Raw genomic sequence first — 72,089 nt, forward strand, 5'->3', positions numbered from 1 at the left:
TGATGGGTGTACTCCCAAATCTACTATAACTACTCCCTCACTCCGTAGGCTCCCTGAATAGGCAGCAAAGGGACGGGAGCCGCCTATTCGTGCCGGCTGGCGATAATTAACGTTAATATGATCTCGGGCTTGCTCCGCATTATAAAAGCAAGGCGCGGAGGTTTGTCTGAGGTCTGGGAAGTACGTGATGTAATGGAGAATATAAAAAAAAGCATGTCAGTGGGGAGATGTGACGCGGCCCAGGGACTTTAAACAAGTACACTAGAATTCCGCCCTTTGATCTCCGCGCTGAGGACAGCGCGAGAAAGAGCTGCGCGAGCTCCCGCGGCATCTACACTCCCGCACCGTGCCCGCCCTCGCAGCCCCGCTGCCGAAGAGGAAAAGTGTGGTTAGGTTTTTGCGTCAGCGAGAACTCGTGCCGGCCATCGACAGCGGGAGAAGCGCCGTCACGAGGGAGCGTGCAGGAGCGCTGCCTCCGCGTGCTCAGTTCTGCCACTCGCACCAACACTTAGCATCAGCTGTGTGCCCGCATGCCAGTGTGGCACAGCCCCCGGAACTGCACATGCACAACCTTTATCCCATTCTTTCCTTTCTCCCTCCTTTAACACTTTCCTTCCCCATTTTGCCTAAATAAATTACCCTTTTCCCGTAAGACCTCGCCTCATGTCCGTGCTTTATGGTGCCGCCCGTGCAACATGGGTCGAATCCGTTACAGATCATAACAGTCTACTGCATTTCATTCTTATAATAACGCACAAACACAAGCGGGGCTGAATGACCAACATCAGCTGACGCAGTAGAACGTCCTGACAATGTTATAATTTTTATGGTCATTTATTTTAGTTAATAAATCTACTATAAATTTAAAGAACACAAGATATAAGACGACACAAAACCCTACACGCGTCTTTTCTAATTACACGTGATAAAATTTAAAGGCTCACTGTGTTAACATTTATTTTGTTTAAATTTGATCCTAATAAGATTTAATTTAATTTAAATTCTACATTTGTATCGTCATTTTAGTTCTGTGATTATAAATTTGTTTAACTACAATGTTTTACTTGATTTTATCCGCTACTACGTGCAGTTCTAAAACTCTGTGTCTCATTAATCCAGCAGAGAATGAACTAAGGCATGAGGCGTCAGCCTGTAGTTATATAGCGCCACTCAACGGTAAAAGCCAGCAAACGCACAAAGCCAAACGGTACCGCCGAGCACGGCGACGGTAGGACCTACATTCCGATTGATTAACCACTGTAGCAGAACTACCTGGGTCCACGAAGGCATACACTTCTACTCTCTTGTCACTTTTCTTGGACTTTATTTTACCAGGAATTATGGAAAGAATGCAATTGTCTCCAGCCCCAGTTCAGGCGCTTGTTTCATGACTCACTGTAGCAGGCAAGGTATTAACTGTTTCAGTTTCATTAACTCTTACCATTACCTGAGTCTTGTGCGGCAATGTGTAGCATGCGAGGATGTTTCTTTGAGCACGACTGACATGTGATTCTTCTTGTGCAGTCTTTGCTTAAATGTCCTTTTACTAAACATCCAAAGCAAAATCCATTCTTTCTCAAAAAGTCCAATTTGTCTTTATATGTCTTAGCATGGAACTGATAGCATTCATCTAAGGTATGACTTTTCTCACAGAATGCACAAGGTTTAGTAAAAGCACTGATAACTAATGCACCATTACTCTTTGCTGTAATCAAGTCTTTATGATTTTCACCAACCTGTTTTATGCCGGTTGCAAAGCTGCTACCTCATTTTCCTTCCCTAGTCAGAACGTCCAGGTCTCCAAAGAGTGGGTTTGATATTATTTTTGCTTGTCGATCAACGAATTCCACCAACTGCACTAACTTGGCTCTTTTCCGTTGGCGCTCCTCGTATTCGTATGCATGGGCCCTCCATCTTTCACGCAATTTGTAGTTTTAACATAATAATCCTCATGTTGGTAGGATTATCTAACTCATCCATGTATTCAATGTCTTCCATGACATTGCGGCAAGTTACCAGAAACAGGGAGAATAATTAATAATTAATTACTTTCCATCCTCTGACTTTATTTTAGGCCATTTGAATGCCTTTTGCTTCAGCGCTGTTGCAATTTTTAATTCATTTCCAAACCTGTCGTGTAACAGTTTCTTCGCTTCTGCATAACCACAATGATCTGGCATGTGCTGGCAGCTCTTAACAAGATCTCTAGGCTCTCCGCTAGTGTACTGCTCAAGAAAGTATAACTTATCAGCATCACTTTCAACTCTAGATTAAACAACATGTTTAAACGCCTTCATAAAAAAACTAAACTCAAGCGGAACTCCATAAAACAAAGGAATGTCGCGCTAAGGTAAAGAAAATTGCCTTTGACTATTCGCAAGCTTTTCTGTGATATCTGTCTGACGTTGCATCACTCTCTGAAGCTCTACTGTATCGATATTATGGAGTCAATATTCATTGTCTTGGGTAACCTGTTCCTTCAAAGTACTTGTCTTCTTAGGTCTGACACTTATGGGCACACTTGAATGGGCTGCCTCACGACGTGATGACATTCTGCCATATTTTAATGACACACTGTACTTGTCATGTTTATTATGTTCCGATTTAGGAACATATGCACCACTCGATTCGATGACCACACTCTGTCTTGCAGGATGTTGTCGTTCTTTACAATCCTGATACACCTTTAATTTAGCATCTGAAATTGCAAGCGCCATTTCCAGCTTTTCCATTTTAGCCTTTAGAACCCGCCATTCTTTTAAGGTTGCTGCCTTAGCCAACAAGGCTGCTCTGTTAGCTTCTTCTTTAAGATGAGCTGATGATGCTGCAGATGTTGAGGACCTTTTTGATACTGTCGTAGCTACACTTCCAGGCTTATTAGAAGCGAGTGTCTTAGACTCCACCATTGATACGCTGTCCATTGGTGAAACCATTGAATGTGTGAGACATTTTAGTGTCGGCAATCCACCAGTCCACTTTTTCCATGAATTCTGTTCAGCACAGCAATTTAGGCTGATACCAGAGGTCCTGATCCGGTTTGTGTTCTTCTCCATTTAAGTACTTTAGCAAATTTGCATTGCTTTTAATAAACTTTTCTAACAGCCTTTTGTAGTTCTTATGATACTTAGTGTCAACATCATTAAAATTGCAGGCATCGTCCAGAAGCAGCTCTATTTCATTGAATTTTGCAGTCATTTGACTCCACTTGCCTTCTCTGGTATTTATCCTTTCGTGAAGCTTCTCTTCGAGACCTTTGTAGACGAGTGCCCTCACACGATCAGACTCGGTAATAGCAGTGTTGTCTTCATCTGCCATAGTGAATTTCAAAGCAGGCAAGTCCTTACTTTCGGTTTCAATTACTTATCAACACTCCCTGCGTGTTCTTCTAAGATCGCTTTCACATGCAGGTAAGGTGCACTCTTAAGTCACTTGTCTTCGCTTAAACAACAGAGGAAGCTTTTGACTTTACATGTAAGGGCATGTTATTCCACATTGTCAAGTTCTGACACGTATCTTTCTTATTGAGCTGATTTGCCCACGACGCTGACGTCCATGAATTCTTTGTATCTTCGTTTATTTTTTTATGTCAAACGTTCAACACTTCTTACAGTTTTCTTACATGAATCCACTATGGTTACAACAACTTATTTGCTGTATCTTTGCGTTTTTTTGATTACGGTCAAAAGCTTGTGTTTTCCACAACTTCTGTATCCTAAAAACTTCTACCGTGTGTAATAGACATGCGACTACGCAATTATGGAATGACGTCACAGAACAACTTACGATTAACATAAATGAATGCTTAACTAATAAACTTTAAATAAACTAACTAACAGAATCCTAAGAATGAAATATGACTCTTACACTATAGGTCCCACAAAGTTGGTCTTGGGCTGCATTTGTTAAGGTAAGATTAGAATTGAACTACTTAACATACTGAGCAACTCTTAAGTGTTTGGTTTGTGAGATTTCTTTGTTTTTATACCCAGCTTATGAAGTTTTCGCTTGTTCTTTATTCGTATTGTATTCTCTATGCTTGCAGTATGTCCATGTTTAACTGTGTAGATTACTTACATTATATAGACTAGCAGAGGCAGTAACTAGCTAGTTTAACTAGTGAAGTAATGTAAGATGCTAACAATGCTTCTCACTATTCATTTAATTAATATCAAGCCATGTAAAAAGCAACCATACATATTATTAATATGTATTAAATAATAATAATAATCATACAAATAATAATATTTGTATTAAATATTTTAAATGAATGAAAACTTTCATCTCTAGTGATGCCTACAAGTGAATTTGTTTTTCATTTTTAATATATATTTTGATTAGGCTACAAATTATGAATATTTAAGATTTCTGCAGAAAAAAAATATCTCCTAGACCTATCAACAGAATCGACTTCAATTGCTTCTCAAATATTTTAAAATATTATTTATCAGTAACTTGTCGAATAGATGACGAATAAAAGGGTTAACCCTCTAGAGGGCGCCAAAGCGCCCAAAGACTGATTTAGGTTGTTGTGTTTTTTATGTTATAGTTCATCGAAGGGAAACTACAGGTCCCAGACTGCACCTCGGTCAGGGGAGGGAAGCACTCACCTGAGCCGAGGAATGTAATTATGTTAATTATAAATAGCCTGACTGAAAGTCAGTCAGGCGTCTAGCTTTTGTTGTGATTAGAGATTTTGGTTGTGTTTGTAATGTATAGTAGTAAGGTTATGAGTGCTCTAAGAAAAGAGCTTCTGTTTTGTTTTACGTTTTTTTTTTATTAAAAAGAACGTTTAAATCAACAGCTTGCCTTTGCAGTTATGCCACGCAAACCCACACGCCGAGTCCATAACAATATATATATATATATATATATATATATATTTTATTTTTTTTTGTGGAGTACTGTACTTAAAATACTGTTACACTTGTCTCTGGTCTAGGGTCAGAGAGGAGGTAACAAAGAAATCGACAGAGGCAAACTCTTAGGGAAAAAAAAAAGCAATATCAAACAAATTAACTGTTTCTCCCCAGTCCAAGCACTCCAGCAAAAGACCACACTAACTTGGTAAATAACAAAAGAGAGTTTTATTTAAGAAGTTCAATGATGAAGGGGAGCAAATCATACTTCAGGAGGGGAACCAGGCCAAAATAACAAACATAACAGAGCTAACTTAACAGAGGGACACTATCTAGTCTCACAAAGAAATTAAAACAAACAACAGAAGTCTTACCTTACTCCCTTTCTAACCAAAAACAGGAGAAAACTTGGGTCAAAAGCAAATGGCATCCACCTCCCTACTGCTCCAACAAAGTAAACCAGTTTAATATTATAAAAAGAAGTCTTAGATTCTTGGCAATCTTTGGTAAGGTCATACAGAGTAAAATTACAACAAGGACACTGCAACACCTCTAGAAGTCCCAACGCAGGGGAACACACAAACAACAAACCAACCACTAGCACACACACTAAGCTCAGGGGCAGGAGAAGAAACAGTCTCTGGTGGCGGGGCAGCACAGAGTAGGCAGGGGAGCGCTTCACACAAAGTCTCCAGCTTTATTTCCAAAGTCTCTTCTTCAGTAGCCAATCAGGAATCAGGACAAGCCAATGGTGGATGATGGCAATTACCAACAGCTGAACTTCATTAAGCTTTGCAGTAAGGTGGACGAGAGAAAAGAGAATGAGAGAAAACCAAAACACGGCAAAACTCAGATTATATACACACAATATTACAAATAAAAATAATTACGTCTTGGAACGTAACACCCCCATCACCAAATTTACAACTTATGGCTTGTAAATACTTTTCAGTGTATTGTAATGCAAAGTAACTTCTCAATCACCATCACACTCACAGGCCCTAGAGAGTGCATCCGCCACCACATTCTCTGAACCCTTCTTGTGTTGAATGTCTATGTTATATTCTTGTAGGAAAAGTGACCAGCGCATCAAACGCTGATTAAGGTTGCACATACGAGAGAGAAAAATCAGAGGGTTATGGTCAGTATAGACAACAAGAGGCATACAACTTCCACCCACATAAACCTCAAAATGTTTGAGAGCCAACACCAAGGCAAGAGCCTCTTTTTCAATTGTACTGTAGTTCCGTTGATTCTTGGAGAACTTCTTGGAGAAGTAACAGACAGGATGGTCCATTCCTGCACAATCCTCCTGTAACAGGACAGCACCCGCTCCTACAGCACTTGCATCTACTTGTAGCTTAAATGGAGAAGAAAAGTTAGGGGCAGAGAGAACTGGAGCATGGCAGAGAAGGTCTTTGGCAGCAAGAAAAGCACTCTCACACTGAGGGCTCCAGACAAATTTTTTCACAGTGCTAAGGAGGTCAGTTAAGGGAGACACTACTGTTGCAAAGTTTTTACAAAAACCCCGATAGTACCCCGCCATTCCCAAAAACCGGCGCAACTGACGTTTGGTAAGGGGAGTTGGGAATTCAACAACAGCAGCCACCTTGGCTGTCACAGGCCTTATACAGCCTTGGCCCACCTTTTTTCCAAGGTAAGTTACTACTGCTTTAGCAAACTCACACTTCGCTAGATTGAGAATTAAATTAGCATTGCTCAGTCTGTCAAATACCCTCTCTAAGTTGTTTAGGTGGCCTTCCCAATCATGTGAGTAGACCACAATGTCATCCAAATAAGCGTCACAGCCACCCAACCCGGACAAAACTTTCTGCATAAGCCTTTGGAAGGTCGCTGGGGCATTCCGCATCCCAAACGCCATACAGTTGTATTGGAGGAAGTTATCCGGGGTGACAAATGCAGAGATTTCACACGCACGTGCAGTTAGAGGGACCTGCCAATAACCTTTTAATAGGTCTAACTTTGTCACAAACTTTGAAGCACCAACCTTATCCACGCAATCTTCCATTCTGGGCAAGGGAAAGGAATCAGGCTTGGTGACACTGTTTACCTTCCTATAATCAGTGCAAAAACGAAAAGTGGAATCAGGCTTTGGGACTAGCAGGCATGGTGAACTCCAAGGACTTTGGCTGTGTACCGCAAGGTGATTTTGGAGCAAGTAATCAACCTCAGACTTCATGATCTCCCGCTTTACAGGATTTACTCTGTACGGGTGTTGTTTGATAGGGAGAGAGTTACCTACGTCAATATCATGAAACAACATTGTTGTTCTTCCTGGAACATCAGAGAACAATGCCGGATAGCTTTGTATCAGCTTCACAACATCTTTCAGCTGATCTTTGGGCAAGTAGGACAAATGCGAGTATATATTACCTAAAATAGCAGAATTGTTCAGACGCACACCAGGAGACTGAGGTTCTTCCAGTATCACCTCTCCACCAACAGGAACACAGTCTACTGTAACACAGGGTTTACACTGAGACACAGAGATTGCAGAGGCAGGCACTTCACGTACAACATAGGGCTTTAACATGTTAATATGACATACCCTCTTCTTACGCCTGCGCTCAGGAGTAGCTACAACGTAATCGGTTTCACTAAGTTTCTGTTCAATAACATAAGGCCCTGAAAATTTAGCTTGTAGTGGTGAGCCAGGAACAGGGAGAAGGACAAGAACAGATTCACCCGGCTGAAAACTGCGCTGCACTGTTTTTCTGTCGTAGCGTGTTTTCATTTTAGACTGTGACAGAAAGATGAGACCTAGCCAGATTGCAAGCATTATGTAAACGTTCACGGAAGGAACTTACATAGTCTAGAACAGAAATGGGTGTACTCTCTTTACCCTTTAACTGCTCCTTTAACAACTTCAAGGGGCCACGAACTGTGTGAGCAAACACAAGCTCAGCAGGACTAAACCCAAGTGACTCTTGTACAGATTCTCTGACGGCAAACATAAATAATGGCAAACCATCTACCCAGTCTCTTCCAGTCTCACTACAGAAGGTGCGAAGCAAAGTTTTCAGGGTCTGATGAAAACGCTCCAGTACGCCCTGCGACTTTGGATGGTAGGCACTAGACATCTTGTGCGATACTCCCAACTCTTTTAACATTTGCCCAAACACCTTAGAGGTGAAATTTGACCCCTGGTCAGTTTGAATAACTCTGGGCAGGCCAAATGTGGTGCAAAACTTCACAATCTCCTTTAGTACTACCTGTGCTTTTAATGTGCGGAGTGGTATGGCTTCAGGGTAATGGGTAGCAGCACACATAATTGTCAAAATATACTGGTGCCCATGTTTCGACTTAGGGAGGGGACCTACACAGTCAATCACCAGCCTTTCAAAAGGCTCCCCAACAAAAGGAATCGGGTGAAGCGGGGCCTTTGGAATAGTTTGGTTGGGCTTTCCAGCACGTTGACAGATGTCACATGATCGACAAAACCGGGAAACCTCAGTTTTTATTCCAGGCCAGAAAAAATGTTTTACAATTCGCTGAAACGTTTTTGTGACACCCAGGTGACCAGCAAGAACATTTTCGTGTGCCAACTTCAACACATGAGATCGGTAACTGGAAGGCAAAACAATTTGAAATACGGTTTGCCAGTCATCACCTTCTTTTGGCTGCCACTTGCGCATCAGAATTCCATCGTCCCAAAAATATCCCACCTTTGCCAACGAATGGTTACGACTGGCCTCAGCAGCATTACGACAGTTTGTCAGTGTTGGGTCTAACTTCTGGGCAGCACCCAGATGTTCCTTACCCACAAGGGACTCACTTTCAAAAGGAAGCATGGAATTCTCCTCAGGGACCACATCATTCTCAACAGACAGTCTGCACTCTACCTGCTTAAGTGGCACATTCAGAAATGAATCAGACAAATCAACAACATCTTGAAAACTTTTTGACTGCGACCGTGTAACAGCACAGGCTGGAAAAGCTAGAGGAAACATGACAGAGAGATCAGGGACATCGAAGGCTACAGGTTTGCTTACCACTAACGGACTGGGAAAAACTGCACCACCAGCAAGGTCATTTCCCAGTATTATACTGACATTATCAACGGGCAATTTCTTACAGACACCCATTTGGACTAGGCCTGTAACCAGGTCTGACTTTATTTTGAGGGTGTGTAGTGGAATGCTAATGCAGCCCATCTCAATACCACGTACCAGAGCATTTGCTCCTGCATATGATGCATCAGAAAAAGGCAAAACATCCTCCAACACGAGGGACTGGGCCGACCCAGTGTCCCTTAAAATCTGTACGCACCTATCTGCAGAGTCTCCTGCCAGGGACACATAACCTGATAGTAGAAAAGGACTATAGGAGGAAGTGTCAACCGTGAACGAATCAAGAACAGCTTGTACAGCCGCAACGCTTTTAGGTTTTGTGAACGTGGCCTTTTGCTTCCACGCCTTACAGTCAGAAATCATATGACCAGGATCAAGGCAGTAAAAACAAACCCTCCTTTTCTCTGTGCCCTTCAAAACAGACTTCCCACCACCACCAGACATACTGACATTAGCTTTAGGCACAATGCGAGCGACAGTTTCTGTAACGAGAGGAGTTTTAGACGGACGCACAGAGGAGAAGACAGTTCGGTGAGTAAGTGCAAATTCGTCTGCAAGCACTGCCGCATCAGTAAGCTTTAATACTTTTTGTTCATTTAAATGGACAACAACGTTTTCCGGTAAGCAAGTTTTAAAATCTTCAAGTAAAATTAACTCCTGCAATCCTTCAAACGTGGTAACCTTACTAGCAAGACACCACTTCTCAAAGAGAGTTTTTTTTTCTCTTGCGAACTCCACATGTGTTTGTTTGGCTTGCTTTAAACACGCTCGAAACTTTTGTCGATAGGCTTCTGGGACTAACTCGTATGCCCTCAACACGACTGCTTTCACAGCATCATAGTCCAATGACTCCTCAATTGGTAAGGCAGCACATACCTCCTGTGCCTTGCCAACAAGGTTACACTGCAGCAATAAGGCCCACATGTCCTTTGGCCAATTTAATTTCGCGGCAACACGCTCAAAAGCAACAAAATAGGAGTCTACCTCAGACTCACGAAAGGGTGGCACTAACTTGACATATTTGCTAACATCAAACTCAGACCCTGATACCACACCATCACTAGAAGAGGGCGGCCTCACACGAGGCACCGGAATTGGGCGACTACGCAGCGTTTGCACCTCTAACTCAAGCTTGCGCAATTTAATATCACGATCAGCTTGAATTTCAAGAGCTTTCAGCCGAAGCACTTGTGTCTCATACTCCTGCTTCTTTAACGCAAGATCAAGCTCTTTTAATTTCAAAGCTACCTGAGGATCTACAGAAGCTACACTTTTACCGCTAGTAACCGAATTTGAGTCACTTTCTGCGCCAACATCTGCCTCATCCCTTTGCTCTAATGTTTGTTCTGGAAAGATGCCAGCCTCTACTAATTTTTTTACTAAACGTAACAATACAAACATATAAAATATAAAATACATAAGAAAAAAAAATACATACATTGAGCACATGTACTTCTAATTATGGAAAGAAATAAAGTGGTACACCTACAGTACTTGTAGTTTAGTACAGTTTTAGGCAGGTACTTTTTCTTGTGTATTGCATTTATGTACTTATGTCACCTCAATTCCTGGATACTGAGCTTCATTTTGGTCTTATATGTTACACCATGGTCCTGGATCATATTTCATTTCACTGTATATTATTCTCCAGCTGGTACTGATGCTGTAACTACAGTAACTGGATACAGAGGACGATCAGTTCAGATTAAATGCCCCTATGAAACTGGATATGAAGATTACAACAAGTATCTCTGCAGAGGTAAATGCCCCGTGTGGCCTGGAATTAAAGACATTCCTGTTCAGTCTGGATCTTCTGCTAAAGATTCCAGATTCTCCCTGTATGATGACACAACAGCCAAAGTCTTCACCGTCACCATCACTGATCTGACTCCAGAGGATGAAGGAACTTACTGGTGTGCAATAGAGAAGTCATGGAGTGATATTTACACTGAGATTAAATTGCTTGTTGAAATGGGTGAGTAAACAGATGAGACAAAAAACTCATAAACATAGCAACAATTAGCATGTCTGTGAGGTAGTCAACACACTGCAATGTTTGAGATGCATTACTGGATGATTTAGCTTACACTGTGCAGGCTGCATTCTTTCTGTTTGTCATTAGTTATTTTGGCCCTTTCAGCTCTTTATGAGCTTTTTATTTAAAATCCTTACTGCCCAGGACTACCAGAACATGCTTATTAATTTATGCCTGATAAGTAATATTGTAGTAGTGAGAATTTATACTGTAGCTCAGCTTAGCCAGAAAAAAACATATATACACAAATATAATAAACAACTGATTAATGAGGCTCAATTTATAGTCCTTTGTTTTATTTTTTTTGTTTGTATATGTACAAAAGATTTGAAACATGCAGAAGTGAGTTTGTAATTTGACCTTGTTTTTTTATTCAATCAGACGTTCCTGTTAGCATTACTGTCTCTCAGCCTGTACACACCATTTCAACCCTTATCAAGACTTCATCTGTGCATGTTGGAAGAACAAGCCCAGCAACAGGTATAAACTTTATTCCTGAACTTTTCTTTATTACATTTCTGTCATGTCATTTACTATATATGACTTTTTTTAGCTACTCAATTAAATGAAGTTAACAACCAGACCATCACTCACTCATCCCATGGTATGTACTGTACATGCTCCATCTACACTGTAAAGGAGTTTAAGATACTGACCAGGGCTAAAACACAAGCTTTTGTCTTAATAAATAAATAAATCAGCTGCTAAAAACATGTTTTCTGTCTATCATCATAATCCTGCACATCAAATGAAGGACAGCAACATCCTACTGAACACCTCATAAAATAGTGGAATGCACTAACTCCATTGTTATAGTTTCTTGTTTTTCCCAAGTAAATTATTTTCCCCTCAATGGATATTAATTGATAGTACAATGAAACCTCAGATTGCGAGTTACATGGTTTGGAGTGTTCCGCAAGACGAGCGGAAAGATTAAAAGATTTTTTATAAATTTTGACTTGGAAAATTGGAAATATGCATTTTTTTTTGCTTTATTGGGGGTCTGGGGACTCAGAACCGATCAGTATCTGGTGTGACCACCATTTGCTTCATGCAGTGCAACACATCTTCTTCGCATAGAGTTTATCAGATTGTCAATTGTGGCGTGTGGAATGTTGGTCCACTCCTCTTCAATGGCTGTGCGAAGTTGTTGGATATTAGTGGGAACTGGTACACGCTGTCGTATACGCTGGTCAAGCACATCCCAAACATGCTCAACGGGTGACATGTCCGGTGAGTATGCTGGCCATGCAAGAACTGGGACATTTTCCGCTTTCAAGAACTGTGTACAGATCCTTGCAACATGGGGCCGTGCATTATCTTGCTGAAACATGAGGTGATGTTCATGGATGTATGGCACAACAATGGGCCTCAGGATCTCATCACGGTATCTCTGTGCATTCAAAATGCCATCAATAAAATGTACCTGTGTTCTTTGTCCATAACAGATGCCTGACCATACCCTAACCCCACCACCACCATGGGCCACTCGATCCACAACATTGACATCAGCAAAGCGCTCACCCACACAACGCCACACACGCTGTCTACCATCTGCCCTGAACAATGTAAACCGAGATTCATTCGTGAAGAGAACACCTCTCCAACATGCCAGATGCCATCGAATGTGAGCATTTGCCCACTCAAGCTGGAGCTGGAGTCAGGTCAAGACCCCGATGAGGACGACGAGCATGCAGTTGAGCTTCCCTGAGACGGTTTCTGACAGTTTGTGCAGAAATTGTTTGGTTATGCAAACCAATTGTTTTAGCAGCTGTCTGAGTGGCTGGTCTCAGACGATCTTGGAGATGAACCTGCTGGATGTGGAGGTCCTGGGCTGGTGTGGTTACACGTGGTCTGCGGTTGTGAGGCCGGTTGGATGTACTGCCATATTCTCTGAAATGCCTTTGGAGACAGCTTATGGTGGAGAAATGAACATTCAATGCACAAGCAACAGATCTGGTTGACATTCCTGCTGTCAGCATGCCTATTGCACGCTCCCTCAATGCTTGTGGCATCTGTGGCATTTTGCTGTGAGACAAAACTGCACATTCCAGGGTGGCCTTTTATTGTGGGCAGTATAAGGTACACCTGTGCACTACTCATGTCAGATCTGCATCTTGATGTGGCACACCTGTGAGGTGGAATGGATTATCTCAGCAAAGCAAAAGTGCTCACTATCACACATTTAGACTGATTTGTGAACAATGTTTGAGAGAAATGGTAATATTGTGTATCTGGAATGAATTTTATATCTTTAAGTCCATCTCATGAAAAATCGGAGCAGAAACAAAGGTGTTGCGTTTATATTTTTGTTGAGTGTATATTATAGGTTTTAAACTTGTATTTGCTGTGTATGTCCTCGGCCTTATTTACCTGAGCTCATACCATTTGTTTGTTTTGGGGAAAATACCATTATATAGATATTATTTTGACTATAACAAACACTAAGATGTAACTTAGTGTCCTATTTAGCACAGATTACTTCATTGAAATGTTTATCAAAGTCACTTTTGTAAAACCAGTGAATTTTTTTTTTTAACTGTGGCACAAAATAACATCTTTTGTGTTCCCGGTCAAAAATGACCAATAGGATTTATCTATTTTATATTTTTTTAGATTATTTATCTGAAAATACTAGTGTCATCACAATGTTCCTTAGTTTTGTCTTCTTATGAGCATATTGGGTAATATACTGAGGTCCTTGGAAGTTCTTTGCAAACATATACACCACATCTGTGGCACACAAAGCTTGTCTTATTTCTTGGTGCACACAGTCGGCACTTCTTTCTTTTGCCTTTTCATTCTTTGGTTGTTGTGGACGTTGTTACAGTTGCTTGCATGTCTCTCACCGAAGCAGTAGTGGATGGTGTTCGTGGAAGGTGTCGGAGCCCTTGAAAATTTGAATTATTTTGGTCCGAAAGGAGACTACAGCTTCAGCTGGGTCTCCTTCCTCATCACTGTCAGGGTCTTCCTCCTCTGGGGTGTACTCTCTGTCATCTGTAACCTCTGACTCTTCCTCACCCTTAACATGGCTTCTCTCTCCCCGATCACCGTCATTGTCATTGTGAATTCCACAGCTTCACGAGCAATATATCACTTGGCCATTGTGCTGCCACAGACTAAACTGGATCCTATGTGGGCCCTAAAAATGATTTCTACAATTAACTAAAGTGCCCGAGGGCAGTATCAGTACCGACTCTGGGAAGTTAGCCCTTCGCCGCTCCGCTGCAGTTTCAAAATGCCTTCGGGCACTAGTATAAATAGAAGTCAAATACTCTTGATGCTGAGCAACCCAATCTGACTGAGTACACTATACTCCAGCTTCATCACTACTGCCAAGCAGGTGGTCAACAGGTAATTTAGGCTTCTGCCCAAACATCAGCTCATAAGGAGAATGTTGAGTCGACTGGTGCACCGTTGTATTATACGCAAAGAGGAGCTGTGGCAACAATTGTGGCCACTTTCGTTTCTGTTTTAATGGCAAGGTACAAAGCAAATCATGCAATGTCCGATTAAATCTTTCGCATTGGCCATTCCCCTCAGGATGATATGGAGTTGTTCTACTTTTTGCAACACCATACAAATCACACAACCGCCTCAACAATTCCCCCTCAAAACTGGGCCCCTGGTTCGAATGAATTCTTTTCGGTATGCCATACACATAAAACAACTTCTCTGTTAAGATCTTAGCCACGGTACTTGCTCTTTGGTCAGGCGTGGGATAGGTTTGCGTAAATTTGGAAAAAACATCTGTCACAACTAGAACGTTTTCCTGCCCATTACTTGCTTTGTCCAAGACTGTAAAATCGATTGCAATGATTTCCAGAAGTCTGCTAGCTAACAAACTCCCAAAAAATGTTCTCACTTTGGGTTGTGAGGCCTTAGCCACACTGCCACGTTCACACTCCATGCACCATTTCTTTACATCTTGCCACATATTAGGCCAATAGCACCTTTGACGTATAAGAGCTGTAGTACGCTCTACTCCTTAATGTCCGTGATTGTCATGAAGGCTAGTGAGCACTTCTCCTTGGAGCCCTTTAGGCAATAACAGCTGCCACACAAACTCTCTAAAAGGTGGGATCTGAACTACTCTATACAAGACCCCATCCACCTCACGCATCCGAGGCCACTGTCTTACCAACTGTTGAACCTCCCTCGACAACCCCTTCAAACCCTCTGTGGCTGTGGGACGCCGCTCCGCTACCCACAATTGCAAGAATACCTTGATATACAGATCTGCAGCCTGCAATGCTCTCAGGTCAGCCTTATTCCTAGCCGGGACAGCATTCACCATTAATGCTTCCACCACCTGGGGGCCCAGTCCAGATGGTCTCTACTGCATAGAAAATGATAAAGGGACAGCAATACCTGACGACACAGGAGCAGACTGATCTGTAGACTTTAAAGGGAGCCTTAAAAGCGCATCTGCATTGTGATTAGCTGTACCTGGCCGGTACTTGATCTCATAATCGAATAAAGCAAGTTGGGAAACCCAGCGCTGTTCAACCGCCCCCAATTTTGCTGACTCGAGATAACGCAATGGATTGTTGTCAGTATAAACAGTCACCTTATGACCAAGGAGATATTCTCTAAACTTTTCGGTCATTGCCCATTTAAGGGCCAAGAGCTCCAGCTTCATTGCACTATAATTGGTCATATTTCTCTCACTTAGCCGAAGTCCTCAACTAGCAAAAGCAATAGGTCTCCGAAGCCCCCCCTGTTCTTGAGATAGGACTGCGCCCAGACCTAGGTTACTGGCATCAGTCTCTAGGATAAAAGGACGAGTAAAATCAGCATATCCCAAAACGGGAGCCTGAATAAGCCGTTCTTTTAAGTCACTAAAAGACTTTTCACAAGTGTCATTCCAATGCTGTTCAAAAGAACTCTACCCAGAGGATACAGCCCGCTTCCGGGTGCCCTGTAGAACCCCAACTAATTTATGCAAGGGAGCCGCCAATCCTGCAAACCCCTCCACAAACCAACGATAATATGATGCAAAACCAAGAAATGACCTCAACTCTCTTACTGAATTAGGACGGCTCCATTCCGCAACAGCCCTGATCTTTTTCGGGGTCGGTGGCCACCCCGGCCGCTGATATTACGTGACCCAAATATCCTACCTCAGTTTGAAAAAAATGACACTTCTTCAATTTTACTTTCAAATTATGAGTTCGAAGCCGGCTCAATACCATCTCCAACCGCTCGAGATGTTGGTCAAATCTACTAGAAAAAATTACAATATCATCCAGATATAACAAAAGGGCATGAAGACTCTGATCGCCAAAAATGCGCTCCATGAGCCGCTCTTTGCACAACTCAAAGGGCATACGATTGAATTCAAATAACCCAAAGGGTGTGCAAAACGCAGTCTTTTCCCTATCTTGAGGGGCTACGGAAACCTAATTATAACCGCTTGCCAGGTCCAATGTACTAAACCACTTGGCCCTACTAAGCGCATTCAACGTCTCCTCTATTCGAGGCAAGGGAAAAGCATCCTTAAAAGTTTTTGCATTAAGTTGTCGATAGTCTATGCATAACCGAATAGAACCATCCTTTTTTTGAACCACCACTATAGGTGAGGCATACGAACTGCAACTGGGCTTTACTATACCTTGTTCAACCAGTTCTTGAATATGAGTCTTAAGAAAATCATACTGCGAAGGGGGCAGATGACGATAACGCTGGCGAAGGGGTACATCATCTAACAACGGGATAGTATGCTGAAGTAATTCAGTGCAGCCCAAATACCCTGGCTAAATACATTAGCATATTTCCCAAGTAATGCTTGAACTTGCTGATGTTCTGCACCAGACAGCATGGGCCAAGTGAGATGGGAAAAATTAACATTAGGTTTACTCTCAACTTCAACTGACTGAATAAGGGCTACTTCCTCAGACTCATCATTCTGTACGTGAAACTGGACAGAAGATTTTAAAACGGGTGACTGAACAATATGCAATTCTCCAAGTATGGTCTTTGGCCAAAGCCAACGATCTTGGCTCCCCACATTAACGACCGGCACCTTAACCACCCCACTAGCAACAGCAAGACAGGCAGAGGGAACCAAAAGATCCCCAGGCAACCGACCATCTACAAATGATACTGGTTCCAAAAAACAGGTGTTAAATGTGGCCCCCAACCCTATGATGACAAGTTGCTGAAACTAGTTTCATGGTGCCTGCTGGCACCCGCACCGCTGGCCCCTTCTGGACTCGAGCTGAACCCACATATCCAGTTTCTAGGGTGCGTTCCCAGTGGTGACACTTAGTAAAAGCTCTCTGCCATACTTTCCCCGCATGTTGCACAAAAGGAGAATCAAATAACCTAGCCCCATGCTCCAAAAACAATTCTTGGTAACAACTACTAATAACATTCATTCCCAACAATCCTGGCACCTGTTCTCTTCTGGACTGGGTAACAGAATCAGAACAATTTTTTACTACCAAGATGCCCATCTTGGGCAGGATCTTACCAAGTACACCTATGGTTGTCTCTAAATACCCCAAATAAGGAATATCCAAGCCATTGGCTGCCTTAAGCTTAAGCCACTGACACGATTGCAACTGAAACTGGAGCTGAGGTTGCAAATATTGCTCATAGAATTGCTGGATAACGGTGGTCACCATAGATCCTGTGTCCAGCAGGCATGCTACAGTCACCCCACCAATTGTAATTTCTACTGTTGGACATTTACCTAAAAGTCGAAGCCCCTCTACGGAGGAGTTGCCCAGGGATTCCCCACCCGGCACATGGGCAATGCTGCCGGGGGGCACTAGTTTTCCGATGACTGAGTAGAAGACCTAGATACTGTGGCTACCCTGGGTGTTGTACCCAATTCGATTTTACAAAATCTTGCAATATGCCCAGGTTGATTACAACGCAAGCATATAGGTCTACCATCTGAATGATAACGATAATGTTGGCTACAAACCCCAACCCTAGGGGCAAGAGGAGCGGGTGGTAAAAAGGATTGTGAAACAGCTTGAGAGACAGAGGACTCTAAACGCTTAAGAATAGTATCTAACTGGGCCTGCTGTTTACGAAGACTTTCTTTGACTTCTGTTAACTCATCTCGGGGCTTACTTATAATGGCATTAGACTGAACTAAAAGATCGGTAACATTAGGAATACTACACGACTATGCACGAGGTCATTGGATACAGGGGTTTTCGCCCTCCTCTACCCAACGCAAGGCTTCCTGTCGGGCATCTAGAAAGCTCAAGGTGGAATCTAATCTAACCTGACGTCGTAACCCACGACGAAGCATACCATCTTTAACAAATTCTATAAACTGATCACGGAGAACTGTATCGGGGTTAGCAAAACACGCTGGATCTTTCCGTTTCCGTTTATAAGACAAGATTGAAACAAGTTAGCAGTTTTGTTTTTTAACAGGTGTGGTTTCCATGGGGTAAAAATTATATTGTCGATAGGTTCCGGTGAGGGTTGACATGGAAGCCAAAAAGTGTGTGTGTGCGTGTGTGTGTGTGTGTGTTTTTGTGTGTGTGTGTGTTTATCAGTTCAGTCCCTTGTTGTTGAGGAGACAGACTTTTATACACTAATTGTAGTATTACCCATTTATTTCCAATGACTGGTCATTATTAACTGGGAAAACCATGATTGTATAAAAGTTGCATATAACTTATACATTCATTTAGTGTTTAAATGTGTAAACAAAGTCATGGAACCTCATGACAAGCAATGTGATTAACTGTAGTTTTTTAGAGAGGAAACATGTAAATCAGTCAGATTTGACCAGAACACAACATGAGGGATAAGAAAATAAAAAATAAAGTTATAAAATTCCATTTAAACAAATACATAAATAAACAAGTAAATAATCTTGACTTAATCCATTATGTTTATGTGTTATACACTAATGTCGTGTACAGATATTCCAGGTAACCCTGGCTACATCGTGATGGGTGGAGGTGCAGTGTTGTTCATTGTTGCTGTGATTATAGGAATCTACTGCAAAAGAAAACATCAAGGTAACATCCCTTTTAAATATATGTTTTTGATTCATTCATCATCATGTTTTAACTTCTAAATGGGCTACAGTACTGTGTCTTACACAGCCTTGTATTCCATGTTAAGTTCCATGTTAACTCCATGCTGGTGCTTGTTAGTTGAGGTACAGTTCTGTCTCTTTAACTAGAACTTTCAGCATTTAGAGCTGAACAACTGTACACATCTGTAAATTTAAAAGTGTGGAGTTAATTTAAAGTTGAAGTTTTTCTTATAATCATAGTGCTTCATTTCAGATCCAGCAATATATTAAAGTAGACAAAAAAACAAAACACAAATCTTCACGGTCAATACTCAGAGATTGTCCTGTGTACATCATTTAAATTAAACCAAACTTAATTGCCCTTCTCGTCCTTCTGCAGGCTCTAAAGCAGTCACACAATCTCTCAGAAAGGTACATGCCACTGTTTTGTTCAGGCGTTACTTTAACGATAATTTTAGGTACAAGTATTTAATGATTTCTTTTTTTCATTTCAGATAAACAAAGATGGTGAAAGGGACCAATATGTACTTTCTGTCCAACCACAAGAAAAAGACACTTCACCTGAATGTGTCTATCAGAATCTAGACCCAGCCCTTCACCATTTAGACTTAATCTACCAAAATATAACCATAACTAATAACTTGTCAAGATAATTCATCCCTATGTCAAGACCTTGTGATATCCCTGGACAACAACCAAATCACTCCTTCAACTACTGCCCGCAATCTTGGGGTAACCGTGGACAATCATCTGTCATTTTCCCCACACATCGCTAACCTTACTTGCTCTTGTAGATTTCTTCTTTACAATATCAGAAGAATTCGCCCATTTCTTTCTTCACAGGCTACTCAGGTGCTTGTTTAGTCCCTTGTTATTTCAAGACTGGACTACTACAACTCACTCCTGGCAGGCCTGCCTCTGTCCACGATTCGTCCTCTGCAACTGATCCAGAATGCAGCAGCACGTCTCGTTTTTAACCTTCTCAAGTTCTCCCACAACAAACCACTCCTACATGCCCACATTAAATTCAAAATGCTGATGCTTGCCTACAAAGCTAAAAATGGCCCAGCACCCACTTACCTCTCTGCTCTAATCACACCACACACTGCACCACGTTCCCTCCGATCCTCCAGCACTGCGCGCCTCATTCCACCATCTCTTAGGGATCGAGGGCAGCATTCATCCAGGCTCTTTTTTGTTCTGGCACCTAGGTGGTAGAATGAACTTCCTCTAGATGTCTGTACAGCTGAGACTTTGGCTATTTTTAAACGACGACTCAAGACGCATCTGTTTCTTCAGTACTTGAACTAACCCCCCCCCCCCCCCAAAAAAGGAAAAAACTCTTCCCAGTTGTGTTAGACTAATGGCACTTAGTTATTAACCTAGTTAACCCAGTGTAAGTATGTATCCAATGATGTAAACTTTAAAGCACTTTTTGTAAGTCGCTCTGGATAAGAGCATCTGCCAAATGCCTAAATGTAAATGTAAACTTGTAAGATTCATTACACCCCTGTTTACCCTCCCAATGGTAAAAATGGTTAGGAATAATTCACCTTTGGCTGAAGTAGGTTCATCGTACACTGAAAAAGAGAGAGAAAAAAATCTTTAATTGAAATAAATTTTCATCAAGAAAAAAAAGTCATCATCCTTATTTTCAGTGCATTAAATGACTGACCCAGTTGACTACTTTTGTAAACAATCTTTTTACCATAAAACCCCAGCAGAGTTCTTCTGTAACATTTAATGATGTTTAAGAGCTTTACAGAAACTCTCCAGATCATTCAGGGGCCTAGTGCCATCCTCTGTGCACTCTCATCTTCAGCTCAGCCCACAGATTTCCAGTGGGGTTCAGATATGAGATAGGATTTAGGATCAGATATGTGAGTGGATCCAATCAAATTTAAAAATATCAGATTCATCCTGATTTGTTTTGTTCTCACTGGCTAGAATAAAACCGAGAATATATGTTTTTGAAAAGATTTGTAGGCCAAGTCTCCATGCAATGATAAGGTTCATGAAAAAGGTATTTTAAGTAATATTATTTTATAATGTTAATATTTTATTATTTACTTTCGTACTTAGTTTACAAATAATAAAAATGATTGTATATCTCCAGGGTAATTAAAAAATTCAGTTTAATCTCTCTCTCTCTACCTTTCTCTCTCTCTCTTACACACACACAACACGTGGAATTTGGTAACACCAACTAACATACTGTGCAAGTCTTTGTACTGTGGGAGGAAACTAAGCTGTTTCTCTTCAGTTTCTTTCAAATAGATTAACTACAAAGATCATCCATGTGGTAAATAAACTGAAAATAGATAGATAGATACCCGTCCCAGATGACCCACTCAACCTGCGGTTCTAAGCAGAGACAGCAGAACGCATGCGAGACTGGGCAGCTTTCTCCTAGAGGAACAGACCGCAGAAGCACTGGTGTCTAGGGAGAAAAAATATTTGTGTAAGTTATAGCATTATTGTTACTACACAGACTGGAAGCGAGAGAGCTTTTTTAAAGGCTACATGGGCGCTGAAAAGATTGCTGATCGGCATCCAGCCCAGGTGAGTTCTGACGGCCCACCCCCTTGTTAGCTGCACTCCATTGTTGGACACCCTACAGGGTGTGAGCAATGTGTGTGTGTGTGTGTGTAAGAAGCACCTGCACTGAGTGGCCTGCCATCACATAATACATGCCAGGTAATGTGCATGGTTAGTTCTAAACAAAATGGCTGGGCATGCACAGAGGGGTATCATGTGTGTGTAGAGTACATGCAAAACCAATCCCCTTATTTTTATGATCTCACTTCAAGCTTTTCTGAAATGGACTCTCCTGCAACCTGAAATCTTTTCTTTACATGGGGGATGTAAAGATCTGAATCCACCTGACCTGATGGTATGTTTGTGGGTCTTGGGTGTCAAACCACACATCAGTAGCACTTGTTTTTACAATAAATAGCATTACTTAGTAGCATGTATCGTACCTAGTAAAGGGGTCCTTACTAAGATACAAGTTTTTGTCTTTACATCTTTCAGAGTTCTTATGGAATGACAGGTTAAATATTATGTGATGAATATGTGCTAATACACAGTATGCCACTCCCACCATAATAAAATGTATTACATGTGCAATAAAAATGCAGTCCTGCTTTCCTGGTGTTCACCCAACTAAAGGCTGTCCTCGTTGCCATGCTCTAAAGATGATGAACATGTTTCTGTCTGCTGTCATTAACACTATTAGTACTGATAGCATTGTTAGCGCCCTTAACCGCAGCCTCAAAGCAAGCATAGAAGGTGTTTAGAGACACATTCACCATTTTATCATGTTTTATAGTCTTTTATAATCCTTTGTCTCTGCTAAAAGCTACTGAAGTTCTCCCGTAGTGCTGCTTCATCTCCTTCACCACTCTGAAAGCATTGTCTGTGGCAGTCTTGTACGAGTCCATTTTTAAAACACTGCCGTGTTATATAGTGTTCCTGTATCATACCCTGGCCCTGTGTCCTCTAGGGAGCAGTAAGGACAGACTATTAAACAGGGACAGAACGATGTTCATGTAGAGCGTTTGGTGAACCACCTCACTAACACCACAATTAATCCTGAAGTACATCTCATTCAATCAGATAAAAAAAATCTAATTTACAAAACACTGTTATTAAATGTAAATACAATAAAATAATACTATATACTCTAAACTAGCACAGATTCAGAGAGGAAAAATGTGCATTGCAGTTTACAGTGTATTACACTAATCAACTTTTAATAAGGTGACCAGAATTATCTTCTGAATTTATGAAGGTGTTTTTACTGCAGCTGAGCTCAACACTTTACACACACAAATGCACACACACACACTTCCTGAATGGTTGTCTGTTGTGGCTTCAAGTAGAAGTGGATGTGACGTTACTGTCTACTGACAGCACATAAATAAACCACGGAGACAGAGATGTTTTTTTTCATCAAGTAAATTTCTGTGAGTCTGGATGAAACTGGAGATGGTCCTCATCTTCACCTTCTGCGTGATTCTAGGTAAGTACAAACACTTCCAAATCCTCATCAGTCTCAGTGTTCAATATCAGTGTCACATTAAAGCTTTGCACTGATGGATATTTAGCACAGAACTTTTATAGAGAGGTTCCAGTGTTTAAAGTAGTGAAGTTCTTAGGGGTGCTGAGAGCTCCTGGTTATCTTCAGAAGCACACAGACGAGCTTCCACTTCACTTACTGCATGAGGAAACCTACATGTTCAAGTCACCTACACATGGGAACATTATCTCTACTTATTTTCAGTGTAAAATTGACTTTGAAGAGTTTGTGTATCTGTATACGAGCTGAACAACAGTCCTTAACTACAGGTTATGTGTTTAAAGATCAGGACTAATGCTTTATCAGTGCAGTCGGCCTGCAGTCTCATCTCTCTTCTTCCTGTTGTTCAACACAGAATGTGAGTTTAGTGTTTTCTATCGAGTCTAGCCGAGAGCAGATAGTCCTGTTGTAGGACGTGTAGGATTTTTTCTATTAATTTTTCTTGTTTAAATACAGTGGGAGCCACGTCAAACTTCTGCTTGGAGCATGACACGTCCTTGACAGGACGATGACTGGACCATGCTCGATCCGTGCACGGAATGTAATCTCCCGTTATGACGCAGTTAACGATGCCCCGCCTCATAAACGCCCCATGCGCTTTATAAAAAGATGCAATGCTGTAAAATCCCGCCAGGTGGAGCATTGACTGCTTCAGTTAACTGCAGTGTCCAGGCAGCCCACACAACCCATGATGCTTATGCTATTTTACTTACTTACTGCAATATTCTTCAAGACATCCTTAATAATCCTTAAAGACACAGTAACATTTGTAATTTATATATACCGATCGTTACAAATGCGGGCTATGTACAGTATTTTACATTACGGTGTATTTCCGTTTCCGATCTACTTCCGTTTAATACACTGGTAGATAATATTTTGCTGCAAAGTAAAGCTTAAAATGTAACTTCTGCTTGGGTTTGTTTTCGTTATATTTTTGGTGTTTTCGCTAATGTTTTTTTCACTGATAGTCGAAGATTGGCATAACAAATCGATTAATAACGCATAATATCTGGAACAAATATCTGTCCAGGGATCAGTATTTCTTTAGTCATTTAACCAGCATAACGTTCCCCTATCAAAGATCTGATGGGACATTAATCACTTATCACTACGGTGAATAGATGCGGCAGCAGAGACAGATTAAATTCCCATAAACATTCACACTTACTAACTTACTAACACAATACTGACAGAACTAAACAGTTCCAGAGGGTCAGCGCCTGTTATCGCAGGACAGGAATCACCTACAGGATACTACTGTATTTTTCACTGCTTATATATTTATGGTTTTACGCGATTTCATGTGTTATTTGTGTGTGCGTGTACTGTATGTGTGTGTGTGTGTGTGTGTGTGTGTGTGAGAGAGAGAGAGAGAGAGAGAGCGTGAGTGAGGGCTTATATTGTGATTTGTCCAAGGTTACTAAAGCCTGGCCTACTACTAATAAAAATGATTTACTGTATATGTAACCCATGGGTCTCAAACACAAAATCAGCCAACGCTGTAAACAGACGACACAACAAATTATATACTCTGAAACGTTCATGTGAACATTTAAAAATATATACAAAAAACAATCAACTATTATTGTTAAAGTCAGCCCGTGGCTGTTCAGGGTCAAGTTTATGGGGCTTCTCAGTCTTTCGTTAATTTTACTTCTGACTCAAAACCAATGTGGCATTATTAAAGATGCACTGTTTTTTTTTAGACATGGCTGTTTTGTAATGTTCAGCAAAATAAACACTGTCTACGGTTAGAATATACAGTGGACATCTCAAAGTCATGATGTACTAGTCAGATCCTTCTGCATTAATGTTATCATGGTGTAAATTATTAACATATCGATGTATTTCACTTGCGGACAAAACAGACCATGTGTCTGTTTGGTATTTCTTGTTATGCCCTAAAATGCCCTCCATTACGCAATCGCTGTCTTCAAAGAAAAGCCGCCGCCCCTTTTCATTCAAACGCCTTAACGAGTGTTTTTCTTTCCCTACGCTCGGTTTTGTGAACACAGTTGCGTTCATTAACACGATGGAACCAATTACCTAAACAGCAGCAACAACAACCCTTATGATCACACTTTGTTTAATTTATATTGCTTAAATATTTAGCAGCTCTGTCCTCTTTGCATTGCTACGTGTTTATTTACTTCCTTTTCGCATCACACGTATAATGCATTCGAAAGAACCCATCTTAGCACCATCTAACAGTCAGTAGTGGGCAGAGTCAGTAAATTTCTCACCTTCCCTTTCTCAAATTCAACTCTTTCCTTTAATGAAGTTCTTAAAACCCAAAGCATTTTTAAACTAAGAAAAAAATAAATATGGGTCACTTAAGAACAAAATTGCACAGACGCAAATTATTAAGTTTTTAATAATTGTTGTCGTTTTCTAATTAAAAAAAAAAAATATATATATATATATATATATATATATATATATATATATATATATATAAAGATAAAGTCAGACTGACTCTAGGAATGCACCTCTAGGAACCTAAAACACAAACACACACACACCACAGAGCAAAGCGGAGATGCGCATTCACACCTCTGACCGTCTTTTGTCTTGTAAATGATTATCCTCATTCACCTTCAATCCTCCCCAGCGCACACACTCATTGTTTGTACTGTAAACTGTAGGTATGTTTGTTGGGCCACTTGGTTATACAAAGCACTTTAATGTATGAAACACTTACTTCCTGGTTTGTTTTATTTTAAATATTGCTTATTACCTTATTTAGCAAAATAAACAATGTTATCACCGTGTAAATTATTAATGTATTGATGTATTTTAGTTAAAGACAAAAACAGACCCTGCGCTTGTGTTTAGGACTGATGCTGAACAGCTGTGTTCATAGGTTTAATCAGAATCAGAAAGAGTTTTATTGCCAAGAACGCTTACACGTAAAAGGAATTTGTTTTAGTGACAGAGCTTCCAGAACAGAAAACAAATGACAAGACAAAAACAGCACGACAAAAAAACAAAAACAAAAAAAAAAACACATTTGACATCAAATGGAGTAGGGTGTGAGATACTTTTTAAATAATATATATAAATATCTGAAATCTGTGGTATTATACAGTATATTGCACTGTGATACTGTACACAATATTGCACATATATTTATTGACAGTTGATGTTTAACTGTTCATGAGGGAGATTGCCTGGGGAAAAAAACTGTTTTTGTGCCTGACTGTCCTAGTGTTAGGTGCTCTATAGCGTCGACCCGACGGCAAAAGTTCAAATAAAAGGTGGCCTGGGTGTGAGGGGTCTAAAGTGATATTCCGAGCCCTTTTCCTCACTCTGGATGTGGACAGTTCTTGTGGCGTGGGCAGGGCAGTGCCAATAATTCTTTCAGCAGTCCGAACCGTCCTTTGTAGTCTTCTGATGTCTGTTTTCATAGCTGAGCCAAACCAGACAGTTATTGAAGTGCACAGGACGGATTCAATGACGGCTCAGTAGAACTGTGTGAGCAGCTCCTGTGGCAGGTTGAATTTCTTTAGCTGGCGAAGGAAATACAACCTCTGGTGGGCCTTTTTAACAATAGAGTCAATGTGAATGTCCCACTTCAGGTCCTGAGAGATGGTCGTTCCCAGGAACCGGAATGACTCCACTGCTGTCACAGTGCTGTTCATGATGGTGAGTGGGGGAAGTGCAGGTGGGTTCCTCCTGAAGTCCACAATCATCTCCACTGTTTTGAGCGTGTTCAGCTCCAGGTTGTTGAGACTGCACCAGACAGCCAGCTGCTCAACCTCACTTCTGTAAGCAGACTCGTCACCGTCCTGAATGAGGCCGATGATTGTGGTGTCATCTGCAAATTTCTGGAGCTTGACAGTGGGGTCTGTAGAGGTGCAGTCATTGGTGTACAGGGAGAAAAGCAGTGGGGAGAGAACGCATCCCTGAGGGGCTCCAGTATTGGTGGTGTGGCTGTTGGACATGAATTCCCCCAGTCTCACTAGCTGCTGCCTGTCTGTCAGAAAGCTGGTGATCCAGTGACAGATAGAGCTAGGAACAGAGAGCTGGTTTAGTTTGGTCTGAAGCAGTGCTGGGATGATCGTATTAAAAGCTGATGAAAAGTTTATAAACAAGACCCTTGCATAAGCCCCTGGTTTGTCCAGATGTTGGAGGATGAAGTGCAGTCCCATGTTGACTGCATCATCAACAGACCTGTTTGCTCTATAGGCAAACTGCAGGGGGTCCAGTAAGGGTCCTGTGATGTCCCTCAGATAGGCCAACACCAGTCTTTCAAATGACTTTATGACCACAGATGTTAGGGCGACTGGTCTGTAGTCATTAAGTCCTGTGATTTTAGGTTTTTTTGGAATGGGGATGATTGTGGAACGTTTAAAGCACAAAGGCACTTCACATTGTTCCAGTGATCTGTTGAAGATCTGTGTAAAGATGGGAGCCAGCTGGTCAGCACAGGATTTCAGACAGGCTGGTGTCACGCCGTCTGGGCCTGGAGCTTTCCTTCTCTTTTGTTTTAGAAAGATCTGGCGAACATCCTTTTCACAGACCTAGAGTGCAGGGGGGGGAAGAGAGGATGGTTGCTAGAGGTGATAATGGTGGTGTAGAAAGAGGGTCAGGACAGGGGTGTGGTGTGAAACTGGGTGTTTCAAATCTACAATAGAACTCATTCAGGTCATCAACCAGTTGTTGATTCCCTACAGAGTTGGGGGTTGGCGTCTTGTAGTTAGTGATGGTTTTCAGGCCTTTCCACACAGAAGCAGGGTCGTTTACAAAAAACTGATTTTCTAGTTTTTCAGAGTAGCTTCTCTTAGCCGCTCTGATTGCCCTTGTTAGTGTGTTCCTGGCCTGTTTGTACAAGATCCTGTCCCCACTCCTGTAGGCATCCTCTTTGGCCTGACAAAGCTGTCTGAGTTTTGCTGTAAACCATGGTTTGTCATTGTTATATGTTAAAAAAGTCCTGGTAGGGATGCACATGTCCTCACAGAAACTGATGTAGGATGTTACAGAATCTGTGAGCTCGTCCAGATTGGTGGCAGCAGCTTCAAAAACACTCCAATCAGTGCAGTCAAAACAGGCCTGTTATTCCTGCTCTGCTTCACTGGTCCATCTCTTTACTGTCCTTACTACAGGCTTAGCAGTTTTAAGTTTTTGCCTATAGGTCGGGAGAAGATGAACCAGGCAGTGGTCAGAAAGTCCTAAAGCTGCTCTGGGGATAGAGCGATATGCATCCTTTATTGTGGTGTAGCAGTGATCCAAAGTATTTTTGTCTCTGGTGGGGCATGTACTGTGCTGTTTGTATTTAAATGTAAATCAACGATTTACAAGACAACAGTTAAAGCATTTGTGGATGGAGAGGTGTGTGTGTGTGTGTGTGTGTGTGTGCTCCTGCATTTCTCTGTTGGCTTTAACACAAACACACTTGCATAGACAGGTCTAAAGAACCCCTCCCCCCACCAAACACACACACACACACACACACACACACACAGCAATTAGCACCATGTCATAGTTAATATTCTCCATTGAGGTTTCTCACCTTCCACTCCTCCTAAGCTTGTCTTTGCTCTTTTGATGGAGATATTAAAATCCAAAACTAGTCAAAGGTAAAACAGTAATTTGTATAAAACAGGTGATTACATGTTTAATTTTTGCTTTAAGGTCATTAAAATACCCGGATAACACCAACTGCATATCAGTCTGGTTCTTTTATATTAAAATATCCATTTTTAAAAACTATTAAAGGACTGAATATCACTGTATGGAACAGTTTAAGTCTTTGTTTCCCCTAAAGTAACAGACGTTTTGCAATTCATACATACAGAACATACAGTAGACCTGACGAAACATCATTCTAAAGCTGTTGCACTGTGACATCATCCCTCCTACAGCTCCCTCAACAGCTTCTTCAGTCTCCTCCAGTAGCTCCAAAAGGCCAACCGTCATCCGTCTGACCCCCCAGTCCTCCACAGCGGAGCTCTGATTAAAGACAAGAGTTAGTGAAGACAAAGATAAATAAACTTTACAGAATATCTAGTTGTGATAAATATAAAAGATATTAATAAACCTATTTACCACAGAGTGTGTAAAATACAGGGAATTCTAAAATGTAAATAAACTGCCTGTGCTAACTCTATTGAACTTTGTTAGCGTTAGCCGCTGTCTGTTCAGAGTAAGTTAAATCTATTTTTGTTCCATTTTGCCCAAGAAAAAGCTTCCTAATATTTAGACACACCCTGAAATAGGGTGTTGATATTAAACATAAAATAAATATTGTAAGCTTCTCAGGACTGTCCGTGTCCTCCTTGTGCTCTATTCTCTTCACCTTTTGGCTACATACTGTAGTACCAGTAAGAACTACCTAAAACTACTCTCAGCCTGTTAATAACACTAATGTCACTCGCTTATTGTCGGTCACCAGCTCCGCCATTTGCAGTTAATTAGTTCCGCGAAAGGATACGTGTTGGCAGAGCAGAATAACTGTTAAATAAAGAAACAAAACATGATATGCTGATAATAAATGGTGTTTGTGGATCTGTTGTATAAAAGAAATATCAGACTCAAGGTTAAGTGTTAATGTTGTTTGCGGAATATCATCATAACTGTGATATCTTCAGTATTTAGGCTGCACTCAAGGAAGTGTGATATAGCAATGAGCTACAATAAAGAGTAGAAAACAACAATGTAATAAAAAAAATAGTACAGTAGCATCAAAATTAATAAATGAATAGCCAGACTGCAAAACAGCAAAAAGTTAAAAAACAGTTCAGAATTTCCAAGAGAAACACAAATTCAGTCTAATCAGTAACCCACGAAATAGAATGGATGAAGAGAGCACACACAGTCCAACATCAGTCAAGAACAAAACATCCAAAAATAAAATAAATTAATAAAATAAAATTCCAGTTATGTATTAGCACTGAATCTAGAGAACAAGATACACATGCAGTGTTTCTCAATTCTGGCCTGCATCCTTTTCAAGCGCACACACACACACACATACACACACACACTGTAGTTTGCAGACAAGGTCGGCAAAGGGCTGCTGTGTAGGATGCCGTTCACACGCACAAGCACACACAAAGACACACCAGTTTACAGAGTAGAGAAGAACGCGCACACACACACACGGTTATACTTTACATGCTTGAGAATGGGCATGTGAGAAGATTACCAACAATCACACAGTGAGAGAGAGAGAAAAACCATTAGCTCAGTTGTGATCACGTGACTCTCAGGGTCAAAACAAGAAGTGCATGTGTGTTACATGATATTATGTACTTTTATATATTTTTTGCTCGTCTTGTGGAACGCTCACAAACCAGGTTACTTGCAATGCGAGTTTCCACTGTATTATAGAAATTATATATAATACATAAATAAATAGGAATATTATTATTATTATTGTACAACATAATGAGTTTATGTGAAATCTGCTCTCTCAGAGACAGGCCTTTACATACTATGCAGTCAGAAAAGCACACAGGCCTATGAACAGTATCTTTTGAAGGATCCAGTTCCTGAATACACACACACACACAATATTGTTTCCTCAGCAGTGACTGAACCTGGGAAAATTACATGGCTTTTGAGTCCAGACATTTAAGCACGTCCTGAGGAACAGGTGTGTCTAGTTAGAGTTTAATAATTTAACTCGTCACTCTGAGTGGCTCCATCTGGTGGATGGAAACAGGAACAATCCTGAAGCTATAGACCTGACAGGTCATTTCAAATTATGCTACAGCGTGCATACACACACACACATACACACACGCGCAATATTTTGATACAGACTTATTCTGCTTTGCTGCATCCCTTTATATATATTTTGTACCTGTCTCTTGTCTTATATGTTACACCATGGTTCTGGATCATATTTCATTTCACTGTATATTATTCTCCAGCTGGTACTGATGCTGTAACTACAGTAACTGGATACAGAGGACGATCAGTTCAGATTAAATGTCCCTACACATCTGGACATGAACAGAACAACAAGTATCTCTGCAGAGGTAACTGTCCCACCTGGGACCTTACAGACGTTCCTGTTCAGTCTGGATCTCCTGTTAAAGACTCCAGATTCTCTCTGTATGACGACACAACAGCCAAAGTCTTCACCGTCACCATCACTGATCTGAGACCAGAGGATGCAGGAACTTACTGGTGTACGATAGATCAGAAAGGGCGTGATAAATACACAGAGATTCTACTGCTGGTTAAAAATGGTAAGTGTTACAGAAAGGAGAGTAAAATATTCTCACACATTAATTCATTGGTTATGAACATATTGTGATTGAGAAAGACTGGTAAAGCCCCATTTGCAATGTAAAACAGACCTCGTTCATTAAATTTGTAAACTAAAAGACTGATAAATTAGACTCAATACCAGGATCTTTAATCCAGATAATGTTAATCTGGAACATAAAACGACCTGCTTCCATTCCATCCTTTCAGAAGTTCCTGCCACGACTACTGTCTCATACACCACACACTCCACTTTAACACACTCCATGAGTACATCAGTGCATGCTGAGAGAACACACTCAACAACAGGTATGAACTTCTTGTTTCTCCTCTCCATCACATTTCTTTCACATCATTTATCATGTCGTATATTTTTATTTCAGCTAATCCACAAACTGATGTGAACTTCTCAACCAGCGCTCGCCCATCTCAGGGTTCGTACAATATCATGTGTTCTTTATCTTGTTAAGGATTTTTCTTTTATCTACACCAGGAAGTGAACACAGATCAAACCATCACAGGTGATCATGTTGCTATGCCTTGTGGTTTAGCAGTGGAAAGGAAGTTACTTGTAATCATTAAACCTCTACAATTGTTGTATTTTATTTGAACTATTAAAGTTCAGTGCCTTCTAACTGCCTGCTGTACTGTACATACTGCTGTTACAAAACATCTGCTTTATTATAACCAAACATTTGCTGCTTAATATAAACTTTTATGAGCATTTCTCTTCCTCTACAATATTCTCATCTACTTCACATTGCAGACTTTTTGCATAATAATAATAATAATAATAATAATAATAATAATATGGTCTCTGTCCTGGTGCTCAGTCTGCTGAAGGAGGTTAAAACCGCAGCTCCAGTGACATTCCTACCTATTATTGTACTTCCACATGTGTGGTATTTATTCAGGTTAAATCTACACATGGTTCACCTACACCTCCCTCAGTCTGGTCTGTCTTAAACTTAAACTTAAACTTTGTTTAACTCATGCAGTGTTTAGTCTGTTTGAATGTGACCCTGGTGTTTGACTGACTGTGATCCTGTACACTGCAGAACAATGTCATTAGGGACGCATCAGTATCATCAGGTATTGGTGTAACACTGTGGTCATGTACTCATACTGTAGAACTGTTCCATACTGTTACACCAGTAGAACCTCGCAGCACTGCTTCTCTCTCTGTAGTCTGTTTTACCAGTGTGTCTCTTCATCTGTCTGTATTTGACTTGCCAGCTGTGTTCTATTTCGTTGTGCGTTGTGGAACTATAGACTTATTTATTATACTTGGTAAAACGATAAAGAGCAACGATGTTATAAACTGCAGCTGGTTAAAGATAACCCCTTTTTTTTCCAATTAAAACCAAAAGATCTAAATAATCAAAATACAGTATGGGTTTAAATTGTCTTTCACAGTACGGTGATGTCTCTCTTCCAGGATTTCCAACTCTTACAGTCATCATTACTGTGTCTGTGGTTCTAGCGCTGGTTCTTATTGCCCTGTTATTCACTGTCACCCTACAGAGGAAAAAAAAAACACGAGGTAATGCGCGCACACACACACACACACACACACACACACACACAGTTTCATTCACTCTGTTGTTTCGTTCTTTAAAACAGACCACATGATCTTTGTCCATTCCTCCAAAGTGCAATTCTATGCTCTCTAGTAAACTGAAGCTTTTTTTAAATGTTTTTTTTTCTAATGCAAAAACAGCTGTTTAGTTCTAATCCTGTCGGCTCTTGTTACTGTGTGTGTATAAAAATGTTCTTACTTTTACTAGTCCAGACATCCAGCCATCACTAATTGGTTCTTTTTAAAGTAGCTACAGTTACAATATTTTGTTACAGTGACTAGAAGTGGGTGGGATCTATTAGGCAGCAAGGAAACATTTTGTACCTAAAGGTCGGAAAAACTCCAAAACTCTTGGGATGTTCTTGGTCTGTAGTGTTCAGCACGTACAAGGCTCACTGCTGCACATGGGGAGTGAAGGCTGTAACTACTGTAAGAGCTACTGTAACACAAACTGCTGAAAAGGTTAATGCTGCCACTGATAGACAAGTCGTCAGAACACACAGATCATCACTGTGTTGGTGGCGAGAGGGGGGACCTACACAGTATAAGGCAGGTGGTCATTAATGTATTTCTGGTACAAGAAAAACAAACAAACAACAATTACAACAACAAATACATACAGTACTGTACAGGTATGAACAAGAACAACGACACACACTAAAGCAAGAACATGAAATGAAAAATGATTGCTGTTCTTTCAGCATTTAAAGTGGAACATCTGTGTTATCATCTCAGAGCATCGTTTCCAATCGCTTATGTTAAACTACACGACCAAACATATAAAACTCACCACCGTCACAATACTCAGATACTGCACAGTATATTTACTTTATATTAAATCACTCTTCGTCTCCCTTCTCATGTCTCCACAGGCTCTGAAACAGAGACACACACAGAGGTACATGCCACTGATTTGCTTCAGGTATCACTTCTACCAATATCTTACTTACAACCAGATTAATGATTTTTATTTTCCATTTCAGAAGAATCAAGATAGTGAAAACGACAAAAATGTTGCTCCTGCCCAAGAAAGAGAAAAAGCCTCTTTTTCTGAACCTGTATATCAGAGTTTAGACCCAGTCACAAAGCAAACTGATTTAGTCTACCAAAGTCTAAACGTAACTAATAACTAGAGTTGCATGTTAATTTAAGGGTCCTGATACCTCCACACTTTGTACGATCATTTAGGTAGCACGGTAAGGTTTCAGGGTCAAGACAAAAGCAATGAAAGAAAGACAGACAGACGAAGCGCGCAGTTAAGAGCCAGAGGCACAGCCCAAGCCTCTGCCTCCCTAAGACGCCGACAAGAGAGTGAAAGAGAGCGGCACGCGTCAGTCCAGCTCAAATCTGCTGTAAGGGCAAAGGACCCGAGAGGATATTAGTTTTTAGTTTTAGTTTCCAGAGCCCTGGCCGTTCTCGCATAGATGGCAGAGGTCTGTTTATTTTTTTATGTTTTTAGTTTTCCTTTGTTTTCTTCTGAGTTTCTTAACCAATAATCCCACCCCATCTCCAAGCAGAAAGGTCTTCCCGTGCGTATCATAAGCCTCTCACAAGCTCGTATTTCATTGACACCAGAACACTGGTTGAATAACAAAAAATATGAACATAGGGGTTGATCTGTTAATGTCATATTAATCATTTTTCTGGTTGCTTTTGGCACGGCTGGACCAAAAGGGCTGCACAAAGAACATTACAGATAGAATGTTGAGTAACTTTCAGCGATGGTTTTATGGATAAAGAAGAGACACCTTACAACACTGCTGCTCTGCTGTTTCTGTAGTTTCATTTCAAGGAAGCTATGGCTCTTCTGATGCTTAAAATAAATTTTGTTGGGATTATGTGATAGACCAACACAAAGTTGCACATACAGTACTTGTGAAGTGGAAGAAGAAAAATCTTTTTTTTTTATTTACAAATAAATGTCTGAAAAGTGTGGTGTGCATTTGTATTCAGCCTCCCTGAGTCTATAATTTGTAGAAACACATTTCACTGCAATTACAGCTGCAAGTCTTTTGGGGTGTGTCTAACAGCTTCGCACATCTAGAGAGAAAAATGTTGGCCTGTAGCACAGTCAGATTAGCTCCAGGTCAAATCTCAGTTGGATTAAGGTCTGGACTTTGACTGGGCCATTCTAACACATGAATATGTTTGATCACATCGGTGCTCTAACCCACTAGAGCTTCCATGTTATTGATGAGGCTTCATGGGCTATTAGCTGATCACAATTTGCATGTATAAATCTTGTAATATTTTCAATACATTATATAATGCAAAATACATAAAGAAATTTTGGCCCACTCGTCTTTTAAAATTGTTTACCTTCAGCCACATACGGGGTTTTGTTTTAAGTAGGAACACATGTTTATGGTCATTACACAGCATCTCAATTGGATTTAAGTCCAGACTTTGGGTCCATTCTTCATACGTCGCTCAGTTAGCTGGAATTAATTGTTGTGGATTTGTCCTGATCTTCGATTGATTCGTTCTTCAATGCACTTTTAGCATTTGTTGTCATAGCAACATATCGGTAAGCTTGAACCTGCTCGGAAGCAGGTTTATTTCTTGTAAACAGGATTTAGTCTGCGCTCCTGGCGGGTTATGATTGGTTGAAATGGCGAGGTCACATCTGATTGGTTAAAGAGCATGACTGACTCACGTGGAAAAAGAAAAGTATATGCCCCCTGCCATGGACCCCCCCTCCCCCCCCACACACACATAATCGCTATCAAATAATATATATGAACATAAATTCATAGGTTTATTATTATCAAATATGATATTACTATTATAATAAACCCTAGGCACGAGACAGCCGTCAAGACCATTAATATAAATTCTTGTATAATGTTTATTTTGTAACATTTATTTTTCAGGGGTTTGTCATAAAAATATGCAAATAAATATTTATATATATCAAAAATTTATATTTTATAATGATAAATTGGACGAACTAATTTTATTATAAAATAAACAATATAAAAGTATACATATTATTTCTATTTTTTTCATTTACAAAATATTCATTTTCATATTGCTTATTTTTTTTATTGTCTCATGTAATTTGTAATTTGTAAACCATTAACCTATAAATTAATGTTCTAATATAATATTTGATAGCAATTATGTGGGGGGTCAATCTATGGCAGGGGGGCATTTCTGTGCCTAACACGTGTTACAAAAGAAATTGAGCCGCTCTTTTTCCATTTCGTCAACCAATCAAAGGGGTTGTGATCAGTGTTTCTACTGTAGATGCATATCCCCTTTTAAACCAACGCACGAGCGCACAATAATCCTAGACAACTTAATACAGCCATACTAATTATCAACAACAGGTGTGCTTGAAGAACCGAATTAGCTGGATCGTAATAAGCACGATGATCTCATCTTAGATGTGTCAGTTTATCTCGGATGTGTCAAGCGACGTACGAAGAAAGGACCCCTTGGCTCAGCCACTCCAAAAAATTATTATTTTGTTGTTGTTGTTGTTATTGTGAACTCACTGGTGTGTTTCGGATCACTTTTTAATCACTGTGAATGTAAGAAATTAAAGCTAAACAAACTTGCAATCCCTTAACTTTAATTAGGAAATTCTTCATAAAACATTCAATAATGTATTAAGAGACACATTATTGAGGTACATAACTTTCCATAATCATATTCTTCAACACAAATACATTAATAAGGTTAGATTCATTACCATCACATATCTCATCAGAATATTTAACAACAGTAATGTATCCATGTCTAGAAAGTATGCATAGTGGAAATGTGTTCTACTCTAAACTGGATCATTCAAAAGTTGATGAAAAAAATAAAATATTATCAAAATGCATCTCCACATCATACTCACAATCGTGTATATCTCACCCAAGTCTTACGGAGGTGTAATGTAGTCTCTCTCCATGATGTGCTGGTGTGTATCACAGTATGGTAGAGCGCCTGAGCCATACACTCCTCATTTTCGCCTAACTCATCTCGTTCAAGGTGACCACACCTCTCCTTTTACCTGTTACTTTAATCCCATAAACATGTGTGAAGTGCTTTGTTCAGTTTCACAGACTAAAGTAATATTTATAAAAACCTTTCCACATTGCAAAGTGTTTACTGGCTGCTGAATAATCAGAGGGAAACCTTTATGTCTTTGAACATGTAACAAGAGCTCATGTACTTCTTTTAGTTAGAAACCATCCATGACCTTCCATTGGTCGATGTCGATGTCAGACCAGGGACAACTACACAGGAATCATTATAATAAAAGGGGCAACAGTGTCCTCTCCCTGTCCCTGTCCCAGGCCCTGCATCATGGCTGGTCTCATTGGGTTACAGCACTTACACAAAAAAAAGGAACTTTTTTACAATTCAATAAAACTAGAAGTGATAAAAGAAATACATTTTATTGATAGTGTTGAGATTCCCTACAAGAAAAGATTCCCGTTATTCTGTGTCACCTTGTATAAGTCCAGAAGTTACTGAACTCAAATGTTTCAGGTGTATGAGCATGCAGAGGTACAGGTCAAACCCTGCCCTAGTCTCCCTCTTTATGCTTCTTATTACACACATTTGTTTCTATTCTTTCTTAGGGAACATTACAGTATTCACTCATGATAGTTCTATTCTATTCTATTCTATTCTATTCTATTCTTTCCTAATAGAGTGGATCTAGATCACTCAGATATTACAGACTCTCATCTTAAAGGTTGATAGAACAACATATAAACTCTAGCTTTTGAATTATAGTTTACAGTGCAAGAACACAAGCTTACTGCTTATAACATTACCAACAGAACAGAAAAAGGTTTTATAGCAGCTGAGCTTAAAACACTCACACACACACACACACGCAGGCGCGCACGCACACACTTCCTGAGAGTTTTTCTGTCACTGGCTGAAAAAGTGGAAGTGACCAAGTGTTCATTTTTTCTAACATCACAAAAATACACCCTGTACAGTTACAGAGACAGAGACAGTGAGTGTGTGTACGATAACTAACAGAACATTATTAATTATTATTATCTGAGGAGTTTGTGAGTCTGGATGTAGAATGGAGATGGTCCTCATCTTCACCTTCTGCCTGATTCTAGGTAAGTACAAACACTTCCAAATCCTCATCAGTCTCAGTGTTCAGTATCAGTGTCACATTAAAGCTTTGCACTGATGGACATTTAGCACAGAACTTTTATAGAGAGGTTCCAGTGTTTAAAGTAGTGAAGTTCTCAGGGGTGCTGAGAGCTCCTGGTTATCTTCAGAAGCACACAGAGGAGCTTCCACTTCACTTACTGCATGAGGAAACCTACATGTTCAAGTCACCTACACATGGGAACATTATCTCTACTGATTTTCAGTGTAAAATTGACTTTGAAGAGTTTGTGTATCTGTATATGAGCTGAACAACAGTCCTTAACTACAGGTTATGTGTTTAAAGATCAGGACTAATGCTTTATCAGTGCAGTCGGCCTGCAGTCTCATCTCTCTTCTTCCTGTTGTTCAACACAGAATGTGAGTTTAGTGTTTTCTATCGAGTCTAGCCGAGAGCAGATAGTCCTGTTGTAGGACGTGGAGGATTTTTTTAAATATTAATATTTCTTGTTTAAATACCTGTATTGGTTTTTGCTGAGGAGAGAGCAAAACTAAAATTTTCCCATCACACTTGTTTATTTTTATCTGTTAAATGAGAATAATAAAGAAACTATTTAAAATGTACAAATAAAGACTTCTGACATAAACAAATAAATAAATAAATAAGTGACCAATATAGCCGCAGTCCCACTAGAAATCCCCACAGTCAGGGGTAGAAAGGAAAACATTCAAAAATAAAATAAAATAAAATAAATAAAATACAATTTTAGTTATGTAGTAGCCCAGAATCTAGAGGAAAAGGTACACATGCAGTGTGTCTCAATTCTGGGCCGCATCCTTTGAAGGACACATTTGAAGCTTACACACACACACACACCCACACACACACACACACACACACACACACACACACACACAATATTTTGATACAGACTTATTCTTATGTCTTATATGTTACACCATGGTTCTGGATCATATTTCATTCCACTGTATATTATTCTCCAGCTGGTACTGATGCTGTAACTACAGTAACTGGATACAGAGGACGATCAGTTCAGATTAAATGTAACTACACATCTGGATATAAAAAGAACAACAAGTATCTCTGCAGAGGTGAATGTTCCACTTTTTCCAGCTGGGACCTTAAAGACGTTCCTGTTCAGTCTGGATCTCCTGATAAAGACTCCAGATTCTCTCTGTATGACGACACAACAGCCAAAGTCTTCACCGTCAACATCACTGATCTGAGACCAGAGGATGAAGGAATTTACTGGTGTGGGATAGATCAGATAGGACCTGATAAATACACAGAGATTCTACTGCTGGTTAAACCAGGTGAGTGTTACACAGAGGAGAGTAAAAAAATATCACACATTAATTTATTGGTTAACATATTGTGATTGAGAACGACTGGTAAAGCTCCATGTGCAATGTAGAACAGACCTCGTTCATTACATTTGTGAACTAAAAGACTGATAAATTAGACTCAATACCAGGGTCTTTAATCCAGATAATGTTAATCTGGAACATAAAACGACCTGCTTCCATTCCATTCCATTCTTTCAGAAGTTCCTGCTATGACTACTGTCTCACACACCACACACTCCACTTCAACACACTCCCTGAGTACATCAGTACATGCTGAGAGAACACACTCATCATTAGGTATGAACTTCTTGTTTTTCCTCTCCATCACATTTCTCTTACATCATTCATCATGTCGTATATTTTTATTTCAGCTAATCCACAAACTGATGTTACCTTCTCAACCACCGCTCGCCCATCTCAGGGTTCGTACAATATCATGTGTTCTTTGTTTTCTACAGGATTATTTTTTTTCTCATCTACACCAGGAAGTGAACACAGATCAAACCATTTTGATCAAATAATTAACCAAACATTTGGTGCTAAATTGAAACAAATAACACCTCACATCTTTTCATGAGCATTTTTCTACATCTACATTATCCTCATCTACTTTACATTGCAGATTTTTTGCATAATAATAATAATAATAATAATAATAATAATAATATGGTCTCTGTCCTGGTGCTCAGTCTGCTGAAGGAGGTTAAAACTGCAGCTCCAGTGACATTCCTACCTATTATTGTACTTCCACATGTGTGGTATTTATTCAGGTTAAATCTACACATAGTTCACCTACACCTCCCTCAGTCTGGTCTGTCTGAGCAGGTCTGGTTTCTACATTTCCAGTTTCAGTGGTTTGAAAACATTCCCCATAAACTTTGTTTAACTCATGCAGTGTTTAGTCTGTTTGAATGTGACCCTGGTGTTTGACTGACTGTGGTCCTGTACACTGCAGAACAATGTCATTAGGGACGCATCAGTATCATCAGGTATTGGTGTAACACTGTGGTCATGTACTCATACTGTAGAACTGTTCCATTACTGTTACACCAGTAGAACCTCGCAGCACTGCTTCTCTCTCTGTAGTCTGTTATAGCAGTGTGTTTCTTCATCTGTCTGTATTTCACTTGCCAGCTGTGATCTATTTCGATATGCATAAAAAAAGCATATTTAAGAATTATAGAATTATTGATTACATTTGGGAAAAGACTAAAGAACAACAATGTTATAAACTGCAGCTGGTAAAGATAACCGTAGCCCTCTTTCAAATAAAACCAAGAGATCTAAATGATCAGAACATGAGTTTAATTTAGATTACACAGTATGATGATGTCTCTCTTCCAGGATTTCCAACTCTTACAGTCGTCATTAGTGTGTCTGTGATTCTGGTGCTGGTTCTCATTGCCCTTGTACTCACTGTCATTCTACAGAGAAAAGACAAGACCCAAGGTACTATAAACACACACACACACACACACACACACACACACACACACACACACATATATAGTTTCATTTACACAACACTTTAAAGTGTTAACAAATAAAGAGAAAAGTCTAAAGATGTCCATGTGTGAGGGTGAAAATGTAAAGCAGGTAAAATGTTTGAGGTTGTCACTGGAACATGATGACAGGTATGAAATAACTAATAAATTGTTGGTATAATAAATGTATAAAGATGTATAATAGACTGCCTGTGGACAAATTAGATTCAACAGACATTGTGCACTTGTCTTTTGTGACATTCTGACTTTAAAGTACAAAATAAAATCAATCTGATCTCATGTGCTACAGATCCTTAAACACATTTCATTACCATGGAAATCTAAAAGTACAAGTTATTTCTTTTTACTCACAACATAACACTGCATAGCCAAAAACGTCTAAACACTAAAATCTTCCTGGGCCACCTTTTTCTTTCACAGCCACTGTCTGCCATGGCATTGTTTAAACACCCATGCATTCAGCGCCCATCTCTCATCATCTCAGGATTCTGGTTCATGTGTGAAAATAATTCCTCACACTCCCAAATCCTCCCTTTCACACTCTAAGTCCTGGAATATGGCGGGTGCCATCAGGGAATAAACCCTCCATAGATGTGATAACCTGGTGATTTAGTACATTCAGGTGGTCAGCTGACTTCATTTTTATTGCCACATAACGTTACTGAGTCTAGCAACAAAAAAACTACAAAAAAAGACAAATAAGCTATATTTGTTAGTTACGCAAAATTAACTAGCTTCTCAGCTAATTGAAAGCATGCCTGACAGATATTACCGATGAAATTATGAAGAAGTTTCTTTAGAGCTGTGAACTTACAAAGTGAACATCTACCAGGCATTTCTATTTCAAGCATAATTATTAGCTAACAAGATAATACACCAGTTAGGCGGATGAGTAGATAAACTACTGGCTTCTGGATATTTCTTGAAAAAGTTGAGGAAGTAAAACTCACATCCTGTCCTGTCCACAATTTAAAATGGAGTTTTAATTGAAGGAACCAGTGACACCAGTGGGTTGCTTATCAGAGGGTCCAGGGCCTAATCCCTGCCACCACCAGGTTGCTTTTGTTAGGGCACTTAACCCTACTGTATGCCCAGATGCAGGGTGCTCTCAGTGCCAGTCCCACATCTGGGGAAAATTGTGAGTTATGGCAGAAAGGACATCCGGTTCCTGTGGCAGTAACTTATGGATCAAATGATCTGATGTGGCGACATGAGAAAGGGAAAGAGGAAAAGGGAAAGATGTGAGAAAGGGAAAAAGCCCATGAAAATTATTATTATTATTATTGTTGTTTGTGTTTATATTTAAATTTGTCATTTAGCCTTAATGTAAAATGGTTAAATGTGTTTTCTCCCCCACTCTCAGCCTCCTCTCCTGGCCAACCTGCACAAAGTTCCTCAGCTCTCCATATGGTAAGTTGCGTTTGTCCAAAATCTTCTTTGGGGTCAACAACCTACAGAAACAGTGTGGTGAATAGACACATGTTTAAATCCAGTACTGATGAATGTAATCAAACCCACAAACCCCAGCAATTAACAGATGAGTTTTTACATTCGTGTTTGAGCAAAACAATCCCTAAACTGTGCTGCACACTGACTCTCCAGGCGTAACCTTGATCATCACTGGACTAAAACAAACACTTGCAATAGCTGAGTTTCTGTTACAATTTGTACGTGTGAAGGTGAATTATAAACAAAATGCTTGTTATGTTTTAGGTCAAATACTTTTTTTTGTATTTTTTGATTTGACACCACGTGTTTTACACATTGGACAATAACAATGGGTTTATCCACTCTTTCGGAATTCAAATTCAGGACTCGAGACAAAGCACACAAGTTAAAAAGCAATTATATTTCCAGTGTGCCACAGGGAGGACTGAACTTAATAATGAAACTGGTCTTGGTAGGTCTGACATTTACCTAGACCAAAGACAAACATGTACTGTCTATAAAACAAGGAAACACCCCTTTGTAATAAAGCTGACAGGAAGTCTATAGTAACTCTCACATTCATCCTTTACAACCTGCATCTCAGCACAGACAAAACATCAAACCTTGATGAGGAGGGGCTACAACAGCAGAAGACCACATTATGTTTGACCTCTGAAAGCCTGCTGATTATCTGTAAAACAGGATGGACTGGGACCATGAATGTAAACGCAAGTCAGTTTTATTAAGTGCAAATATATTAACAAGCATTATTTTATAATTAATTTTCATGTGACAAGAGACATATGTCATCGTTTCTGCCTGGTTGGATTCTCTACCTGAGAATGCGGATATTGAGTGGAGGGACTGTAGTTAATTCAAATTGAGTGACTCAGGTGGTTAAGGCTCTGGGTTACTGATGGTGGGTTGGAAATTTAAGCCCCAGCACCACCATGCTGCAACTGTTGAGCCACCATCTACTGTACATGGTGCTGTCACAGACTGTCAAGTCCTTAAGCAAGGCCCTTATCCTTATCCGCTCCAGGGATGGTGTGTCCTGGGTGACCCTCCAAAATGACCCCAGGTCCAAACGGGGATATACAGGAAAGCCACAAAGAAGGGAGACTATATTAAAACTCTGCACACACACACACACACACACACACACACACACAGAGACTTAAAGCCTGGACTTGAACCCTTAACCCTAGAGGTGTGAAGCCACAGTGATAACCAATACGCCAATGCATGCCACCAAACTTATGACAAATTGAATAAAAACAAATCTATACCAGACTTAGACTGTATCTACAATCTTAACTATTAAGTGCTTAATATTTTACAGGAATGCATTTTTATGTTTTGTACACACTTCACACTTTTTTTTCTCTTCCTCTGGTCAGGTTCCATGTCCTATCTATGATTTTGAGGAGACTGAAGACAGCAGATGTCTTTCTAACACACTTTACTCCACTGCTCTGCCTCCCTCAATCCCGTCTGAGATTTATTCCAACACTGGATTAAACACAGTTCCACCTGATTCACTAGCTGGTGTTGCTCCGCCAACAGTCGAGAAATTTGATGAAAGTTCAATGTATGCAGCAGTGAGTTTTGACACCATGTCTAATTGATCAGATCCAAGTGAATATGCTACTGTTAACAAAAATAGATAGATATCACTAGTTAGCCTACTTCAGAATGCTAATAATTCTGAGCTATTTTTAATTTGCGTCTAACATTACATTAGAGTTTGTTGTGCTATAGTGCTGATTGGTCAGTAGGTTTACTTTAACTTTCTATAACACCAGAGTGGATTTAAAAAGTATGCCATAAACGTGTATGAAAATTTGCTGTACATGTCTGATTTTACTTTTGTTTAACACAATATTATAAAGTAAGATTAAGTATGCAGAGTAGAATGATGAAATATTCATGAACTTGTTTATATTTCTTTTTTATAAAATGGGGAATAATAATGTAAGGGGTAATATAGCACTGTAACCGGTATCGGTATGGGCTAGGTTCGACCGTCTAGAGAACTTTATTAATCCCAGAGGGAAAATGTTTTGCTTGCTTTGATTAATTTACCAAAAAAAGAAGAAATTAGATTAGACAAGGAAAAAAAAGAAAGAAAAATTAAGAAAAATAGCAATAAATAGAAGTAAAAATATAATTAAATATAACAGTTATATTAGTTACATATTTCTAGAGGATAATTAATAAACACAATAATAACAAAATAACACAATTTACAATTAAATAATCCTCTGGTCTATACCAGCCCAGTATTTAACATTATTTATCCTGTTTCTGTGAGAAGCACTTGATGGACCGGACATCAAACACTTTCCCCCTCGTATGTAACAAGCTGAAGATTCTCTGTAAAAGGGAAGTGTTAAAAATCTACAAGTGATTCTTAAAGCCAATTCTGACATTTTTAGTCAGATTTTACTAGGTTGTCAATAAAGATAAAGCTTTAATAATGCATCAAGTATGTTTTTTGTCATTATCATTGTATTTTTTATTATTCTTATTTTCTAGTTTTCAACAAGCATGTCATTTCCTATTTTTGTCTTGATGCTGTATCTCACTCTATCTTTTCTCTTTTCACAGTATGTATATATATATATCCTCATGAACAATTTGAGAATTGAATTGCACATCAGTCACATGTTCGAACACATTATCTTAACTATTAAACTACAGTGTTAAAGTAAACAGTACATGCGTGCACGGATGTTGACTATATGAGTAGCGCATGCACACTGAGAGCGAGCATGCAAGGCAATTACTCACAATTCCACAGCGTGCGCGTGAAAGAGAAGATCCATTGGCTCAGTTGTGATCATGTGACGATCAGCGGCAAAAAAAAAGCGCATGCGTGTCATCACATGATACTCGTTTATCAAGGCAAAATTTGTAAATAGTAATAATTTTGCTCATCTTCGTGAGGGCTCGCAAACCGTGTTACTCGCAATCTGAGGTTCCACTATATGTATTGTCGGGATTATTGATGAATATAATGTGTTTATATATTAATTCATAACCTGCTCAGAGTATATATATATATATATATATATATATATATATATATATATATATATATATATATATATTCTGAGCAGGTTATGAATTAATATATAAACACATTATTTTCATCAATAATCCCGACCTCTGTTTATGAAAATGAGAGAGCAAATATGCAGTGTGTGATAATGTTAAATACATATGGGGTGGTCATCTGAATCTGAATGAGGAAATGCTCTATTAGTCTCTGCTCATATTGTGGGCTTCTTTCAAAAACGAGAGACCAGTTAATCTCCTCTAGTGTTATCTTGGATCACACAGACAAATGTACATTATTCTGTAATTATGTCAACATGTAAGCACTCATGCTGAAATCTTCTTGTTTTATCAGTTTCATAATCTATTTTCAAAATGTGCAACATACTTCAACATGTATCCTGGTCATTAAGGAATTGTGGTCAACCAATCTTATTAATATGACTGAACAATATTCCTAAAAAAAAAAAAAAAAAATGTGTGAATGTGTTTTATGGCTGCAAACCACTAGAGGACATCAGAGACATTTTGCCATCTCTTTTGAAACACCCTGTAAAGTCACTGATTAAAGTGTCATTTTGCACTTAACTAAAATTGCCTGTTGCACATGCATTATCCTGTAGACGAGAGAAACAAATACCTACCTATAATTAATGGCATTATTCTCTTACTACTTTAATAGGTAATATACAAATAAAAGACAGCTACAAATGAACAGAAGTAGGTTACTGAGAGCAGAACTTGGAACACTGGATAGATAAATATGTGAAGGTTTTTTCTTAGAGTTGCACCATCACTATTTAAAAATCCAGTCAGGAGGGTGTTGATCTATACTGATGAGAATTGCACTCTGTAACTCATCAAAAGCTGCAAAAACGTTTCGTACTTTGCTGTAACCCTGTTCCCTGAAAAGGCAGGAACGAGATGGTGCGTGAAAACGCTATGGGAACATCTTGTCATGTTGCCAGTTGTGAAGCATGTGTGTACCAAACACGCCAAATTTTTGGCTTTTATAACCTCGGTCAGGTGACGTCATCTGATAGGACGCACCTGCAAGTTATAAATAGGAGTGAACCGGAAACATTCCTCAGATTGATTTGTCTAAACGGACGTCCGGTCACATAGGCAGCCTTTTCAGGGAACAGGGTTACAGCAAAGTAACCCGAGACGTTCCCTTTCAAAGGCTACACTCGATGCTGCGTGAAAACGCTATGGGAACGAGAGTACCAACGCCGCCGCACTGCGGCATGAACATCCAAACTATAAATGTAATAAATGTGTGTGGAGAGGACAACCCTCCGTGTCACACACTTGCTGCAGGGGAATACCTCTTGCTAGTGCAATAGATGAGGCGATCCCCCTGGTTGAATGAGCCCTGATTCCTAGAGGCAAAGTGAGCCCACGCGCCTCATAGGAGGGGGCAATAGCCCAGTGTAGTGGGGGCCACCCCCCGTTGCGGCCCCAGACCATGTAAAAGCTGCTCTGACTTACGCCACTAGCTGATGCTGTGGACGTAAATCTGAAGAGCACGTACTGGACACAGTAAGTGAAGTCTTTCCTGCTCCGAAGCTGTAAAGGCGGAGGACAGAAGGCTTCAAAACAATAGGATGCATGTTGGCAAATGTGTGCGGAGAGGACCAACCCTCCGCGTCACATACTTGCTGCAAGGGAATACCTCTTGCTAGTGCAATTGATGAGGCTATTCCCCTGGTTGAATGAGCCCTGATTCCTAGAGGCAAAGTGAGCCCACGGGCCTCATAGGAGAGGGCAATAGCATCTCTCACGCAGCTTGTGGCCCCGAAACATGTAAAAGCTGCTCTGACTTATGCCACTGGCTGATGCGGTGGACGTGAATCTGAAGAGCACGTACTAGACACAGTGAGTGAAGTCTCTCCTGCTCCGAAGCTGTAAAGGCGGAGGACAGAAGGCTTCAAAAACAATAGGGATGTCCGATCCTCTTAGAGAGGTAACACCATTTAGAAAAACCATCTTAAGGGTCAGAAACCTGAGGCGCTGACTCTAGTGGTTCAACAAGGGGCACAAGCCAAAGGACAAATTTTTTCTGCAGATACTCCAGCACTGAAAGCATTCGGCAGTGGACTGGGTCTACCTGCTTCGTCATGCACCAACTTTGGAATACATTCTATTTGAGGGGAGGCAGTCCTAGTACTTAGAATAGTCTTAATTTCGCTGGCTGGAAGACCAGCTTGACTTCAGTCAGAGAGTAGTAAAAGAGACATTTGCTGATCTTGCGAGGCAAAGAGGTCCACCTCCGCTACATGAAATTTTCCCAGAATGTAAATTGCCCTGAGGGACAGGAATCTGGTGCGCTAGCTATTTAGCGGCGCGAGCACAGTCCGCCCTGGCGATTAATATATAAGACTGCCATAGTGTTGTCCACCCGCACTAGGACATGGTAGTCTCAACTGCTGGAGGAAGTGCTTTAGGGCCTGAAATAGAGCCATGATTTTGAGGCAGTTGATGTGTCGCGCAAAAAGATGGCCCCTCCAGCTCCCTTGGGCTGGACGGTCATTTAAGACCGCACCCCAGCCCATGAGGGAAGCGTCTGTCGTTAGCATCTGCGACGACAAGACGAACTTAGAGTGGGACCCAGAGTCAGAAACCGGGGTCTAAACCACATAGGAAGGGTACAAAGCACCTGGCGCGTAGCCCTTATTGGGGATTGGCCCCAGAGTAAAATCCCCTGGTTCTTAGCCACAACTGAAATGCTCTCATGTGCAGAAGGTCCAAAGGTGTCACCGTGGATACAGCTGCCATGAGAGCTAAGATCTCTGAAAGTGATGGTCACTTTCTGGTCTAGCTTGATTTCCTTGACGGTGTTGAGAATGGATTCGACACGAGCGGGGGACAGCTGTGCCCGCTTACGCTCAAATTCCATGTGACACCCAAAAATGTGGTCCTCTAAACAGGAAAGAGCATGCTTTCATGGCATTGGATCTCAATCCTAGAAAACAAAGATTAGCTAGAAGGACATGCTGATGTCGAAGCGCTAGCTACTGAGACTGGGCCAGCCAGTCATGTAATTCAATACGGATGCTCTGGAGTCGTAAGAGCCAGAACTACATCCATGTATTTTGTGTATGTGCGAGTGAAAAAGCTAGACCAAATGGAAGGACCCGATACTGGTAAGCTTCGCCCCCGAAAGCGAACCTCAGGAATATATTTCCATTGATTTATTTTTAGATAGCGGTAAAGCCCGCAAAATCTAAAAAATTGGACGCAGCCCCCCGTTCCTCTTGCACTTTCTGGTTTCATGGAAGTGGAGACCAAGCCATTGGAACGCGGAGGGTGATGTGAGAACTGAATCCTGTAGTTTTGGAGACTGGAGTTGCCCGAAACACCAGTGGTGGCGGAGCAAGAACACCAACCTCTTGGGGGTGCCAGGGAGAACACTTCATTCTTTAAAAGGAATTCTGCGTGCCTCTCCCCATTGGGGGGCCACCCCCACGGTCCTGGGCACATGAACCTCAGGGCTTCTTTGTGAAGACAATATGCCAGTCTGACCTCTTTTGAGGCGGATTGCGTGATGCACCCCAATCTTGCGAGGGGGTGCCCAGCTCAAAAACACTCTCCTTGTGTGTTACATGCCTCGCAACAGTCAGACCCGGTCGAGACTGGGTGGCCGACAGTCCCAACTCTTGAGCAAGGCAGGGAAGGAATTTCCCGAAGGCTTGTTATATAACTTCGCCTCATGAACCTAGTGGCGACCAAGATAACGACATCGCCAAGTAGGCCGGGAGGCGAGATGAGGCATCGAGGAGGAATACACGATCCTTCTCCTTAATGCCCCTGAGATTCAACCACAAGGGCCTCTCACAAGTGCCTCTCACAAGTGCGGAGACCATAGCAGCCATAAAACGGCCGTTAGCACAAGCCGTCTGCTTTGTTGCACGAAGAGACAAGTCTGTGGCCCGGCGTAAATCCAATACGCCTTACCTTGCAGAGCCCCGCCAGTACTCAAGTCTCTCAGCAGGTCAGCCTGGTAGGTGTGCAAAACCGCCATGGTGTGCAATGCGCCAACCTGACCTGCTGCCTGAAAAGCTTTTCCCTCCAGGGAAGATAAAAAGTCTACACAGCTTGAAAGGAAGTAATAGCTTTTCAGGAAGGATGATGTCCCAGAAGAGAGATAGCCTGGAAGCGTCTCTTCTATCTGGGTGTCATCATATAACTCCGCGTTTCTACCTCAATTATATTTAAATAAATAAATAAGTTGATGGCAGGAAAACACGGGATGAATACAGCTTACTCCATGAAAGGGTTAGTTCATATGGAGATTGCTAAGAAAAGGGGAGAGAGCGTCGTTAAGGCTCCGCCCCCGGCCACCCGACAGAACCTGCCGTCTATGTTTTTATTTATTTATTTTTAAGTGCTTAGAGGCTATTACCATCTCCGCGGAAGCAAGAGAGGATGTTTATCCTTGCCCATTCACAAGAAGCGCAGCGCGCGCTTGCGAGCGGACAGAGGGATTTCCCGATCCGATGAGAACGCGAAAGAAAGGAGTTTTAAATCCGTCTCTCACTGCTCTGCCGGATGCACGAGTTTAAGCCCCAGGAATGCGCGGCGGCTCGGAATGCGAGGCGCGCGCGTAGCACTTAATCGAAGCAGTAAAGTGTAGAGATCGCCCTCCGATATGGATTATACACACGGAGGGACATCTCATTTAAACTCATTATTGGTGAGTTAAACACTTATTTTGCTGGTTAGACACACACGCTTACAACTAGGTGAAGACAAGAATCTGAGGAATGTTTCCGGTTCACTCCTATTTATAACCTGCAGGTGCGTCCTATCAGATGACGTCACCTGACCGAGGTTATAAAAGCCAAAAATTTGGCGTGTTTGGTACACACATGCTTCACAACCGGCAACATCACAAGATGTTCCCATACCGTTTTCACGCAGCATCGAGTGTAGCCTTTGAAAGGGAACCATGATTGTATAAAAGTTGCATATAACTTATACCATTATTTAGTTTTTAAATGTGTGAACAAAGTCATGGAACCTCATGACAAGCAATGTAATTAACTGTAGTTTTTTAGAGAGGAAACATGTAAATCAGTCAGATTTGACCAGAACACAACATGAGGGATAAGAAAATAAAAAATAAAGTTATAAAATTCCATTTAAACAAATACATAAATAAACAAGTAAATAATCTTGACTTAATCCATTATGTTTATGTGTTATACACTAATTTCCTGTACGGATATTCCAGGTAAACCTGGCCACATTGTGATGGGTGGAGGTGCAGTGTTCTTCATTGTTGCTGTGATTATAGGAATCTACTGCAAAAGAAAACATCAAGGTAACATCCCTTTTAAATATATGTTTTTGATTCATTCATCATCATGTTTTAACTTCTAAATGGGCTACAGTAATGTGTCTTACACAGCCTTGTATTCCATGTTAAGACTTCTATTTAGTGCTGGTGCTTGTTAGTTGAGGTACAGTTCTGTCTCTTTAACTAGAACTTTCAGCATTTAGAGCTGAACAACTGTACATATCTGTAAATTTAAAAGTGTGGATTTAATTTAAAGTTAAGGTTTTTGTTATAATCATAGTGCTTTATTTCAGATCAAGCAATATATTAAAGTAGACAAAAAACAAAACACAAATCTTCACTGTCAATACTCAGAGATTGTCCTGTGTACATCATTTAAATTAAACCAAACTTAATTGCCCTTCTCATCCTTCTGCAGGCTCTAAAGCAGCGACACAATCTCTCAGAAAGGTACATGCCACTGTTTTGTTCAGGCGTTACTTAAACAATAATTTTAGGTACAAGGATTTAATGATTTCTTTTTTTTTCATTTCAGATAAACAGAGATGGTGAAAGGGACCAATATGTACTTTCTGTCCAAGCACAAGAAAAAGACACTTCACCTGAATGTGTCTATCAGAATCTAGACCCAGCCCTTCACCATTTAGACTTAATCTACCAAAATATAACCATAACTAATAAGTTATCAAGATAACCCATCCCCATGTCAAGACCTTGTGATATCCCTGGACAACAACCAAATTACTCCTTCAACTACTGCCCGCAATCTTGGGGTAACCGTGGACAATCATCTGTCATTTTCCCCACACATCGCTAACCTTACTCGCTCTTGTAGATTTCTTCTTTACAATATCAGAAGAATTTGCCCATTTCTTGTTCAGTCCCTTGTTATTTCAAGACTGGACTACTGCAACTCACTCCTGGCAGGCCTGCCTCTGTCCATGATTCATCCTCTGCAACTGATCCAGAATGCAGCAGCATGTCTCGTTTTTAACCTTCCCAAGTTCTCCCACACCACCCCACTCCTCCGCTCCCTGCACTGGCTTCCTGTAGCTGCCCGCATTAAATTCAAAATGCTGATGCTTGCCTACAAAGCTAAAAATGGCCCAGCACCCACTTACCTCTCTGCTCTAATCACACCACGCACTGCACCACGTTCGCTTCGATCCTCCAGCACTGGTCACCTCATCCCACCATCTCTCAGGGATCGAGGGCGGCATTCATCCAGGCTCTTTTATGTTCTGGCACCTAGGTGGTGGAATGAACTTCCTCTAGATGTCCGTACAGCTGAGACTTTGACTATCTTTAAACGACGACTTAAGACGCATCTGTTTCTCCAGTACTTGAACTAACACCTAAACAACTAAATGCCTAAATGTAAATTTAAACTTGTAAGATTCATGACACCCCTGTTTACCCCCCCAATGGTAAGGGAATAATTCAGGAATAATTAGGAATAATTCACCTTTGGCTGAAGTAGCTTCATCGTACACTGAAAAAGAAAGAGAAAAAAATCTTTAATTGAAATAAAACAAATTTTCATCAAGAAAAAAAAAAATCATCAAGACATCTTTATTTTCAGTGCATTAAATGACTGGCCCAGTTGATTACTTTTGTAAACAATCTTTTTACCATATAAAACCCCAGCAGAGTTCTTCTGTAAAATTTAATGATGTTTAAGAGCTTTACAGAACCTCTCCAGATCATTCAGGGGCCTAGTGCCATCCTCTGTGCACTCTCATCTTCAGCTCAGCCCACAGATTTCCAAGGGGGTTCAGATATGAGATATGATTTAGGATCAGATATGTGAGTGGACCCAATCAGATTTGAAAATATCAGGTTCATCCTGATTTGTGTTGTTCTCACTGGCTAGAATAAAACCGAGAATATATGTTTTTGAAAAGATTTGTAGGCCAAGTCTCCATGCAATGATAAGGTTCACGAAAAAGGTATTTTAGGTAATATTATTTTATAATGTTAATATTTTATTATTTACTTTCGTACCTAGTTTACAAATAATAAAAATGATTGGATATCTCCAGGGTAATTAAAAATTTCAGTTTAATCTCTCTCTCTCTACCTTTCTCTCTCTCTCTTACACACACACAACACGTGGAATTTGGTAACACCAACTAACATAATGTGCAAGTCTTTGTACTGTGGGAGGAAACTAAGCTGTTTCTTTTCAGTTTCTTTCAAATAGATTAACTACAAAGATTATCCACATGGTAAATAAACTGAAAATAGATAGATAGATACCCATCCCAGATGACCCACTCAACCTGCGGTTCTAAGCAGAGACAGCAGAACGCATGCGAGACTGGGCAGCTTTCTCCTAGAGGAACAGACCGCAGAAGCACTGGTGTCTAGGGAGAAAAAAGATTTGTGTAAGTTATAGCATTATGGTTACTACACAGACTGGAAGCGAGAGAGCTTTTTTAAAGGCTACATGGGCGCTGAAAAGATTGCTGATCAGCATCCAGCCCAGGTAAGTTCTGACGGCCCACCCCCTTGTTAGCTGCACTCCATTGTTGGACACCCTACGGGGTGTGAGCAATGTGTGTGTGTGTGTGTGTGTGTGTAAGAAGCACCTGCACTGAGTGGCCTGCCATCACATAATACATACCGGGTAAGGGGCATGGTTAGTTCTAAACAAAATGGCTGGGCATGCACAGAGGGGTATCATGTGTGTGTAGAGTACATGCAGAACCAATCCCCTTATTTTTATGATCTCACTTCAAGCTTTTCTGAAATGGACTCTCCTGCAACCTGAAATCTTTTCTTTACAGATGTAAAGATCTGAATCTACCTGACCTGATGGTATGTTTGCGGGTCTTGGGTGTCAAACCACACATCAGTAGCACTTGTTTTTACAATAGATCGCATTACTTAGTAGCATGTATCGTACCTAGTAAAGGGGTCCTTACTAAGATACAAGTTTTTGTCTTTACATCTTTCAGAGTTTTTATGAGATGACAGGTTAAATATTATGTGATGAATATGTGCTAATACACAGTATCGCACTCCCACCATAATAAAATGCATTACATGTGCAATAAATGTGCAAATAAAATGCAGTCCAGACCTCCTGCTTTCCTGGTGTTTACCCAACTAAAGGCTGTCCTCATTGCCATGCTCTAAAGATGAGGAACATGTTTCTGTCTGCTGTCATTAACACTACTAGTACTGATAGCATTCTTAGCGCCCTTAACCGCAGCTTCAAAGCAAGCATAGAAGGTGTTTAGAGACACATTTACATTCACCATTTTATCATGTTTTATAGTCTGTTATCATCCTTTGTCTCTGCTACAAGCTACTAAAGTTCTCCCGTAGTCCTGCTTCATCTCCTTCACCACTCTGAAATCATTGTCTGTGGCAGTCTTGTACGAGTCTGCGGGAAAAGCTACGCGACCTCGACTTGCTGCGCGAACCAGGCCTCAAAGCCTCTGCGTTGCCTGATGCCAAGTGGGCGGGAGCCTGTGCTAGGCTAAAAACAAACCCTAGCCAGCCGGCTCTCCTGTTCATTATCCTATCCAACGTCTGCTCCCTGGACAATAAACTGGACTACATCCGACTACAGCAGGCTACACAGCGTGAGGTTAGAGACTGCTGTGTATTTGTTTTCACGGAGACATGGCTCAGCGACAGAGTACCGGACGCCACTATTCAGCTAGACGGGCTAGCCTCGTTTCGCGCTGACAGAAATGCAGCTCTGTGCGGTAAGACTCGCATTGGCGGCTTGTGTGTTTACATCAACACGAAATGGTGCAAGAACTTTGTGCTAGTTTCTAGTTATTGCTCATTGCTAGTGGAGTTTGTGACTGTTAGATGCATACCTTTTTATTTACCACGGGAATTCACCACTGTTTTCATTATCGGAGTATACATTCCACCTAGTGCTAATGCTAAGGAAGCGCTATGGGAACAAATACACACCCGGATGGACTGTTTATTGTTGCTGGAGATTTCAACCATGCAAATCTCAAGTCAGTGCTTCCTAGATTCCATCAGTATGTAGACTTTGCAACGAGAGGGGAAAACACACTGGATCTTGTTTACACAAACATCCCCGGCGCATATCGGGCAGAGCCCCGCCCCCACCTCGGCTACTCAGACCACATCTCTGTTATGCTAATTCCAGCATATAGACCACTCGTCAGGCGTTCAAAACCGGTTCTGAAGCAGGTGAAAACCTGGCCAGCAGGAGCCATCTCTGATCTTCAGGACTGTTTCAAGAAAACACTGACTGGAACATGTTTAGAGAAGCTGCATCTTATGGCGACTTCACTGACTTGGAGGAGTACACGTCATCAGTGACCAGCTACATTAACAAGTGCACCGATGACGTCACTGTCTCCAAGAACATCATCTCATGTTCCAATCAGAAACCGTGGATTACTGCGGAGGTGCGTGCACTTCTGAGGACCCAAGACTCTGCCTTTAGAGCGAGAGACAAGGTGGCCCTTAGAAAAGCAAAGGCCAAACTTTCTCGGGCCATCAGAGAGGCAAAGCGCACACACGCCCAGAGAATCCACAACCACTTCATAGACAGCAGCGACACACAGCGCATGTGGCAGGGCTTACAGGCCATCACAAACTACAGGACGACATCACCTGCCTGTGACGGCGAGGAAGACCACCCCTTCTCCGAATGACCAGGTGCTGTGTCTCACTACAGCTGAGGTGAGGAAAACTCTACGCAGAGTCAACCCACATAAAGCTGCTGGACCAGACAACATCCCAGGCAGGGTGCTCAGAGAATGTGCTAAACAGCTGGCAGATGTTCTCACCGACATCTTCAACATCTCTCTGAGCAGCGCCGTCGTTCCCACGTGCTTCAAAGCTACCACCATCGTCCCCGTGCCCAAGAAGTCTACTGTGTCCTGTCTCAATGACTACCGTCCCGTTGCACTTACACCCACCATCATGAAGTGCTTCGAGCGGCTCTTCATGAGACACATCAAGACCCTGCTGCCCCCCTCACGGGACCCAGTGCAATTTGCGTACCGTCCTAACCGCTCAACGGACGATGCCATCTCCACTACACTCCATCTTGCCCTCACACACTTGGACAAGGACACATACGTTCAAATGCTGTACATAGATTTCAGCTCAGCATTCAACACTATCATCCCCCAACAACTGATCAGGCCCAACAGGCTCAACTTCCCGAACACCTCCCTCTGCAACTGGATCCTAGACTTTTTGACCGGAAGGCCTCAGTCAGTACAGATCGGGAACTGCACCTCCAGCACCACAACACTGAGCACTGGGGCCCCACAAGGCTGTGTGCTCAGTCCCCTGCTGTTCACACTGCTGACTCACGACTGTGTAGCAACACACAGTTCGAATCACATCATTAAGTTCGCTGATGACATGACCGTAGTGGGTCTCATAAGCAGCGTACAGAGAGGAAGTGCAGAGGCTAACAGACTGGTGTAACAACAACAACCTGTCTCTGAATGTTGACAAGACAAAGGAGATGGTTGTTGACTTCAGGAGGATACGAGGCGACCATTCTCCGCTGAGCATCAACGGCTCCTCTGTGGAGATTGTCGAAAACACCAAATTCCTGGGTGTTCACCTGAAGGACCTCAACTGGTCCCTCAACACCAGCTCCCTGCACAAGAAAGCCCAACAGCGTCTCTTCTTTCTGAGAAGACTGAGAAAGGCCCAGCTTTCACCACCGATCCTGGCCACCCTCTATAGAGGGACTATCGAGAGCATCCTGAGCGGCTGCATCACTGTCTGGTTTGGGAATTGTGCCATATCGGACCGCAAAACCATACAGCGGATAGTGAGGACAGCGGAGAGGATCATCGGGGTCTCTCTTCCCTCTATTGAAGACATCTACACCACACGCTGCATCCGCAAAGCCACCAGCATTGTGGCTGATCGGACACACCCCTCTCACACACACTTCACACTCCTGCCATCTGGAAAAAGGTACCGAAGCATTCGGGCACACACATCCAGACTGTGCAACAGCTTTTTTCCACAAGCCATCCGTGTCCTCAACAACAAGGGACTGAACTGATAAACACACACTGTTACGACCCCTTAGCCTAGGGTTCAGGGCCGCAACAAAAGATAAAATAAAAAAAAGGAAATCCTTCACAACCAGGATAGTGTGCATGGTCTTTTCTTTTTCTTTTTACACACACACACACACACACACACACACACACACACACAGACACACACACACACACACAGGAAGCTCTTGGCTTCAGGGTTGGGCCAAGGCCAAAACAATAAACAAAACCCTCCCCCTATCTCCTCCCGTAAGCTAACTAACCTATACGAAAGAAAAAACTATAAACAAAAATACATTAACTAACCTAACTCCCTATCTAACACAAAAACAGGAGAAAATGGGTTTTAAAGAAAATGGCATCCAACCCCTACTGCTTCCAAAGAGAAAAAAAAGTATCTACAAACAAACAGAAAACTATTTACAATATTTACAACAAAACCAAAAACAAAGATTGAAACAAAAGAAAACCAACACTTCACCCAACTCACAAAATACTGGCGCGACCCAACAGTTTTACATTCAATAGCCAACACAATACACATCTCCAAAATCCAACAACACGCGCTTCCGGCTTTCACCAGCCAGCTTAAAAAGGGCGGGCTTCTCCACGGCCAGCCAATCCCGTCGCACGTCACGGCACGCTCAATCAGGGCGGGACCTCCTGCAGCTGGGAGAGCGAGGGAGAGAGAGCAAGGAAAGGAGAGAGAGAGCAGCACCAGCAGCCACGCACGCGCACATACGCACACATGCACACACAAACATTATCAATTAACTACATCAAAACATTAATACATCAAAACATTGAGACTGGACTGACTAATCAACACAAGCGCAGACACACTGACCTACACCACCAAACTATCGTACACACAAAACTGTAAATGCTTCACGGTTTATATCTTTTGCACAATATTCATTACTTTTTGCACTAATTCCTCAATTCCTGCTGCTATGTTTACCACCTCAACACCATATTTTATGTTCTTTATGTTCTGATATGTCAATTGTCACAATGTCACTTTGTTGATGCTCGTTTGCACATTTGCACGTGCACCTTGTTGTCTGTAAAACCTGTAGATAGTCTTCCTTAGTTAGTTAGTTTTTGTTAATTTATGTTGTAATTTATGTTAGGACTATCTGTCCTGTCTCTGCTAGCCAGCTAACTAGGCCTCTTGGTTAGCTAGTTTAGCTTCTCTGTTAATTTATGTTGTAAGTTTATGTTGCATGTAGCACCTTGGTCCTGGAGGAACGTTGTTTCGTTTCACTGTGTACTAACTGTATATGGTTGAAGTGACAATAAAGCCTACTTGAACTTGAACTTGAACTAACACCACAATTAATCCTGAAGTACATCTCATTCAATCAGATAAAAAAAAAATCAAATTTACAAAACAATGTTATTAAATGTAAATACAATAAAATATTACTATATACTCTAACCTAGCACAGACTCTGAGAGGAAAAATGTGCATTGCAGTTTACAGTGTATTACACTAATCAACTTTTAATAAAGTGACCAGAATTATCTTCTGAATTTATGAAGGTGTTTTTATTGCAGCTGAGCTCAACACTTTACACACACAGACGCACACACACACTTCCTGAATGGTTGTCTGTCGTGGCTTCAAGTAGAAGTGGATGTGACGTTACTTTCTACTGACAGCACATAAATAAACCACGGAGACAGAGATGTTTTTTTTTTTTCATCAAGTAAATTTCTGTGAGTGTGGATGTAGAATGGAGATGGTCCTCATCTTCACCTTCTGCCTGATTCTAGGTAAGTACAAACACTTCCAAATCCTCATCAGTCTCAGTGTTCAGTATCAGTGTCACATTAAAGCTTTGCACTGATGGACATTTAGCACAGAACTTTTATAGAGAGGTTCAGTGTTTAAAGTAGTGAAGTTCTCAGGGGTGCTGAGAGCTCCTGGTTATCTTCAGAAGCACACAGAGGAGCTTCCACTTCACTTACTGCATGAGGAAACCTACATGTTCAAGTCACCTACACATGGGAACATTATCTCTACTTATTTTCAGTGTAAAATTGACTTTGAAGAGTTTGTGTATCTGTATACGAGCTGAACAACAGTCCTTAACTACAGGTTATGTGTTTAAAGATCAGGACTAATGCTTTATCAGTGCAGTCGGCCTGCAGTCTCATCTCTCTTCTTCCTGTTGTTCAACACAGAATGTGAGTTTAGTGTTTTCTATCGAGTCTAGCCGAGAGCAGATAGTCCTGTTGTAGGATGTGTAGGATTTTTTTCTATTAATATTTCTTGTTTAAATACAGTGGGAGCCACGTCAAACAGCCACTTGGAGCATGACACGTCCTTGACAGGACTATGACTGGACCATGCTCAGTTCGTGCACGGAATGTGATCTCCCATGATGACGCAGTTAACGATGCCCCGGCCCATAAACGCCCCCATGCGCTTTATAAAAAGATGGTTGCAATGCTGTAAAATCCCGCCAGGTGGAGCATTGACTGCTTCAGTTAACTGCAGTGTCCAGGCAGCCCACACAACCCATGATGCTTATGCTATTTTACTTATTTATTGCAATATTTTTCAAGACATCCTTAATAATCCTTAAAAACACAGTAACATTTGTAATTTATCTATACCGATCGTTACAAATGTGGGCTATGTACAGTATTTTACATTACGGTGTATTTTATCTATTTCCGTTTAATACACTGGTAGATAATATTTTGCTGCAAAGTAAAGCTTAAAATGTAACTTCTGCTTGGGTTTGTTTTCGTTATATTTTTGATGTTTTCACTGATGTTTTTTTCACTGATAGTCAAAAATTGGCATAACAAATCGATTAATAATGCATAATATCTGGAACAGTATGTCTTTAGTCATTTAACCATCATAACGTTTCCCCATCAAAGATCTAAAGGGACATTAATCATTTATCACAACTGTGAATAGATGCGGCAGCAGAGACAGATTAAATCCCCATAAACATTCACACCTGAACACAATACTAACAGAACTAAACAGTTCCAGAGGGTCAGCGCCTGTTATCAGGACAGGAATCACCTACAGGATACTACTGTATTTTTCACTGCTTATATATTTATGGTTTTATGCGATTTCATGTTATTTGTGTGTGCATGTATTGTATATGTGTGTGTGTGTGTGTGTGTGTGTGTGCATGCGAGAGAGAGTGAGTGAGGGCTTATATTGTGATTTGTCCAAGGTTACTAAACCCTGGCCTACTACTAATAAAAATGATTTACTGTATATGTAACCCATGGGTCTCAATCACAATATCAGCCAACGCTGTAAACAGACGACGTAACAAATTATATACTCTGAAACGTTCATGTGAACATTTAAAAATATATACAAAAAACAATCAACTATTATTGTTAAAGTCAGCCCGTGGCTGATCAGGGTCAAGTTTACGGGGCTTCTCAGTCTTTCGTTAATTTTACTTCTGACTCAAAACCAATGTGGCTTATTAAAGATGCACAGTTTTATTAGACATGGCTGTTTTGTAATGTTCAGCAAAATAAACACTGTCTATGGTTCGAATATACAGTGAACATCTGAAAGTCATGATGTAATAGAGACAAGCCTCATTAGATCCTTCTGCATTAATGTTATCGTGGTGTAAATTATTAACGTATTGATGTATTTTACTTGCGGACAAAACAGACCATGTGTCTGTTTGGTATTTCTTGTTATGCCCTAAAATGCCCTCCATTACGCAATCGCTGTCTTCAAAGAAAAGCCGCCGCCCCTTTTCATTCAAACGCGTTAGCGAGTGTTTTTCTTCCCCTCCGCTCGGTTTTGTGAACACAATTGCGTTCAGTAACACGATGGAACCAATTACCTAAACAGCAGCAACAACAACCATTATGATCACACTTTGTTGAATTTATATTGCTTAAATATTTAGCAGCTCTGTCCTCTTTGCATTGCTACGTGTTTATTTACTTCCTTTTCGCATCACACGTATAATTCACTCGAAAGAACCCATCTTAGCACCATCTAACAGTCAGTAGTGGGCAAAGTGAGTAAATTTCTCACCTTGCCTTTCTCACATTCAACTCTTTCCTTTAATGAAGTTCTTAAAACCCAAAGCATTTTTAAACTAAGAAGAAAAAAAATTGGGTCACTTAAGCACAAAAAAGGACAGACGCAAATTATCAAGTTTTTAATATTTGTTGTCGTTTTCTCAAAAATATATATATAAAGATATAAAAATTAAGACAGACCGACTTTAGGAATGCACCTCTAGGAACCTAAAACACAAACACACACACACACCGCAGAGCAAATCGGAGATGCGCATTCACACCTCTGACCGTCTTTTGTCTTGTAAATGATTATCCTCATTCACCTTCAATCCTCCCCAGTGCACACACTCTTTGTTTGTTCTGTTCTTCAGAAGCACACAGAGGAGCTTCCACTTCACTTACTGCATGAGGAAACCTACATGTTCAAGTCACCTACACATGGGAACATTATCTCTACTTATTTTCAGTGTAAAATTGAGTAAACTGTAGGTATGTTTGTTGGGCCACTTGCACTTTAATGTTATGAAACACTTACTTCCTGGTTTGTTTTATTTTAAATATTGCTTATTACCTTATTCCGCAAAATAAACAATAGTATCAGCGTGTAAATTATTAACGTATTGATGTCTTTTAGTTAAGGACAAAAACAGACCCTGCGCTTGTGTTTAGGACTGATGCTGAACAGCTGTGTTCATAGGTTTAATCAACGATTTACAAGACAACAGTTAAAGCGTTTGTGGATGAGAGGTGTGTGTGTGTGTGTGTGTGTGCTCCTGCATTTCTCTGTTGGCTTTAACACAAACACATTTGCGCAGATAGGTCTAAACAGCACCCCCCCGCCCACCCGCCAAACACACACACACACACACACAGCACTTAGCACCATGTCATAGTTAATATTCTCCATTGAGGTTTCTCACCTTTCACTCCTCCTAAGCTTGTCTTTGCTCTTTTGATGGAGTTTTTAAAACCCAAAAATGTATTTATACTGAAAAAAAAAATTATTGCTAGTCACATAATCACAAACTAGCACAGATACACATGATCAAGTGTTTAACTGTTTTCATCATTATTATTATTATTATTATTATTATTATTATTTTCAGCCCAACTCTTTGACTATTTAAAACAAAGTCGTCTCCCATTTTTTGCCCATTGAAGTTGTTGGTTCAAGTAAATGTATTTTTAAATACCCAAACAATCCCCCAACAATTAAAACACGCACACATGACTTTAAACATAAAATTTATTCTTCCAAAACTAGTCAAAGGTAAAAGAGTAATTTGTATAAAACAGGTGAAAACATGTTTAATTTTTGCTTAAAGGTCATTAAAATACCCGGATAACACCAACTGCATATCAGTCTCTAACTGGTTCTTTTATATTAAAATATCCATTTTTAAAAACTATTAAAGGACTGAATATCACTGTATGGAACAGTTTAAGTCTTTGTTTCCCCCCTAAAGTATCAGATGTTTTGTAATTCTATGTTCAGAATATACAGTAGACCTGACCAAACATCATTCTAAAGCTGTTGGACTGTGACGTCATCCCTCCTACAGCTCCCTCAACAGCTTGTTCAGTAGCTCCAAAAGGCCAACCGTCACCCGTCGACCCCCCAATCCTCCACAGTGGAGCTCTGATTAAAGACAAGAGTTAGTGAAGACAAAGATAAATAAACTTTACAGAATATCTAGTTGTGATAAAAATAAAAGATATTAATTAACCTATTTACCACAGAATGTGTAAAATACTGGGAATTCTAGAATGTAAATACACTGCCTGTGCTAACTCTATTGAACTTTGTTAGCGTTAGCCGCTGTCTGTTCAGAGTAAGTTAAATCTATTTTTGTTCCATTTTGCCCAAGAAAAAGCTTCCTAATATTTAGACACACCTGAAATAGGGTGTTGATATTAAACATAAAATAAATATTGTAAGCTTCTCAGGACTGTCCGTGTCCTCCTTGTGCTTTATTCTCTTCACCTTTTGGCTACATACTGTAGTACCAGTAAGAAAAACTTAAAACTACTCTCACCCTGTTAATAACACTAATGTCACTCGCTTATTGTCGGTCACCAGCTCCGGCATTTGCAGTTAATTAGTTCCGCGAAAGGATACGTGTTGGCAGAGCAGAATAACTGTTAAATAAAGAAACAAAACATGATATGCTGATAATAAATGGTGTTTGTGGATCTGCTGTATAAAAGAAATATCAGACTCAAGGTTGAGCATAAATGTTGTTTGCGGAATATCATCATAACTGTGATATCTTCAGTATTCAGGCTGCACTCAAGGAAGTGTGATATAGCAATGAGCTACAATAAAGAGTAGAAATCAACAATGTAATAAAAAAAATAGTACAGTAGCATCAAAATTAATAAATGAATAGCCAGACTGCAAAACAGCAAAAAGTTAAAAAACAGTTCAAAATTTCCAAGAGAAACACAAATTCAGTCTAATCAGTAACCCACAAATAAAATGGATGAAGAGAGCACACACAGTCTAACTTCAGTCAGGAGTAAGAACAAAACATCCAAAAATAAAATAAATTAATAAAATAAAATTCCAGTTATGTATTAGCACTGAATCTAGAGAACAAGATACACATGCAGTGTGTCTCAATTCTGGCCTGCATCCTTTTCAAGCCCGCGCACACACACACACACACACACACACACACACACACACACACACACACACACAGTAGCTTGCAGACAAGGTCGGCAAGGGGCTGCTGTGTAGGATGCCGTTCACACGCACAAGCACACACAAAGACACACCAGTTTACAGAGTAGAGAAGAACGCGCACACACACACACAGTTATAGTGTACATGCTTGAGAATGAGCATGTGAGAAGATTACCAACAATCACACAGTGAGAGAGAGAGAAAAACCATTGGCTCAGTTGTGATCACGTGAGTCTCAGCGTCAAAACAAGAAGCGCATGTGTGTTACATGATACTAGGTACTCGTATATATTTTTTGCTCGTCTTCTGGAACGCTCACAAACCAGGTTACTCACAATGCGAGTTTCCACTGTATTATAGAAAAAATATAATACATAAATATTATTATTAATATTGTACAAAATAATGAGTTTATGTGAAATCTGCTCCGTCATAGACAGGCCTTCATAGGCTATGCAGTCAGAAAAGCACACAGGCCTACGAACTGTAAATTTTAAAGGATGCAGGCCCTGAATATATATATATATATATATATTGTGGCGTGGGCGGGGCGGCGGCTGACGACCAGCATGCCTTGCGGGAATGTCGGTGTGTTCACCATATTGGGGAAAGGTGTTTTGGTTAGTGGCTTCGGCCCTGTTTGTGTGTGTGTGGTGTGACGTGTGAAATGTGCTCCAGTTCAGGCTGACGCTGAATTGGATGTAGGTTCCTGAGTGAAGGTGCTGTTCATGCTATACTGCTGTGTGCCTAATAAAGTACTCCCAGCTATTGCATTGGGCAGCAAATAAGCTCACTCGTCTCTCCACCATCCTTTCCAGCGTAAAAACGCTACAATATATATACTCTACACACACACACACACACACAAACACACACAGTACTGCTTCTTCAGCAGTAACGGAACCTGGGAAAATGACATGGCTTTTAAATCCAGACATTTAGTCACGTCCTGAGAAACAGGTGTGTGTAGTTAGAGTTTAATAATTTAATAGACTCGTCACCCTGAGTGGCTTCATCTGGTGGATGGAAACAGGAACAATCCTATAGCTATAGACCTGACAGGTAATTTCAAATTATGTTACAGCGTGCATACACACATGCGCACACACACACACACGCGCAATATTTTAATACAGACTTATTCTGCTTTGCTGCATCCCTTTATACATCTTTTGTACCTGTCTCTTGTCTTATATGTTACACCATGGTCCTGGATCATATTTCATTTCACTGTATATTATTCTCCAGCTGGTACTGATGCTGTAACTACAGTAACTGAATACAGAGGACGATCAGTTCAGATTAAATGTCCCTACACATCTGGATATGAACAGAACAACAAGTATCTCTGCAGAGGTAAATGTCCCACCTGGGACCTTACAGACGTTCCTGTTCAGTCTGGATCTCCTGTTAAAGACTCCAGATTCTCTCTGTATGACGACACAACAGCCAAAGTCTTCACCGTCAACATCACTGATCTGAGACCAGAGGATGGAGGAACTTACTGGTGTGGGATAGATAAGACAGGGCATGATATTTACACAGAGATTCTACTGCTGGTTAAAACAGGTTAGTGTTACACATAGGAGAGTAAACTATTCCACACACTTATTCATTTGATATGAACATGTTGTGATTGAGAACGACTGTTAAAGCTCCATGTGCAATGTAGAACAGACCTTGTTTATTAAATTTGTGAACTAAACGACTGATAAATTAGACTCAATACCAGGATCTTTAATCCAGATACTGTAATGTTAATCTGGAACATAAAACGAACTGCTTTCATTCTATTTTTTCAAATGTTCTTACTACGACTACTGTCTCACACACCACACACTCCACTTCAACACACTCCATGAGTACATCAGTACATGCTGAGAGCACACACTCAACAACAGGTATGAACTTCTTGATTGTCCTCTCCATCAAATTTCTCTTACATCATTCATCATGTCGTATATTTTTATTTCAGCTAATCCACAAACTGATGTGAACTTCTCAACCACCGCTCGCCCATCTCAGGGTTCGTACAAAATCATGTGTTCTTTATGTAACCGGGTGGTAAATAGACGTTTGGTTTTTCTTTTCTCTACATGGTGATATTTCCTAGTTTGTGGTTGTTGGTTGTTTGAGATTTATGCCATGAAGAGAGTCAAATTCCCGTATTTCCCTTAAGTGGCCACTTGGTGGTGCTGTGTGTGTCAGGTGTTCTTGCCAGGTGCGCATGCGTTCTTGTCTTCAGACATTTTGTGTGACGTGCAGTGAGCTGGAGGAGCTGCATGCTCTCTGTGGAGTCGCGTTATGGTTGAGGCCATCCAGCGTGTTCCCACTGCCGTAATGTCCCGTACTGTGCTGTATTGTGCCGTATGGTGCCGTATTGTTCTGAGTAGTAACCCATTTTTCTTGCGTGGTGGGTCTCTGTAATATTGCGGCGTTTTGCTCAGTCTGTAATATTTTTCTTTAAGTTAAATTTTCCCTTTTTCTATGCTCATGGCGGCTGTATATTTACTGTCCGTGTGCTGATGTTGGCAAGATAAATAGTGAGACAGAGCTGTGAAAGTTTGAGAAGTGCTCAATAGATTTTTGTGTTATGTTTTTTTCATTTTTTTGTTCCGACGCCTTTTCTAATGAAAGCTTTGAGGCCGCATATACTTTTCATCGAATTGTGTTAAAATAATGTCTGTAAAAAATTATCTGAATAAACTACAAAAGAAGTGAATCCCGCTCAATGTGTTCCTGGTGGTAATTCAAAATCCCCGGTCACATTTATCTTGTTTAGGATTTTTCTTTTATCTACACCAGGAAGTGAACACAGATCAAACCATCACAGGTGACATCAGCTATGGGGGTGTAAATGTTTTAATCATGTTGCTATGCCTTGTGGTTTAGCAGTGGAGAGGAAGTAACTTCTAATCATTAAACCTCTACAATTGTTGTATTTTATTTGAACTATTAAAGTTCAGTGCCTTCTAACTGCCTGCCGTACTGTACATACTGCTGTTACAAAACATCTGCTTTATTATAACCAAACATTTGCTGCTTAATATAAACTTTTATGAGCATTTCTCTCCCTCTACATTATTCTCATCTACTTCACATTGCAGATGTTTTGCATAATAATAATAATAATAATAATAATAATAATAATAATAATAATAATAATAATAATATGGTCTCTGTCCTGGTGCTCAGTCTGCTGAAGGAGGTTAAAACTGCAGCCCCAGTGACATTCCTACCTATTATTGTACTTCCACATGTGTGCTATTTATTCAGGTTAAATCTACACATGGTTCACCTACACCTCCCTCAGTCTGGTCTGTCTGAGCAGGTCTGGTTTCGACATGTCCAGTTTCAGTGGTTTGAAAACATTCACCATAAACTTTGTTTAACTCATGCAGTGTTTAGTCTGTTTGAATGTGACCCTGGTGTTTGACTGACTGTGGTCCTGTACACTGCAGAACAATGTCATTAGGGACGCATCAGTATCATCAGGTATTGGTGTAACACTGTGGTCATGTACTCATACTGTAGAACTGTTACATTACTGTTACACCAGTAGAACCTCGCAGCACTGCTTCTCTCTCTGTAATCCGTTATAGCAGTGTGTTTCTTCATCTGTCTGTATTTCACTTGCCAGCTGTGTTTTATTTCGTTGTGCATAAAAAAAGGAAATTTAGGAATTATAGAATTATTTATTACATTTGGTAAAACAATAAAGAGCAACAATGTTATAAACTGTTGTTTTAATGTTATAAACAATGTTATAAAATGTTATACAGCTGCTTAAAGATAACCCCAGGCCTTTTTTTTTTTTCAATTAAAACAAAAAGATCTATATAATTTAGAATTTGGCTTACTCTTGGTTTAACAGTATGATGTGATGTTTGATAATGATGGTGATAATGGATCTCTTCCAGGATTTCCAACTCTTACAGTCATCATTAGTGTGTCTGTGGTTCTAGCGCTGGTTCTTATTGCCCTGTTATTCACTGTCACCCTACAGAGGAAAAAGAGAACACAAGGTAATGCACGCATACACACACACACACACACACACACACACACACACACACACACACACACACACACAGTTTCATTCACTCTGTTGTTTCGTTCTTTTAAAACAGACCACATGATCTTTGTCCATTCCTCCAAAGTGCAATTTTTATGCTCTCTAGTAAACTGAAGCTTTTTTTTATTGTTTTTTTTTTCTAATGCAAAAACAGCTGTTTAGCTCTAATCCTGTCAGCTCTTGTTACTGTGTGTGTATAAAAATGTTCTTACTTTTACTAGTCCAGACATCCAGCAATCACTAATTGGTGTTTTGTAAAGTAGCTACAGTTACAATATTTTGTTACAGTGACTAGAAGTGGGTTAAATCTATTAGGCAGCAAGGAAACATTTTGTACCTAAAGGTCGGAGAAACTCCTGGGATGTTCTTGATTTGTAGTGTTCAGCACGTACAAGGCTCACTGCTGCACATGGGAGTGAAGGCTGGCACGTGGAGTCCAATTCAATAGAAGAGCTACTGTAACACAAACTGATGAAAAGGTTAATGCTGCCACTGATAGACAAGAGGTCAGAACACACAGAGCATCACTGTGTTGGTGGCGAATGGGGGAACTTACATAATATTAGGCAGGTGGTCATTAATGTATTTCTGGTACAAGAAAAACAAACAAACAACAATTACAACAACAAATACATACAGTACTGTACAGGTATGAACAAGAACAACGACACACACTAAAGCAAGAACATGAAATGAAAAATGATTGCTGTTCTTTCAGCATTTAAAGTGGAACGTCTGTGTTATCATCTCAGAGCATCATTTCCAATCGCTTATATTAAACTACACAACCAAACATATAAAACTCACCATCGTCGCAATTCTTAGATATTTACTTTATATTAAATCACTCTTCGTCTCCCTTCTCATGTCTCCACAGGCTCTGAAACAGAGACACACACAGAGGTACGTGCCACTGATTTGCTTCAGGTATCACTTCTACAATCAGCTTATTTACAACCAGATTAATTTCTATTTTCCATTTCAGAAAAATCAAGATAGTGAAAACTACGAAAATGTTGTTCCTGTCCAAGAAAGAGAAAAATCCTATTTTTCTGAATCTGTATATCAGAGTTTAGACCCAGTCACAAAGGAAAGAGATTCCGTCTACCAGAGTCTAAACGTAACTAATAACTGGAGGGGGCAGAAATACTAAAAAACTCAAGTCACAAAGTACAAGTGTTGCCTAAAAACACACTTTACTACAAGTATAAATAAGATCTAAAGTGCAATTTAGGTACAAACGTACAAGTGCTCCACACATTTTATTTCTTCTGGATATCTATCAGACCAAATTACTAATAAACAGTAATATAAAAACAGTAATATAAAATCATATATTGATGATAATATACAGTAATTCAACATGAATATAAAAGTCTAGTAGAAATGAGTTTTCTGCAGAATCTCCAATGTTCATTACCTGTGTTCAGATTATTTACAAGTTTAACGCTTATTCTCTTGTAAGCATTTAAAAGTGATAAACATTATATTTTATATCAATGTAACCCTTGTGTGGTGTTTAAATGTTTAATAATAAGAAAAATTATATAATAATTTTTTTAACTCTGACTCTTTGGTCGTGGCTTATTTTCAGTGTATATATATATATATATATATAAACATTTTCAATGATCCTGTACACCCCCGCTACACATTTATATTACATAGAGGATGTTTGGGTCCACTAGACCCGGGGCTAATAAAAGTGTAAAAATTGTAGGTTCTGTGTACCTTCACTGTGCCCTCCTCCTGTCTGTGCCTGCTGTAAGTATGTGCGTGTAAGTAAGTGAAAATATTGTGTTTTGGCCTTTTCATTCAACACAGGGTTACATACCATATTGTGTCTGTTCTCAAATTCCTGCACACTTTACCCTCTGCCTTATGGGAGCCAATCTTTATTTGCTCCTATTATGTGTTTTTCATATCCCAATTTGGGGACCGGACACAATAAATATAACTTTGTGGTTCCTTAACACAACTTATCAAGATGGTGAAAATGTTATCTGTTCAGAAGACATTATAATTGAATTTGGAAGAGTAAGATGCTTTTGATGATGATGTAGAGGAAGATGATCACAGAAGCCCGTCAGCAGCTCGTAAGTGAAAAAATATGGATGTCAAAAAATTTGGAAAAGTAATGGTCTTCTTGCCCAAAGAAATGAGCCACCATGCATGGCTGCCGGTGTGATAAGGATTCAACCAGGGCCAACAGGGATGGCAGTTTCTCATGTGCAGGAAATTAAGTCTTCTTTTAAACTTTTCATCCCAGCTTCCATCCATTATTCTGGATTGCAATAATTTTTAAGGAAGGCATGTTTTTTGGTACCAAGAGAAAAAGTGATGGACCAAACCCATTTACATGCCCACTTTAGGGTTCTTATCTTTGTTGGAGTTTTCAGGTCCAAAGGGGAATCCATATGCAGGATGCAGAAACTGGCAGAGAATATTTCCATTCATGTCTCTGAACAAAACTTCCACATAATTTCCAGGATTGGACCGCCTCCCCCTATTGGCCTATATAACCCTTGGCCTATTATTCTAGGATGCAGCCAGTAACAACAAAAAGAAGTGCTGTGAAGTGTGTGGACCCAAGAAGGACAGAGAAACACTATGTACATTCATCAAGAACTGCATATGCACCACATACACAGTAAAACGCCACTCCTTATGTGTTGTATAGGCTGGTATAAAAAGGCAATGTGTTCAGTGGGGCTGATTTGTTGGCTAGACTGACATGGTTCAGCTTTTGTTGTGTAAAATGACGTGAATGTAGCGGTGCGGGTCTCACGAGGGGCAAAACCGCACATAAATTGTCCAGAACGGGCAGATCCACAGGTTGCTACCCCACAGAGTTCTAAACAGGAAAAGGTGCGGCCATTTAAAGACACGCGGTTGCCACGCAACGCCACAATCAGTGTGAATGCACCTCACCTGGCAGCGTGTTTATTTAAGGGTCCTGATACCTCCACACTTTGTGCGATCATTTAGGTAGCACTGGTAAGGTATCAGGGTCAAGACAAAGACAAAAAAGAAGGAAGGAAGGAAGGAAGGAAGACAGACAGACAGACACACAGACAGACAAAGCGCGCTGTTGAGAGACAGACAGACAATTCAATTCAATTCAATTTTATTTATATAGCGCTTTTAACAATGGTCATTGTCTCAAAGCAGCTTCACAAAGATGAAAGAAATTCACAAAAATTGAAAACAAAGACAGACAAACAAAGCGTGCTGTTGAGAAACAGAGGCAAAGCCCAAGAGGCAAAGCCCAAGCCTCTGCTTTCCTAAGACGCCGGCAAGAGAGTGAAAGAGAGCGGCACGCGTCAGTCCAGTGAGGATACTCCCGAGAGGATATTAGTTTTTATTGTTAGTTACCAGAGCCCCGTCTTTTCTCGTGTAGACAGCAGGGCTCTGTTTATTTTGTGTTTTCAGTTTTCGTTTTTTTCCTTTTAAGTTTATTAACTAATAATACCACACCATCTCCAAGCGGAAAGGTCTTCCCGTGCGCATCATAAGCCTCTCACAAGCTCCTATTTCATTGACCCTCTCAGAAGCCCTGCATTGAGGCTCTTATTAATATTATAACATCTCGTGGTGCAGCTCTCCAAAATGCAGCACATGACAGTGAAAGTTCTAATTAAGTTCACATAAATTAAAATCAATAGTTGCTTAATTTTTTAATCTGTTGCTTTTTTCACTCATATTGATAATTGATCTTTATTACATTTTATTTAAAAAAAAAAAAACAAGTAGCACTTTAATTCTTAAATGTGATCTAACAAAGGTAACGGGCAAATATTAACCATATATCCTGTGTATATTGCTTATAATTAGGATGAAGTAAACATCTATTTAGTATTTTAACACAAAATTGATTGAATGTGTTGAATTAAAAACTACAAAAAGCAGCGGATTGACCAGACCCGGAAAACTGGCTGAATAACAAAATATGAACACCACACAAGGGTTAATCTGTTAAAGTCATAATAATTATTTTTATGGTTACTTTTGACATGGCTGGACAAAAAGATGTGCACAAAGAACATTACAGATATAATGTTGAGTAACTTTCAGCATTGGTTTTATGGAAAAAAAGAGCCTTACAACAGTGCTGCTCTGCTGTACCTGTAGTTTCATGTTAAGGAAGCTATGGCTCTTCAGATGCTTAAAATAAATTTTGTTGGGATTTGGTGTAATAGACTAACACAAAGTTGCACATACTTGTGCGATGAAGAAATAGAATATTTTTTTTTTAAAGAAATTAATATTTAAAAAAGTGTGGTGTGCATTTGTGTTCAGCCTCCTTAAGTCAATAGTTTGTAGAGACACTTTTCACTGCAATTACAGCTGCAAGTATTTTGGGGTGTGTCTAACAGCTTCGCACATCTAGAGAGAAAAATATTTGCCTGTTCTTCTTTGCAAAATAGCTCAAGCACAGTCAGATTAGCTCAAGTCAATTCTCAGTTAGATTAAGGTCTAGACTTTGACTGGGCTATTCTTAACACATGAGTATCTTTGATCAATCAGAGCTTTTATGTTATTGATGAGGCTTCATGGGCTATTAGCAGATCACAAGACGGATGTTTGAATCATGTAATATTTTGAATACATTATATAATGCAACAGACATGAAGTAATTT

The 72,089-nt window shown here is 40.3% G+C and overlaps 2 protein-coding genes and 1 long non-coding RNA gene across 3 annotated transcripts; all 3 read left to right on the forward strand.

Moving 5' to 3' along the window:
- Positions 1 to 9,413: 9,413 nt before the first annotated feature.
- On the forward strand, positions 9,414 to 31,822 carry LOC128506983 (uncharacterized). The gene is made up of 9 exons (XM_053477600.1): positions 9,414 to 9,478; positions 10,705 to 10,922; positions 11,364 to 11,462; positions 11,536 to 11,586; positions 18,878 to 18,976; positions 22,970 to 23,020; positions 30,958 to 31,278; positions 31,508 to 31,606; positions 31,791 to 31,822. Exons 1-9 carry the CDS (start codon positions 9,414 to 9,416, stop codon positions 31,820 to 31,822), a joined length of 1,035 nt encoding a protein of 344 aa, XP_053333575.1.
- A 6,095-nt stretch (positions 31,823 to 37,917) lies between these two features.
- LOC128506984 (CMRF35-like molecule 3) lies at positions 37,918 to 40,095 on the forward strand. The gene is made up of 4 exons (XM_053477601.1): positions 37,918 to 37,957; positions 38,958 to 39,287; positions 39,519 to 39,617; positions 40,091 to 40,095. Exons 1-4 carry the CDS (start codon positions 37,918 to 37,920, stop codon positions 40,093 to 40,095), a joined length of 474 nt encoding a protein of 157 aa, XP_053333576.1.
- A 2,092-nt stretch (positions 40,096 to 42,187) lies between these two features.
- LOC128506869 (uncharacterized) lies at positions 42,188 to 44,585 on the forward strand. The gene is made up of 3 exons (XR_008355757.1): positions 42,188 to 42,235; positions 43,654 to 44,411; positions 44,462 to 44,585. It is a non-coding gene; the product is annotated as an uncharacterized LOC128506869 (long non-coding RNA).
- Positions 44,586 to 72,089: the final 27,504 nt, after the last annotated feature.

This window comes from Clarias gariepinus, chromosome 18 (assembly GCF_024256425.1).
Source record: "Clarias gariepinus isolate MV-2021 ecotype Netherlands chromosome 18, CGAR_prim_01v2, whole genome shotgun sequence".
NCBI classification, from domain to species: Eukaryota; Metazoa; Chordata; class Actinopteri; order Siluriformes; family Clariidae; genus Clarias; species Clarias gariepinus.

Bases quoted from the DNA above. Each gene is read 5' to 3' on its own strand.
- LOC128506983 (XM_053477600.1), top strand. From the start codon at position 9,414: ATGCGAGCGACAGTTTCTGTAACGAGAGGAGTTTTAGACGGACGCACA. The intron at 11,587-18,877 runs GTATGTACTGTA...TGTCGTGTACAG, and splicing joins CATCACTCACTCATCCCATG to ATATTCCAGGTAACCCTGGC. The intron at 18,977-22,969 runs GTAACATCCCTT...AATTTCTGTGAG, and splicing joins CTGCAAAAGAAAACATCAAG to TCTGGATGAAACTGGAGATG.
- LOC128506984 (XM_053477601.1), top strand. From the start codon at position 37,918: ATGGAGATGGTCCTCATCTTCACCTTCTGCCTGATTCTAG. The intron at 37,958-38,957 runs GTAAGTACAAAC...ATTATTCTCCAG, and splicing joins CACCTTCTGCCTGATTCTAG to CTGGTACTGATGCTGTAACT. The intron at 39,288-39,518 runs GTGAGTGTTACA...CCATTCTTTCAG, and splicing joins TCTACTGCTGGTTAAACCAG to AAGTTCCTGCTATGACTACT.